Raw genomic sequence first — 72,089 nt, 5'->3', positions numbered from 1 at the left:
AATGTGAATACCCTGCTCCAAGATGCATGTATGTTGTCATGGTCTCGCAGATGAACGTAAGTGTTGAACGCTCGCGAATGTGAAAGGAGTTGTGGGCCTTACACCAAAAAGAAGATGAGAAGGGAGTTGTGGGAGGGACGTTAGCAGGAGGGACATTGCATGTATATATTTGTGGATTTGCATACTCTCAATAAGGGTGAAGATTGAAGAGGCACAATGCAATCATGGACCCTAGAGAAGAGTTTAGGATTTAGGATTTATATTAAAAAATTAGGTCACTTACTATTTACTAATATATATATATATATATATGTAAATTAAATATTAGCTAGTACACATATTCATGGGTACGGATACTATATGATATTTGTACTCGTCCCACTAACATGCAAGTATGAAAAAAACCCATACTCATTACCTAGGAGTACTCATTTACAATATTTATTTCCTACGTTTTGGATTTTTTTATCCATAGATACTCGTAGGTACATTTTTTTTGACACCCCTAGTTCCATCCGTAGAGATGATTTGTGAACAATTTTTCTTTTATGCCAAAGTCTCTTTAGATCCATCAAAGACCTATTATTATTTATTTATGAGTATTGGTGTATGGAGTAAAAGGTGTCAAATACACTATATATGAAATCATACATATTACATGTATTTAACTCTTTTTCTTAATTTGTGTGAAAATAATTATATATATAAAGAAAAAGAGAAAAGTAATAGAGAATTGAGAAAGTATAATTAATCAATAAAAAGTCATTATACTCAACACTTTTAATATGATGAAGAAAAAAACTTAATAATCACTTATATATATATAAAAGGAGGGATCCATTTATTCTAGGAGTAAGTAGATTTACTCTGTTTAATAACTTATGTTCTACATCAAATTTCAATGATTCAACCATTGAATTTAAAGTTCTTTGAGCATAGATTAATTCTGCAAATTTTTTAAAATTTGAAAATAATTTGATACTTCGTTTCATTAATTCAAATTGACGGATAATCATAAAATTATTTTACACATTAATTTGAAAATCATTTGATACTTCATTTTATTAATTCAAAATAATGTATAAAATGATTTTATGATTATCCGTTAATTTAAATTAATAAAATGAAGTATCAAATTATTTTCAAATTTTTTAAAAATTTGCAGATTTGATATATGCATTAAGAACTTTAAATTTAACGGTTGATCATTAAAATTTGATGTAGAACATGAGTTATTTAACGAAATAAGTTTAGGTAGACTTACTCCTATAGAAGTGACTTACTCCGTCCAATAATTCATGTTCTACATCAAATTTCAACGATTCAACCATTGAATTTAAAGTTCTTAATGCATAGATCAAATCTGCAAATTTTTAGAAAATTTGAAAAACATTTGATACTTCGTTTCATTAATTCAAATCAATGTATAAAATGATTTTATGATTATCTGTTAATTTGAATTAATGAAACCAAGTATCAAATGATTTTCAAATTTTCTAAAAATTTGTAGATTTGATCTATGCATTAAGAACTTTAAATTCAACAATTGGATCGTTGAAATTTGATGTAGAACATGAGTTATTGAACGGAGTAAGTTTAGGTAGACTTACTCCTGGAGTAAACGGATCCCTCCTATATATATATATATATATATATATATATATATAGAGAGAGAGAGAGAGAGAGAGAGAGAGAGAGAGAGAAGGTTATGTAACTTTTACTATGTATTACATCGCTCAATAACTTTATATTAAATGTGAATTTTGTAAATTCAACAGTTAGATTGAAAGTGCATATCACTTTATATGTTTATATCAAATTTTGTTAAAATTGAATAACAACTTGAAAATAATCAAAGTGTTTATATTTTAGTATATTTTGAAATGTATATATCACGTCGATTTTGTTTTATAAGAATGAAGTATCAAATCAAATCATTCCAGACAAAATTCACATTTAATATAAAGAAATTAAGCGGTGTAATACTTAGTAAAAATTATACCAGTGTTATTATAATCTTCCTCATAATAACACCGGTATAACTTTTATTAAGTATTACACTACTCAATAATTTTATATTAAATGTAAATTTTAAAAATCCAACTGTTAGATTGAAAGTTCATATCTCTTAGAACATATATACAAAATTTTATATTAATTCAAGATGATTTAATACTTCATTCTTATAAAACAAAATCGACGTAATATATACATTTCAAAAATATATATATATATACTCCATTCATTCCAGCATCCAAAACGTCTTTATATCCTCGGCAGTGGGTCATTATGTTTTGTCATACACGAACATTTTGGTGGCGATAAGGGTCGTTGGTCTGGTGTGCCATTAATTAGAAGACTTAACTAATTACGTGTCTAAAATGTAATTAAATATCTGATTTATCCTTAACTAGGATTTGTAGGAAAATGTACCCGACTTTGTATATATATAGGATCATTCAGAGCCATAAATATAAGCGAACATATGCTATTTGTTGCATTCAATATATTTTAATATACATGCATGCATAATTTTAATAATTTAAATTCCAGGAATATTAACAACATACTTTTTCAAACATTTTTTTAAACATATTTTTATTATCAGTAAAATTTTATATGAAATTATGAGCCGATAAATCTAAAAGAAAAATTCATGGAAAGACTGTAAGTGAATAGAATGTGTACAAAAATATTACATTATTTATTTATTATAATTAATATCACTGATTAATTTAATCCTTGATATTATAAAAAGAAAATCAATTTGGTTTGAACCACCACTTAAATGTAATTTCAAGAGTTATAAATCATTAGTGAATCTTTAACGTTGTTGTGGATTATTCAATTTAGTTTCTCACATGTTATTCCGCATTAAGAACTTGATTAACAATTGTCAAAATTTGAGAATAACCTTGTTTAATTATTTCCGTAAAGTTATGTACATTTTTTTTTCCAATCATAAAAGCCATATACATCTTAAATAATAATACCAACTTTGAGGATTAAATTAATTTAAGTTATCAAATTTAGAGATTAAAATTACTTTTTTTTCTTAATTAAAATAAATTTTGGTCTCTCAACAATAATAATTAATTATGTGATTTTAGTTCACCAAATTTTAATTAAAAAAATCTAATAATCTTTGCTAACGTACATGACAAATGTTGTGATAGATAAAACAAACACTAATAAATGTATTCATTATTAGTGATATGATGTCACGATGTAATATATGAAAATAAGAGAAAAATTGTCAAAATATTTAAAAATGTGATTAGAACACCTAGATCTTACCTCTAATAATAACACTTATGGACTAATCTAATGATATTTTTTAACATACGAATGAATGTTATAACATATATCTCCCATAAGAATTAAAATACACTCATATTTACTATTGTTAATTAAAAAGTTATATATTATGTTATATATATATATAGTTAGTATAAATAATTTTATTATTAAATTAATATATTATAATATACTTATAATATTTTAAAGTATTATAACTGATGAATTATTTAAGTCATATCTATCTATTTATCTATTTATCTATCTATCTATTTATCTATCTATCTATCTATCTATCTATCTATATATATATATATATATATATATATATATATATATATATATATATATATATATATATATATATATATATATTATTTTCAATCATGTATCAAATAAATATATTTATTATTATAAATAAATAAATAAATTTTATTTAAATTATTAGTATTAATAATATTATTGATAAATTAATATTTATAATATTAACAATAAATTTAAAGGTAAACTAATAACTTAATAAATAAAAATTATGTGTATATTAATATACTTTTATAGACATATAAATATTTTAAAATAATTATAAGTATATGATATAAACATAAATTTTAGTGACTAAAATACGTAAATTAGATGCTCAATATTTATATGATATATTTCTAATTAACCTTTTTATAATATATTTCTATCTTAAATTATTTTTTTTATCCATATTAAATTATCATTTTATCCATTTATATACTAATAATAGTGGTAATATTATTAAGGGTAAAATACTATTTGAATCTGTAAAGAACATGTTTTTAGTCCTAGAAAAAAAATAAATTATGAATAAATTTTTTGAAATTCTAATTATTCAATTTAAGTTTCTAAAAATAACAATTTATTATCATTTTAGTTCCTAATTATACATTAATATTATCATTTAAGTTACATACTTTTTTCAAATTTTTAAACTTTTAGAGATTAAAATATTAGCAACATATGAAAGGATCTAAATAGTATTTTATCCTATTATTAATACTAAATATCATTAGTATTAATTTATTGATTATATTATTAATACTAATAATATATACTATTTTTTTTATTTAGTAGTAGTAAATGTATGTGTATTTTTTATTCATATTAAATGTATATATTAGTCAAATTCATTAGCTTAATGGTTAAATATTGTTGGCAGAAGTAAGGTGTAAGGACTTAGAGATCTAATATCATTCTCAAACATTTTGATAGTTTTTTTTTCTTTTGTTTTCATATGTCATATTATATCATTCACACATTTATTTGTCATATCACGTAGCAAAAACTATTAGATTTTTAATAAAGAAGACTAAAATCACTAAAACACACACAAATGACATTTGAGAAACAAATATGTAGTTGAACCTTTTTATTTTTTATTTTTATAACATCAAGGATGAAATGACTAGGGATACTAATTTCATAGATCAAATTTTTTAATTCATTTTAAATTTTAATATATATATTTATATTAATAATTAACAAACTAACAAATTTACGAAAAAGGAAACGATTATATAATATAAAGAAATAATTAAAGATATGGAGGGATCGGCCGCATGTTTGTCCCACTCCCACCCTTCACATGTTTGTAATAAAATCTTACACATAAAATTAAACTCACATAATAAAGAGAAAAAAAAATGTTATAACCATGTAATTTATAGGATTTACGTAAGTTATTGGTGCAATTAATTTCTATACTCCAATGCTTTATGCGACAATATTTTGTTGCATTTGTATCATATTTTTATTTAAGGGTGTCTTTGATTGAAATTTTAAAGGTTTTCAAAAGATTTTTTTTATTATAAAAATATTTTGTGATATTTAATTAAGAATTTTTTTAATATAAAAAGTCATATAATATTTAATTAAATTTTTTTTTAAAAGTATATTAAAATTTAGTGATATTCAATTAAGACAATTAGAATCTTTTTAGTAGTGTGTCAAAATATGATGGTATTTAATTAAGATTTTTTTTATTTTAAAAAAATTGTTGGTATTCAAAAACATAAATATTTTAAAGGATTATTTCAACGAATAAGTTTCATGAAACTTTTTAGAAAAAATTTCTATATGATTCACTCGTTTAACAATTTCACTAAAATTATTGAAATTTCATATGACTTGTTTGTGGTTTATTTTTCTTTTTCTTTTCCCTCATCTTTTTTGTTTCTCTATTTTTTTCCTTTCTCTTTCATCTTCTCTTTTCTCTCTCTTTCTCCTCTCTATTCTCTTCCGTATCTAATTTCTCTCTCTCTCTCTCTTCTCGTTCTTCTAACATATTCTCTATTTCATATTTGAGTTAATCATCTATACACTGCTAGTATAAAGTTTTTTACACTGACAACCAATCATATCTTTTGAATTATTTTATTTTATTTTTATTTGATGAAATAAGTAAATGACATGACACTATTAAAAGATATGATTGGTTGTCAATGTAGAAAAACTTTACGGTAGCAGTGTATATGAGATTAACTCTTTATATTTTGTTCTTATTTATTTCTTTTTCCACTTCTTCCCTCTATTTTCTCTCTTGTCTTTTTCTTTACCTATCATTATATATATATATATATATATATATATATATATATTACATTTTTATCTATCAATATTCATGTATAATTGATCAATATTTGTTTTTTAATTATTAAATATTTTAAATTATTTTTTAATTATTGAATATTATATATTGTTAAAAGTTTCAATTATTAAAATTTTGAAAAATGCTTATTTTTAATAAAAATAAAAATAAAAAAATATCAAATTTAAAGATTTATTTTATTTAAAAGATATTTTGACAATTTTTCCAGTTAATAAACATCATAAATTTGAATATATTATTCGAATTCAATTATAAGAATGATAAAATATAAATACATAGAGGATTGTATATAGAAAAATGTTACTTAAGAAAACATGAAATTAGAATCAAATGTTTATTAAAAGATTGAAAATTTTATTGATTTATTTTCTTTAATTAATTCTTGTTATTTCTATATATAAATAAATTATTTTATATTTTAAAATTTATATTATCCTTTGAAATCTAATAAAATCCTTTCAAATCTTATTAACTCTTAGGATACAAACCTATTAAAATTCATATTACAAATACTAATTAAAAAAGTCTTTTATAAAAAATTAAAAGTTATTATATTTATACAAAGTCTTTTGAAAAAATCTTAAAAGTCATTAAATTCATACAATGTCTTTTAAAATTTACAAAACTTTTTTTGTACTAAAAAAAGTCTTATGAGATCTCAATCCAATACACCCTTTAATAATTATGTGAGACATTTCATTGGAATATGTCTTAGGTTCAAATCTTATTATCTTCGGTGTATTTTCAATTAATAAAAAAATAGTAAGTTAATACTATCATATATAAAGTACATAACTTGACTGTGAGATGCTATTAAATAATGAAACTTTAAACTTAATATACCTAATCAAATATTAAAGTTAACAATGACAACAATAATACATCAATACTAAATGTGTATAGATTGACGGACAAATACACACTTCACATTATAGATATGACATATCATGTTTTGAAATATGTACATGATAGAATAATGTTGTATTAGATTGACTCATCATGATAATGCCACATAAAACATTATGTGTGTCATAAGCTAACATGATCATGGTATGTAGTCCTTTGATTTGAACTTACTATTTATTGCATTTGCACATAGAAAATTGTGTGTTTTGATACCAGCAAACATCAACGATAACAAGGTGATCATAAAGTTGATGATTAGACATGTAATAAGTAATGAGGAGGGATATTAGCAATTTAAATAAGATTAGTTCCTCCTATACATACATACATATATATGTGTGTGTGGGTGGGTGAGTGATATCTTTGAGCTCTATTAGTAAAGTAGGACAATAAAATGTATGATTATGTTGAAATGACTCGATATGTAATATTGACTTCATATGTTTACTCAAGTATCAAGAAAAAATAATTAAACTATACAAGGATGATACATTTTATATATTGTGTTCAATTATAATATATAAATGAAGGAACATAATTACATAGAAACATAGGTTATGGAAAGGTTATATCAAATTATTGACATTCCCATCTCTTGGGTAACAATGATGTATTTCCACATATCACTTATTATTTTCAATATTGAATGGAGTTTGATATTATCACTAATGTTATAAGAACTTTTATGGTCACATGCATAGAGCAAATATTATATGAGAAAGCTAGGTCATATCAACATTCTTCTCATGCATTTGAAAGGACTATTACTATAAGTAACATCACTTAGCATGTTGAGACAAATTTTTAACAATCATGGTCACATTATTCACTTAAGATGTGATAAAAATATGGTTTTGACATGATTTTGTAGGTGACATTATTTGAATACACTCTCCAAATTGAGAGCGTGAGATGTTAGTATGAAGTTTGTGAAGGCATCATTGTCATTTTGGTGCTTGAGCGATTCAAAGGGATCATAAATGGTTCTTTGCTATAATAGAGAAAATAAAACATTTAGAAAATGAAATCTTGCTATTTTGCTTGGATCCTTTGATGAAAAAATTTTCTACCACAACAAGGTTTTGGTCCACAATTTGAAACATAAATTTCACCAAATAATAAAATTTGTCTTAAAAAAAAGTTTTCAAAATAGGCGTGTTCTTAACACTTGGCTTTAAGTTATGCTTAAAAAGGCCTTTATTATATATTATTGCATTCCTTATTTATCTAGGTAAATATTAACATAATAAACTCCTTAAAACATTATCTTTGACACCATAAGATATTAAATATGATTTTCTTAGGAGATTTTGTTCGTTATTATTGACTAGGATCTTAAATTGTTCTTAATTAGGTATTATTATTAATAAGGATAGTAATAATGCATTGACACTAAAATGTAAATGGCTTTTTTTTTTTTGATGAGTCATGGGCACGAGATACCCAGTCTAAAAAATGTTACTCACTAAATTATAATAGTGCGTTGAATTGATCCCACCCATTTTGAGGAGCTCGTACATTTTTTTCAAGATGCAAATTAAATATATCAATAACTAGTCCTTCACTCATTGTTGACATATAAAAGAAAAATTTATGATGAAAAAAGAGAGAATAAAGTTGGGATCCAAACACTCCATCTTCAAAAACAATATAAAAATAAAAGCTATTAGAACATATGCAAGGCTACTAATAGAGAATATTAAAAAGATTTAAAGTGTGAGAATGAACAAAAGTCGTAGAAAATAAAAAGAACAAACACTTATTCATAAACAATTTCCAATCTACCAAGAAAACTTTGTTTGCCTATATTTTGAAAGGAAGACAATTTCACAAGAAAACAATTTTGCCACAACAATTAGGTCGAAGAGGCAAAATAAAATTGTTAATGAAAGATGCGTGTGTGAATGAAAGATAGGTGTGTGATTTGTGTTGGGGGATCAAATAGGCAAAGGTAAAATAGGAAGTGGGAGATGCATTTTTTATGTGTGTTATTAGGGTTCAAAGAAGGAAAGGTAAAATAAAAATAGGGAGTGCAACATGTGTGATAGGATTTTAAGATGTGGGGAGGAAAAAAATTAGAGTGAAATGAAAGAAATAAATATTAGGATAAAATTATTTGAAGTTATTAAATTAAAAGACATTAATAAAAATAATGTTAACATGGGTTTCTCTCAAATACTAGACAACTTCATGAAATTTAAAAACAAACCCCTAAAATTTAACCAAGGTTATTAAAACCTTCATTAGTCCTATATGTTTTTGTTAAATAATCTTCATTTAATACTAGATTTCTTGTAGTGGTGTAATAAGTTCTTCTTATAGTAACAATGGTGTAGTGTTCATTTGACTTATTGTCACTATAACTTCTAAAATGAAGAATTATATGTTTTTGATGCCATCAAATATTTTGCCTAACCTTATGGATGAATATGAATAACTAGATGAGATTTGTCCTTTCTACAGATGAAAGTTATATCTTTGACCTCTTAATGGCGTGAGACATGAGTGACATGATCTTTTGATATCTTTGGCGTCATATATATAGACCCATAAGTCAAAAAACATGGCATGTGCTAAAATCACTTTGGTGGACACGCCAACTAAGATCATTGCAAAAGGTCATAACTTTTTCAAAATATATATGTTGTGTAGTAGACATTTCCACAATACTAAGATGAATTACTTACCCTCAATTGAATCACATGTTGCATTTCCTTAAGGTTCGACTTAATAATCTTTAATAGTCTTCCCTCACTTGCCAAATGACATATGCTCATATGTATATAATAACAATAATGCACACTTATATTAGTTTTAAATTATTATTTTCAAGTTCTCTAAGTGAATATCAATTTAATCAAATGTGTCTCCAACTTTATAGACTCATCATCAATAACATGCCACAAAAGCACTTCCACAATCACGTGACTCTCCATTTGGATACAAAGATCATTAATCCTTTAATTAGGATGGTCATTGAAAAAAAATTATTCTTTAATCTTTTAGTGGTGATTGGCTTAGTAAACATGCATTTAGGATTTTTTTTCTACATATTAATGTTTCTCATTATTTTTTTATTGCTTCTCAATTTCGTTGGATATCTCTTAGTCTGTCTAGGGTTATTGAAATTGGTACAAGTTAGGTTATTTTTCATTTTTATACATTTGTCTTAAAATCTTAATTAGAACCCAACCATTATAGCTAGCTCAGATTCAAAAAGGGATAAGGCAAAATGTTTCCCTTTATGAATAATTTCCATGATAACGTGAAGTTGAATGATTAATTGGATGTAAATTAGGGACCAATGTTGCTCCTTGTAAAATTGAGCAAGGAAGCTTCACAATGACTATAGCTTATTTTGTTTGATTTGGGCTAGTGAATGGGATGCCCTTTGAATTTACTTACTTGTGATGAAATGGTGGGAAAACTATGGCTATGTCATCTTGTGTTTTAATGTTCGAACCAATTGAAAGTTGGTTTACACAAGGGCATAAGAAAGGTTATGTAGATGATTGCCTTGAGTGCACTCATTAAAAAAAATATTAGAGAAGATATCTAGATGGTCATATGGATCAAAGTCTTCTTGATAAGGGGTGATAGACCAAGGTTTCTTATGATTTTGGGATTTTTGTGGAGGTGATGGCTTCTTTAAAGTGTTTAACTATAACTTGCACACCTTGACTAACTTGGATCATTGTTGGGAGTGCAAAGGCATCATTGTGATGATGGTAGGAGTTTTGTGAGACTAAACATTCAGAACCCCAATGGGTCCTCTCGCTAGCTGCACTATGCCTTGTCGAGTGGGTTCTAAGAAAGACTACCATAAAGTTATTTTCTTTCTTGTTGGGGGTGATAATCACATTGCTGAGTAAGAATGCGATTTTGGGCAAAGGAACCCCAACCCTGGATGAATGTTAAGCAAGCATTCATCCTCGTCAGGTGAAAACATGAATTCTCCTTATGGAGATTCACCTTCTTTCATCAAATTCAACTAGCAAAAGCATGATTCATCACATGCAAACCATCACAATATAACTAAACAACATATATATCATGAATTCAACACCAATTCTCACATGCAACATCAATACTTATCAATCTCAACTTCCTAAGGTTACAAGTTTCCTCAAATCCAATCACAATGTAAAGACATCAAAATCATTCAAATGACGAACTTGCCTTACCTCAATTTCTTCATACAACAAACATAAGAAGAAAATATGAAGAAGATTATGAAATTTTCATACAACAACTTCTCTCTAAGATTCATAGCTACTAGGCTTGAATCTCCAACCCAACTACTTAAGGAAGGATCTAGGTGCTCTAGGTGAAGTCAAAAGAAGAAAGAATCTTTCTTACCTCTAAAGCTTATCTCTCTAAAATTTCTTTATATAATTCAAAGAAATGAATTTATGAAATTCAAGTTCACTAAACATGTTATATACCTTTTTTGAAACTTAGTCAACTTAAACAACTCAAAATGTCTTAGCTCTCAAAGATCGCTTGATCTTCAAAGCTATAAAAGTAACCACAATTACAACATAACATCATGTATAACATATACGATATAATATCATGCATAACAACATATATCATATAATGATAATACAAAGAAATAGCACATATAGTGTTACAAATCTAAACTTCCCATACAAGATGTTTCATATATAGAGGGTCATAACAGACTAATTAACTAACTAACAAAAACTAAACGAGTTAGGATTACATGTTACCATCAACACAAAAAATAATAACATATTGAAAGATTAGTTAACTTGATGATTTTGCACATGGTTTAATTTTAAAACTTAAATGTGGGTGAGTCCCAACTAATGATATCCAAATATCGCTAAGGGATCTTGCAAGGTGCAAGAGTCCCCAATTGTGAATTATTCTAGATTCTTTGACATGTTTGTATAAATAAGTGATGGAAATCTTTCTAAATCAAATCTAGAGGATACCATGAATTAAAAGTCAAATAACTTTATGAGTTATTAGTGGAGTTTGAATGACTCTTCAATTCAACTAGAATTCAGTAAGATGGGTCATTCTCACTAGATTTTATGAAAATTTGACCTAAGTGATGTGAATTCATAATAACTTTGATGTGAATTTTGACCAACATACTTACTCAACGAGATATTTTGGCACTAAAGATGAAATTCCTCTTATGAACTTCTACTGGCCTACAGTTTTACAAGTGAAATTCTGAATTAAATTGAACACTATTAAGTTTCAATTAATTACTAAGTTAATAGTGGTGCTTGGTCTAAAGATTCTCAATATGTTATTGATTCCTTAGTTAATGTTCCTGTGTTAGGATACACACTTCACTTATCCTTGTTGTAGCGGGTCTGATCCTGGGTCTCGATCTTCTCGTTCCTATCCGGGTAGTCCGATGTGAGGGGGGTGTGCCTGCAAAGACACTCCAATGTTCAAGTAAGTGCTCGGCGTAATAAATGTGGTAGTTGAAAGTTAGTTACGTACCTCGCTGGGGTCCTATTTATAGTGATTCTTATTGGGCCGCGATTAAGGACTGGGCCCCGGGAAATTAGGGGGATAATCCGGTGCATTACAAAAATTAACCTCTCCATAATTATCCTGGCGTAAATCCGTGACTTGGCCGAGCACACCGACACATTCTGTTCAGATTGTGAGTGGTCGGTGGGCTCGGGTATTCGACCTGGTCGTCCACGAACTCGGGTATTCGGCCTAGTCGGCCATGAACTCGGGTATTCGGCCTAGTCGGCCATGAACTCGGGTATTTGGCCTAGTTTGCCATGAACTCGAGTATTTGGCCTAGTCGGCCACGAACTCGGGCATTCAGCCTAGTCAGCCACCATACGGTATACAACCCCTGCAGCGTCGAGGATGGGAAAGACGAAGACGTTTTAATTGTATAGGGTTGTGGTTCTCGGCGTGGAGTGGCAGATGTTGCTTCCGACCGCTAGTAGTAGTGTGCATGTTCCTAGTGTAGTCGGTTTTGCTAACCTCGATGGTCGTGGCCAGTTCGAATTTCCTTGTGCCAAACGTCCTCCCAAATTGCTAAGCATGTTATGATGAGGTCAGTTGTCTCCGAGGAGAGGTTGCAGGGGCGGCTTAAGGAGGCTGAGGTGACGTTGAAGGAGGCATTGACCACCAATGCAAAGGTCACTAAGTCGGCCGAAGAACTGAAGAGGGCAACTGACGCCCATAGGAGAGAGGCCGACGACTTGAAGTTGACGGTCCAAAAAATGAAAGCCGAGGCCACTGTTGCAGCTACCGAGATTGCTCGGCTAAATGAGGCCGCTACCAAGTTCGAAGCCGAGGCCACCGAGAAAATTCTCGACCAGCACGATGCCGGCTTCCAACATGCTATGCGACAGGCCTTCTACTTTTGTGAGCTCCCGGCTGACTTCAATTTTGATGTTAGTCGGGATTTCTACGGTGGAAAGTTCATAAGTTACGCCGAATTCCCTCAGGGTGCCCAGCCTGACAAAGAGGCCCTACCGGCAAGGGAGGAGGAGCCGATCATTGATGTGGTCGGCGATGGGAATCCGAAGGACTCGGCCGCGGTGTAAGAGGTTGACTCTCGTGGTAGTAGATTAGGGTTACGATTTTTTGCTTGCTTGTAATCAGGCCATTAGTGCCTTTTGTGATCGGCCATTGGCGTCGTGGACAAAGATGATTTTTTGTGTAAGTAGCCGTACTGATTGGCCATACTTTAATGGAATATTTGACTTTCCAATTTTTTGTCATATTCATTAACGCCTAGTAATATAAACACAACCGAATGGTATGCTCGGCTGAAGGGGGGTTAAATTCATGTTTGTCGCGGATTAATGCTTGGTGTGAGTTCGGCTCAGGAGTGCTCCGCCTAGGCGTGCTCGGCCTTGAAATGCTAGAGTACGTGCGAGTGCTCGGCTTGAGAGTGTTCGGTCGAAGTGTGCTCGGCCTCGGAGTCGGATCATGCGATTTGATACACAGAAGTGTATTTGATCCGCGAGAGAGCTCATCTTGAGAGAGTTCGGCCGAAGCGTGCTCGGCCTCAGAGTCAGATCATGCGATTTGATACACGATGTATTTGATCCGCGAGAGTGCTCGGCTTGAGCGTGTTCGGCCGAAGCGTGCTCGGCCTCAGAGTCAGATCATGCGATTTGATACGCGAAGTGTATTTGATCCGCGAGAGTGCTCAGCTTGAGAGTGTTCGGCCGAAGCGTGCTCGGCCTCGGAGTCGGATCACGCGATTTGATACGCGGTGTATTTAATCCGCGAGAGTGCTCGACTTGAGCATGTTCGGCCTAAGCGTGGTCGGCCTCGGAATGTGGGGTCACACGATTTGATGCGCGAAGTGTGTTGGAGCACGCGAGAGTGCTCGGCTTGAGAGTGTTCGGCCGAAGCGTGCTCGGCCTCGGAGTCGGATCATGCGATTTGATACGCGAAGTGTATTTGATCCGCGATAGTGCTCGTCTTGAGAGTGTTTGGCCGAAGCGTGCTCGGATTCGGAGTCGGATCATGCAATTTGATACGCGAAGTGTATTTGATTCGCGAGAGTGCTCGGCTTGAGAGTGTTCGGTCGAAGCGTGCTCGGCCTCGGAGTCGAATCACGCGATTTGATATGCGGTGTAATTAATCCGCGAGAGTGCTCGGCTTGAGCGTGTTCGGCCTAAGTGTGGTCGGCCCCGAAATGTTGGGTCACGCGATTTGATGCGCGAAGTGTGTTGGAGCACACGAGAGTGCTCGGGTTGAGAGTGTTCGGCCGAAGCGTGCTCGGCCTCGAAGTTGGGTCACGTGATTTGATGCGCGGTGTGTTGGAGCACGCGAGAGTGCTCGTCTTGAGAGTGTTCGGCCGAAGCGTGCTCGACCTCTGAGTCGGATCATGCGATTTGATACGCGGTGTAATTAATTCGCGAGAGTGCTCGGCTTGAGCGTGTTCGGCCTAAGTGTGGTCGGCCCCGGAATGTTGGGCCGCAATTTGATGCGTGAAGTGTGTTGGAGCACGCGAGAGTGCTCGGGTTGAGAGTGTTCGGCCGAAGCGTGCTCGGCCTTGGAGTTGGGTCACGTGATTTGATGCGCAAAGTGTGTTGGAGCACGTGAGAGTGCTCGGGTTGAGAGTGTTCGGCCGAAGCGTGCTCGGCCCCGGAGTTGGGTCACGTGATTTGATGCGCGGTGTGTTGGAGCACGCGAGAGTGCTCGTCTTGAGAGTGTTCGGCCGAAGCGTGCTCGGCCTCGGAGTCGGATCATGCAATTTGATACGCGGTGTATTTAATTCGCGAGAGTGCTCGGCTTTAGCGTGTTCGGCCTAAGTGTGCTCGACCCCGGAATGTTGGGTCGCGATTTGATGCGCAAAGTGTGTTGGAGCACGCGAGAGTGCTCGGGTTGAGAGTGTTCGGCCGAAGCGTGCTCGGCCTCGGAGTTGGGTCACGTGATTTGATGCGCGAAGTGTGTTCGAGCACGCGAGAGTGCTCGGGTTGAGAGTGTTCGGCCAAAGCGTGCTCGGCCGAAGCGTGCTTGGCCTCGGAGTTGGGTCACGTGATTTGATGCGCGAAGTGTGTTGGAGCACGCGAGAGTGCTCGTCTTGAGAGTGTTCGGCCGAAGCGTGCTCGGCCTCGGAGTCGGATCATGTGATTTGATACGCGAAGTGTATTTGATCCGCGAGAGTGCTCGGCTTGAGAGTGTTCGGCCGAAGCTTGCTCAGCCTCAGAGTCGAATCACGCGATTTGATACGCGGTGTATTTAATCCGCGAGAGTGCTCGGCTTGAGCGTGTTCGGCCCCAGAATGTTGGGTCACGCGATTTGATGCGCGAAGTGTGTTGGAGCACGCGAGAGTGCTCGGGTTGAGAGTGTTCGGCCGAAGCGTGCTCGGCCTTGGAGTTGGATCACGTGATTTGATACACGAAGTGTATTTGATCCGCGAGAGTGCTCGTCTTGAGAGTGTTCGGTCGAAGCGTGCTCGGCCTCGGAGTCGGATCATGCGATTTGATACGCGATGTATTTGATCCGCGAGAGTGCTCGGCTTGAGAGTGTTTGGCCGAAGCGTGCTCGGCCTCGGAGTCGGATCATGCGATTTGTTATGCGATGTATTTGATCCGCGAGAGTGCTCGGCTTGGGTACATCCTTAGCCGAGGAGGGTACTCGAAGGAAATCTGTCTGGCGCGAGTGCAGTTTGAGTGGTCAGCCGAGGGTTCTCAACGTAAGCGCGTGTCGTAGTGCTCGGCCTAGGTACATCCTTAGCCGAGGAGGGTACTCGGGAGGGAAACCTGTCGGGCTCAAATGTACGTTTTGAGTGATTGGCCGAGGATTGCTCGGCGTCGGCGCATGTTCGTGCGTAGTGCTCGGCCTAGGTACATCCTTAGTCGAGGAGGGTACTCGGGAGGGAAACCTGTCGGGCTCGAGCGCACTTTTTGAGTGATCGGCCGAGTATTGCTCGGCATAGGCATATGTGCGTAATGCTCGACCTAGGTACATCCTTAGCCGAGGAGGGTACTCGGGAGGGAAACCTATCGGGCTCGAGCGCACTTTTTGAGTGATCGACCGAGGATTGCTTGGCGTCGGCGTATGTGCGTAATGCTCGGCCTAGGTACATCCTTAGCTGAGGAGGTTACTCGGGAGGGAAACTTGTCGGGCTCGAGCGCAGTTTTTGAGTGATCAGCCGAGGATTGCTCGGCGTCGGCGTGTGCGTTATTCGAGATTGGACCTGCATGAGCGCGACCTAAACGTATATATATATATATATATATATATATATATATATATATATTAAAATAAGGAACGACATGACAAATATTTAAAAATGTCTTGTATACATTGTGTACCGTGGCCCTCTCGGGGGACGAGCATTTGAGGGCTCGGCATTCGCCTTTCTCATCGGGTCTCGACCCGGTTCTTTTCGTCCATATCCCTCCTCAGCTCTGGCCTGATTTCTAGTCTCCGCCAATTCTTTCATTTGCATGTACTTCTCGGCTCGGCGTCGGAGATCGTTCATATCACCGGGCGGTTTCTTACACAAGCTATTCACAAATGGCCCCGGCCTGAGGGCAGTGCTCAGCCTATCCATTACCACGGCTGGGTTAAGGTCGCCGATCTCCATGGCGATCTTGTTGAATCGATCCATGAAGCTTCTCAAACTTTCCTTCTTCTCCTGACGAACCCCCGCCAATGCTAGTGAGGTCGTCCTGTACGGTTTGCTCGTCGCGAACTGAAGAGCGAATTGGGACGACAACTCGCTAAACGAGTCAATGGAAGCGCTCGGCAATCGCGTGAACCAGCTCAGAGCCCTCCCTTTCAACAATGTGGGGAATATCCGGCACAAGGCCGAGTCATCTTGAGTAGAGAGGGTCGCTTGGGTCAGGAAAACGTTCAAGTGCTCCTCGGGGTCGGTGGACCCGTCATAGTTCTCGATCGGCATGCTCTTCCAATGGTATAACAGGGTTGCCTCCATTATCCTTCGGGAGAAGGGGTGTCTTAACCAGTGGGTGGTGGTGTCGATCTTGCCACCAATCAAAGAAGTAACCGGTGTTCGGGTTACATGGTCGGTGGGGGCATGATAGGCCGACTCCTCTGGGAGTGTGGGAGTTGATGGCACGTAGGTTTGGTTCAGACTTCGGAGCTCGGCGTTTTGTCGGCGCAGTTCAGCCAACTCCCTGGCATCGGCTTCTCTCTATCTTCGGAAGGCTGCCATTTCCTCGCGCAATGCGCGTAAGTCATTGTGGAGGTCGGGCTGGGCTCCGTCGGCGTTCGGCCGGACCTCTTGTATCACAGGCTCCGGTTGTGTCTGAGGCATTCTGTATGGGTATCGTTTTTGGCCGGTCATGACGGGATTGTTCTCGGGGTTGGGGATCGGTTGAGTCGATGTCGATGGTCCTTTGCGTGTTACTACCATATCTCGGTCTCAGTTGTAGAGTTAAAAGGGGCTGAAAACGTCTCTTCGTCCCCACGGTGGGCGCCAAATGTTCTTGTGTTAGGATACATACTTCACTTATCCTTGTTGTAGCGGGTCTGATCCTAGGTCTCGGTCTTCTCGTTCCTATCCATGTAGACCGATGTGAGGGGGGTGTGCCTGCAAAGACACTCCAACGCTCAAGTAAGTGCTCGGCGTAATAAATGTGGTAGTTGAAAGTTAGTTACGTACCTCGCTGGGGTCTTATTTATAGTGATTCTTATTGGGCCGCGATTAAGGACTGGGCCCCGGGAAATTAGGGGGCTAATCCGGTGCATTACAAAAATTAACCTCTCCATAATTATCCTGGCGTAAATACGTGACTTGGCCGAGCACACCGACACGTTCCGTTCAGATTGTGAGTGGTCGGTGGGCTTGGGTATTCGACCTGGTCATCCACGAACTCGGGTATTCGGCCTAGTCGGCCATGAATTCGGGCATTTGGCCTAGTCAGCCACGAACTAGGGTATTCGGCCTAGTCAGCCACCATACGGTATAGTTAATAATTTTCGGGGTGTGTTGTAATGTTGCATCTACCATTTTAAGTATATATAAAAAAAAAAGATATATCCAAGATAATAAAGCAACAAGCCGGTTGACAAGAATATGTACTTGGTTACAATATGGATTTTCATTTTTTGGCTTTTTGACCCCAATAAATAAAAAAAATAAAAAATACACAAAATAAATTAAAATTTTTTTTTTTTTACCAAACTAGGTGATTTCGGACAGTGTGGTGCCACGTGGATGAGAAAACGCAGGGGGAAAGGCGTTTTTCAGAAAAAGCCTCCCCGCTATGCGCCTTGTATGGGTGACGTGGCACCTGACACACGTGGAGGAAGAAAGAGCAGGGGGTAGGCGTTTTTCAAAAGGAGCCTCCCCTCAGGCGCCTTCTGTTGAGGTGATGACATGTGGCAGGTTGGAGAAGAAAGAGTAGGGGGGGCAGGCGCCATCTATTCTACGTTTGACACGTGGCACACCTTCCCCCATTTTCTGATTTAATGTGAGTCCCCCATTTTTAAATTTGTTTATTTATGTACTTATTTAATTAAAAATATAAAAATTAAGTTTTTAAAATGAAAGGTTAATATTTAAAAAATAAATAATATACAAAAATGGTGTCGCTATGGATAGCGACACCTATTTTTCCAGTTTTTTAGTTTTTATTTTATTTACTTATAATAATATAATTTAATTTAAATTATTTAGTTTGTGTACTTTTAATTAAAAATATAAAAACGAAAATTTAAAAATAAAATGTGATTATTTGCAAAAAAAAATTATACAAAAGAAAAATATAAAAAAACAAAAATAATAGAAATGTAAAATAAAAATAATAAACTGATTTATTTATTATATATTTATAAAAATAAAATTAAGTTTTTAAAAAATATAATTTTAAATTAAATTATATGAATTTTTTTAAAGAGGCGTTATGGGTCATAGCGACTTGGTGTCGCTGTGGGCCATAGCGCCAACCATTTTGTATAATTATTTTTTTTTGCAAATAATCACGTTTTATTTTTAAATTTTCGTTTTTATATTTTTAATTAAAAGTACACAAACTAAATAATTTAAATAAAATTATATTATTATAAGTAAATAAAATAAAAACTAAAAAACTAGAAAAATAGATGTCCTTATGAACAGCGACACCATTTTTGTATATTATTTATTTTTTAAATATTAACCTTTCATTTTAAAAGCTTAATTTTTATATTTTTAATTAAATAAGTATAGAAATAAACAAATTTAAAAATGGGGGACTCACATTTAATCAGAAAATGGGGGAAGGTGTGCCACGTGTCAAACGTAGAACAGATGGCGCTTGGGTCCCCTACTCTTTCTTCTCCAACCTGCCACATGTCATCACCTCAACAGAAGGCGCCTGGGCGGGAGGCTCCTTCTGAAAAACGCCTATCCCCTGCTCTTTCTTCTCCACGTGTGCTAGGTGCCACATCAGCCATACAAGGCGCATGGGGGAGGCTTTTTCTGAAAAACGCCCACTCCTGCGTTTTCTGATCCACGTGGCGCCACGCTGTCCAAAATCACCTATTTTAATAAAAATTTTTTTTTTTATAATTTATTTCGTGTTTTTTTTATTCGGGTCAAAAGGCCTCATTTTTTCCCCTTAGTTATGCCTTAAAAAATAATAACTTTTTAGGAATGATTGTTCGAACTTGGTAAGTGAGGAGAATAAGAGTTCGTTTATATTTGCTAGTCAGAAAATAGTTTTTTTTTTTTTTAACTGATTTAGATAATGAAAAAGACTAATAGTTCAAATTTCCTTTGGACATTGCCTAGGATGTTTCAATGGGAGTTGCAACGGTCAAGTTCAAAAGACATAACGTGTTTCTACTTTTATTGGCCAAATTCGTGCTTATTCATTCGGGAACTGCTATGGTACCCATAAAAACTAAAAAGTTTTAGTACATCATATTATGTGAATAAATAAATTTTAAAAAATAAATTCAAAACAACATAAATTTTAAATTAAAAATTTATATAAAATAAATCAATCAAAAAAACTAATTCAAAACAAAATAATCAAAAGGTCAATTTTCATAACAAATTTTATTTATATCTGACCAAATTAAAAATTAAAAACAAAAAATTATAATAATATTATAAAAACATTAAAAAAAATATATATATATAACTAAAAAATAATTTATACCATAAATTTAAAAAAGTTATTATAAAAAAAAATTAAAATATACTAACAAAATATTAATATTAAACTTTTTAATTATAATAGATGTTATATTAAGAAATAAATTAAAAAATATAAAAATCATATAAAGATACAAATAAATTATTAAAAATATTAAATTAAAATAAAAATAAAACAAATAATTATAAATAAATAAAAATAAAAACAAAATAACTGTTCCGATACTCCACAGTGGATACAGTACAATTTCTCTATTCTTTATACATGTTAAATGAGTCTTGTACTGAAATCTTCCGTATCTTTCCACAAGATGCCTCAATGAATTGTGGGGGACAATATATATATTACATTGTAGACATTGAAACCAATAATTGGCACCCATATTTAAATAATATTTTGCCTCCTCCCCCAATCAATATGGACTTTTTGGTCAATATAGGTCGACAATGTACGCGTGTCGTCACGACCAACTTTTTATTCTCATACCATCTCTGGGAAATGCTGAAACCATCCATGCGATAAATACGAAAGTGATATGAACATTGTGAGGTAACCTCATAATTAATTTGCATGAATATTATAACTTGAAAGTTTTTACGTACGCTACCTACTAAAACCAGTTCTATTCTTTTCTTTCGTTTTGGTGTTTTTTACATACAAATTTTGGAATAATAAACTACTTAATTTTATTTTCTGAATCTCATTATAAGCCAGGATTTATTTTTATAAATCATTTTCAAAAATGTTAATTTTTATAAATTAAGTCACAATTAATTCGTTTATTAACATATTTATAGCTCACAATTTATATTTTAATTGCATTCTCATTTTAATATTCAATATATGCCTTATATGTATATATACATATATCTTGTTTCTATGTGAACCAATAGGGTCAGCTTGGTAATAAGAGAATTGGAGTAGTATGTTCAAAGTCCTAAGTTTTAACTCTCTTTCTTTCTGTGAATAAAAAAATCTTGTTTCCGATATTCTTATTGATAATTATCTCACAAATTAAAAATATATATAAAATATTTTTAATGTTATAATTAGTAATATATATTTCATTTGCAGCATTGTATTCTATGTGTCTTCCCACGTGTGCATTTTATATATAACCTGATCCATATATATATATATATATATATTAGTATAAAAAATGACAAAAAAATGAAGTGTTTTAGGAATTGACTACAAGTGGAACAAAAAGAATGTTCACACTTTGATTAAATTTAAATATATTAGTATGATGTCAATTTGATATTACTAGTGTGAATTTACTTTGTTTTTTAATGGTTACAGTGTGAATTTACTTTACATCAAATATTAAAAGAAGATAGAACATTTGCAACAAAATGAAACCATAAACACCTTACTTTACTTTCTATCTCTAAGTTTCATTGAACTTCACGTCCCTGGCCTATATATATATATATATATAAACTTAACTTTCCAATTTAGTAAAGGCCATACAGTGTGTATTTATGCATATTGGTCTGTTTTAAAAAAGAAAACCATTACTTTTTTTATTTCTAATCAATTACACAATTAATATATTCATAAATTTCGTTGTTAATTTTGTTTTTTGTGTGAAAACTCTTTAGTTTAACCAACTTATTTCAGCAATTAATACTCGAAAGAAAAATGTGAACCAAATGGTACTAGTGCAGTACCGCTTAATGTTACCCATTTTGCAAGAAAACGTACATATGCTTTCTGTGGGCGTCATTACAGTATTAAAACCTAATTTGTATCATTGCTATCTTTATTCTGCTGCAAAGAAAAAGTTATTCTACTGGCCATCCAACCAAACCATGCTGCTTCATGTGCAACATCAGCTTTGGTCAATATATATGTATACCAAAGGAAAAAGGAAAAGGTTAAATTTAAGAGGCAAGTTGGCATGATATTATATCATCACCTCATGATGTCCTCTGCCAGTTTTATAAAGCAGGTGAACTTAATTGAATAAGGAAATATTATAATAAACATTAAATCTAAAAAGGCTGCTAAGAAAATTAGGACATAAAGACAAAAGGTAGTCATCAAAACAAAATAAAAATAAAAATAAAAATAAAAAAACCCAGCTGAATTTTATTCCAGTTTCACCCTTACATGATGATTAGACTAAATTTTGACAAAGGGGAGGATGTACATATGACAGGTGAGGAAATTTACAACAAATTGAGGAATATGATGCGGGGGCATGCAATTTAATTATTACCTTATCTCAAATATTAATGGTAGATGATTTTTTTAGGGAATATTTACATGAATTCTTGCAGAAAGAAACTGAGTATGAAAAACTTCATATTTTGACACCCCACGTCATGCTTGAAGGTTCTATCAAGTAGCCCAAATTAAAGTGAAAGGAACAAAGAAAAAAGAGAGGAGCACAAACATGAAAAAAGGAAATTGGCCTACTTGAGTAAGGAAACTTGTTAATATGATTCCCATAAAAAAGGCTCTTCAAGCCGGAAACCCTGTTCGGCTCCGGCTACAAGCCAAGCCGATGAATAATGAAACTCATCAGCACCACCATGGGTCAAGTCAAGAGAGAGATCAGGAAGGTCCAAGAATGTGTCATCCTCACCGTTCAATGAACAATTGGAAGATGATGAAGCTTGTGTGAGGCTTGAGGAGGAAACGGCTCGGCTCAGCTCCGACTCGGCTTCATGGCTCCGGTGGCCGAAATCAAGCACAGCGGCTTTGGCCGCCGCGACTTGGATGTCCTTAGGGGAGGTGGTGGCGGGGCGGGGCAGCTCGGCGGCTAATTCGGGGAAATTGAGGTAAGCCGAGCTGCCTTTGATGGTGAGAGCCGCGACGTCGTGGGCTCGAGCCGCCATATCCGGCGTGGGAAAAGTTCCAAGCCAAATTCTTGATTTCTTCCTTGGCTCTCTGATTTCGGATACCCATTTGCCCCATTGACGCATGCGCACTCCTCTATACGTAGGGTGTTTCCCTTCATTATTCCCTCTCTTCTTTTTCTTCTTCTTTTCCTTAGTGGCTTCTTCATTGGAGCAAGTAATGGTGATAGAGGATGATGATGAGGTAGTTGGTTGCACTTCACTTTCTAGAGGGTTAGATTGTTCCATGTCCATTGGGGATATGAGAAAGAGGAGAGAAATTATTGTGAAGGAAAAATGTGGTGAATAGAGCTTTGAAATATAGGGGGTGGATGGGTTGAGCTGTGAACTACTTAATTAGTACTTATAATTCTTTCGCATATTAAAGAAATGGGTCCAAGTGAAAAAGAGAAACAGTTGCATTGTTTGCACTTACCATTATATTCTTCTATATCTCTCCCTTTCTCTTTCTTTCTTTCTTTCTTTTTGCCATTTTGATTCACTGCTATAAATCCTTACACCTTTGCCTTAATCAATAATCGCCATATATATATATATTCTTAAACTACCCAAGAATATAGATGTTAATGTTAATTTCTTCTCGATAAAAATTTGATATGACACAAGTTATATTTAATTATGTTTAGAGTACCATAGTTACGTCCAATCAAGACATATATAGGACATTGGTAACTAACTGTTACGTAAATGTCATACTATACTACTATCAAGTTTTGTTTTTAACCCTTTTTCATTTTATGCTAATTATTAAAGCTACTTTTGTACTGATTTAATTTTAATTCATATATATATATATATATATATATATATATATATATATATATATATATTATTTGTTGGCGTTATGTCATTTCATACTCAATGAACGGTTGGATTAATTAAGGGCAATTTTAATTCCTAACTGGTGGGCTCTTAGATCATAAGTGGCATCTCTTTGTATCATCATCATAGCATAATTGATCATTACGTGAGAGATTAGGTGTCGCTCTGTCCGCATCTGTGTAGTTATCCTTAATCTCAAAATCAAAAGTGGAGAAAAGATAATAAAAAAATGGACCGCGATGGCCATTGTATTTTCAATTTCATGTTTTGTTTTGAGTCACAAGTGAGGATATTTTTGGTACGTACCAAAGTTGGTGGACCCATGCAAAATTGGTTTATTATCACAAAATCATGGCCTTTAAAGCTTATACTGTCTTTTATACGGGGGAAACCTCTTTTCTGATGACAAAAGTGGAATTACCTGTTCTAGACGTCATCTTTAGTATTAATTTTTCACATTTCACATTTCACATTTCACCAGTCATGTTACTGTTCTAGTCAATTTAGATAGAATTGGTTGTTTGGAACACTGAAGCACTGAAGGGGTTGGCTCAGTGTCAGTATGACATCATTGAATTTCATATTCCTAAACTGTGTTCCTGTTATTAGAACATTCTCTTCTTTTTGGTTGCCTTTTAATTTATTTTATTTTCCAGGGAAACTGTAGTACAATCCAATTTTGTTTTTTTTATTCTTTCACTGTTTTTTTTTTAACTTTAATAAAGTAAGAAACCACTATAGAAATTAAATAAAAATAAATTATCGAATTAAAAATAACATTAAATGGCACAAAAAGTCAATTGGTGTAATTTTTCTCTCTCTTTATAATGAGACTACACTTTTATACAGAGTTGGTTCATATACGTGTAACAAAAAAAAAATCAGTTTCCCTCAAAAAAAAAAAAAAAAAAAAAATCAGTACTTCATGTCTAACGTCGACTTTCGGTCAATTGGTGTATTAATTGATATAAATGGTTTAATTTGGTCGACGTGTTTTTCTTTAATTACAATCATAATATAAAGATCAATTTGTTTAAATTTGAAAAACCAATTATAAAAAAATTGCTTCTTATTTTAAAACAAAAAAGATAGAATTTTCTTCGTAAAAAACATAAAATTATTTATTTTTAAAATAAGCATTTTCGACAAACACACTAAAAATAGAAATTTATTTTTTATTAAAAACAATTTTTAAGAAAAAAATTTTAACGCCCTAAATCACATGAGTACTATGTTATTATTGTTAGATAGATTTATTTAAATTTGAAAATTAGTTTCAATATATAAAATATATATTAAGAAATAACAAATTTTATTAATTGATACTTTATTGTAAATTATTTATCATAAACTACGTAAAATAATATTGTTTTTATTAAAGTTTTATAATTAAAAATAGTTACATATTATTACTTTATCATTGGTTATATTTATATATATATATTGCATGTTTTTCATCTTAACTATAAGACAACTCGAGATAAACACACAATTTGAAAAAAAATCAAACCATAAAGAACTAAATAATATTTATCATCATTTCCATTTGATCATGTAGTTTAATGATTTTTTTCATGTACATGGTCAATACATTATTTCAAAACTAATAATTAATAATTAATTTGTATTTGCAATATGTGACTTTTGTTAATCAAATATTATTTTAATATAGACAAAAATTAAATTTAAGAGTACCAAATTAACCTGTATATCTTAAAACAGACTTTACAACTAATGAAATCTTATTTAATTCAGAAAAAAAAATCTAAATTTTAAATATTTTTTTAGTCTCTCTTTCTTTTCACTCATTAATTATTTGACTTATGGAGAGCATGTGAAATATATTTCAAGTTCATAATTTATATTATTTTGAGTTTAATAAGTAATTTTGGATTTTAGTTTGAATATAAATTTAAGTTAAATAATTAATTAAAAATTTATCATTTAATAACTTTTTTCTTTCAAACATAATTATCTTCTATAGAAGATAACATGAGACTTAGGTTCAATTTCTATTGTAACTATTTTTACGATTTTTTTTTATCTTTATTAAAAAAATTTACCACATAAGACATATACAATGTTTAAAAAAGTACTGTCCAAATTAATTAAGAATAATTAGGTTCAATAATTTTATTATTAATTTTTTTTAACCATGCATGATGATTAGAACTCCTTGTTCCTCGGTAGAACTTTTGAAGTATTCCACAAATTTTAATTTTTTTGGACTGATTACAGGACTAATTTTTAATTTTTAATTCAGATCGAGTTTAATCACACTAAACGTTTCTTGTCCCTCCCCGAGAATTTCCTTATTATTATATCACACAATCTCTACTCTCTAGCTACCCATTTATATAATCTTGCTGCCCTCACATGAATGAGTACATGCTCTTATTCAAAATCCCTTATCTGGTCGATGTGTGAAGGACAATTAATTAGTTATGTAATAATGATAATATTAATCATACTAAACTTTTTATCTAGCTGCATATTTACTTTAAGGTATAATTTTATTTAATGACAATATTAATTAACAAAGATATTAGTAGTAATAGTATCGGATTGTTCACAAAGTGGTCGTCAGTCACTTTCTAATCTATAACCACTTTCGTTGTCTTTATGTATAAACCATTTGGTGTAAACTTGCATAATTAGTAAGGGTAACATAGATAGGTTGGATTTGTGATCTTTGGAACAAAGTAGACTATGTTAGTGGAAAAAAAAAAACTAGATTGAATTTGGGAGATATTTATATTCAAGTTTATATAACGTTAATTTGGTTTTAGTTAATTGAGTTTTTAAAATATTTTGAACAACACAAACTAAACTAATCGCAGTATATTTGGATCAAGTCAGTCAAATGATCAAGTTCATAAATAAAATAAGAGAAAATTTTATTCATATCTCGAAAATTTTTTAAATGACATAAATCTCTCTTTTAATTTTTAAGTAAACATTAAGATCTTTTATTTATTCATTTAAGTGACATATATAACCCCTTATATATAAGATAATACCATTTATGTAGTATTAAGAGAGAACAAAATATTAATACAAGTATCAACAACTTTTTAATAAGACACAATCTCTTACTTAATTTTAACTTCTAAATTTATCATAAATATTATGTGTGTTGTAATGTAAAAAAATATACCAACTCGAAGGAACACTTAAAAAAAATTAGTATGAGAAATAACTATTTTTAAAACTGAAGAAAATAATAAAATTTCTTATAAAGAAGATAAAGCATCGAATGTAATTCAAAAGCAAATGATTTTTATAATTGATAGAACATAAATTAATTTTTTTTTTTACTTTAATTAATAACATTATTTTAAGAAAGATAAGTAATTTTTAAATATTATAGAAAAAATTGTGTATCATTTAAATATGTCTCATGGGTGCAATTTTTCATAAAATAATAATAAAAAAAAATAGAAGAAAAAAGTATCCTAGTATAGTGGATTATCTTTAACTCTCAATGTCAAAGCATCTACCTCTATTAACTAAATCAGTAACTAATTGACATAATCATCCACAAATAGACAATCAAGATAATTTGCTTTAATTGGTTTTGGATGCGAAGAGGACAAAAAGAAACAATAAATTATTGAATAATAAAAGAAATTAAGAAAGTTTTATTGTTTCAAAAAACACTAGGATTATTAAATTATATAAAAAAAAGGTTATATCGTTACATACGTTCAAATTAATTTTTCTTCGGTTTATTCGAATTATTCGGATAAAGGGTCGGACCCATAACCCCTTCTAATAATTAGTGTAGAAAATATATTTCACCTAAAGAAGACATGTTGACCATAAAATTTGATACGTATTGACACTTTTTGGTGCTTTAGCCCAGCTACCGTATTATTTTTTTATTCATTCGTCATTGTAGGTCCATTAACCATAATAACTAGTCCCTTCAAGATCAATTTGGTTTTAATGGACAGATCTTTGCATTGTTTCGTTAATATAATTATGTTGATTCTTCAAATTGAATTTAAGTTTTTAAGTAAAATTTTATATTTGAGTTTTATAAATAAATAAAAATTATAATTAGGAGAGAAAAAATTTCTATTAAAAATGACTTAAAATTTGTAGTTCCAATTTTCTAAACGTTCAAAATAATATATTCACTCCTAAAGCCTATATAGGACCGGTACATGGTAAAACCTTCACTTTAAACTCCATTTTTTTTACTTATTATTATTCTTAATAAAAAAAAGCTGCTAATTATTTAATAAATAATATTAATTCACTAATTATAAGTAACGATACTTTTTAATAAAATTTCTCTCATCTTGTTATGATTTGTTTTCTCTTTTCATAGATTTTCACACTTAATAATTCTATTTTTTTTTTGTACAATGGAGGCTAAAAACTCAATTTAAGAACCTCCAGGAAAAAAGAAGTAGAAATTGCTGAAATATCAACAATAAAAATATAACTTAATTTATGTAGGGCCGGACATTCAATAAGACAATTAAGACTAATGTTTAGAGCCTCCAAATTTATAAGGCCTCCAAATTCTTTTAATAGTAATATTATTGATATAAATTAATTTTAAAAAAATTAATAATATTTGAGATAAAACCCAATATTTTATAAGACACATATCTTACATTTTTTATATCTATTATTTTTTAATTATTAAAATTACTTAAAAGACCACAACCCATTTATTAGTTTTTGTAAATGAAAAGCCACTCAATAGTCACTACTACTTACTTTTATTTTTTTACGGATGACAGATTTTCAACCTCAGTGTTTCCTCACTAGTCTATCTCTTTCTCATTCTCTCTCCATTCTCATTCTTTCTTGGTTGATGTTATTGAACCAACACTAGAAAATGTATCTAAGTTTTTAGTTAAATCATTATCTCAAACAAGATGGGAATGTAGAATTGAAAGCGTTAAAGTCATAAAGTTTCAAGCACAAAAAATAAGGGATGCACTTGTTCAATTATCGAAAACTAGTGAAGATCCTAAGATAAAGAGTGAAGCCATGTGTTTAGCGACTTATGAGATGGGGATTTTTGAATTTTTATTGGGAATGAATATTTGGTATGATATACTTTTTGTGGTTAATTTTGTAAGTAAGATTATGCAATCTAAAGATATACATATAGATGTTGCTATAGATCACTTAAGAGACCTTATAACTTATTTAAAAAATTATAGGGAAAATAATTTTACATCTGAATTATAATCCACAAAAGAAATGGCTATTGAAATGGATATAGAGCCTAAGTTCAATGAAAAATGTAAGATTCATAGGAAAAAATATTTTGATGACATTAATAGTGATGAGATAACTTAATCTACTGAAGATTCTTTTTGTATTGATTTTTTTTTTGTATATATTAGATCAATATATTTCTTCTATTGAGAGTCGATTTGAACAATTTTTAAAATATGAAAACATGTTTAGTTTTTTATTTGATTCAAATAAATTTAAAACTTTAGGGAATGATGAATTGAAAAAATATAGTATCAATCTTAAAAGATTTTGAGTTTTGAGGACCATTCTGATATTGATGGTCTTGATTTGTTTTCAGAATTAAAGTTATTGAAAAAAATTCTAATAAATGAAATTAACACACCATTAAAAATATTGAACTATATAAAAATATCATGTTTTTTTTCTTTTCAAATACATACATTGTTTATAGAATATTATTAACATTACTTATAACTGTTGCAATTGCTGAAATAAGTTTTTCAAAATTAAAATTGATTAAATCATATTTAAAATCAACTATGCTACAAGATAGATTGAATGAGTTAGCTATATTATCTATTGAGAGTGAGATGTTAGAATTACTTGATTATACAACTTTAATAAATAATTTTGCAGCTCAAAAAACTATAAAAATAGCATAAAAATTATTAGGTTATATTAACATAGGTCCCTATTTTAATTTATGCCTAAGGCTCCGAAATTCCTAGATACGACCCTAAATCTATGGAGGAGGATTCTAAAAAATATGCACTTCTCCTGCCATAAACTTGTTCCACTTAACTAAACAATCTGTTATATATGTAACCCCAAGATATTTTATGTATTGCTTCAACACTGCAACGTCTCTTTTTGCTTTAACCTTAATGTTTAAAATTTATTTTTTAAAAATTAAATTGATTATAATAATTTAATAATAAATATACAATAAAATTATTACATTTTTAATAAATTATTTTTATTACTTAAAAATATATTTGCTTTAGACTTGGGTAAAAGTTAGAGACATCTTCAAACACCAAAATGCATTTTCTTAGGGTTTCCACAAGAATTCAAGGACAATCAAAGATTCACAAAATTAGTCCAAAAAATAAAATTAAACACATGCATGTTAACACTATCAATTATAGCATCGAAGAATCACATGGAAGACAAAAACACAAGTAACACATAATTTGGGACTTCCAACTTCATATAATACATGTAATAGAGAAGAGATTGATGGTCTAACCTCACTACGAGCATATACCCCACACCTAGGGTGAAATTACTCGTTCTCTGCTTACCTCGACGAAGGCTAGACAAAGGGTGTGAATTTTCAGGGTGATCCCTAATGATCTTTAATTCTCCCAATTATTTAGAGCATAAAGCATAAAAAGAGAAAAGTGAGAAGCGTAAAACATAATCTAGACGTAACCCCCTTTAAAAACTTCTAAATCCAAGTTTAACCCTTAATAAAATATTTTAACTATAGTCACACTTCCCTTTCCTCAAATATTAAAATTTATAAATAATATATAAAATAAACATATTTCTCTCAATATAATAAAACACATATTTTTTTTCCAAATACTTAATATAACAAAATATCATAAAAACACTCATAATTATTAAAAGCCTTTAAAATATTTTATAAAACCCATTTTAACTAATCAAAATATCCTTTTAATAATTTTAGAAAACTTAGGGGGTTAAAATTCCCCCCCCCCCCCCATTAAGAAATTTCACCCTCAAAATTTTTGGTCGTAAGGAAAAGATAGATAGAAGAAAACACACAAACATCCTTTTGAGTAGAGTGACATGAAGAAACAACAAGAATATTTGATAGAGAAAGAAAAAGGTTACATGAATGACAACTTCACCACATTAAAAGCCATATTTATATAAAGAAATAAGGATCCATTATTAAAATCCACTTAGATTACTCACCACATTGTAAGAGATCTTTTAGTTGAAACGTATGAAAATACGTTATGTTGTTCTGTTGATATGTTATAATGTTGTATTCTTGATAAATTTATGTGGTAAGCTGATATGTATTCCTAAGCTGGGCATTGAACCATATGTATGATGAGATGTTATATGCTTTGGTGTTGATATACTTGTACATTCTTCTATTGTATATGTTATCTAGTTGTCTTTAAGCTTATCCTTACATTTTTCTTGTTGTTGAATTGCGTTGATCATATTTACATGGGAGTAGGGCAAAAATAAGCTAGAGAACGAGTAGTTTTTGAGGACCATGCTAGAGATGACAATGTCATTTTGGTTACTCTGATGTAACTATTTTACAGTAGTTGTTTGATTGACAACCTAAATTTGTGTTTTTAGTCTAGATTACGAGATATATGTATAGTTTTAGTTATAGTTCAAGTGAGAGAATTATATTTAGGATTTCAATTGATAAGTTTTATACATATATCTATATACTACTGCATGTATATCCAAATACTATTTACATGATAAATCCTATATATGAAGTTAAATTTATATTTTTTGTTGCTTAGAATAATGAGTTGTAAAGTGTATGAACCTATTGAATCATTACAAATTGTTAGAGGCACTAAAGATTTCTTATTTGCGCAAGGATTTGTTTCCTCTTTTCCAATTCATCTAAATGGTTCTACAATTGTCAATAAGATTGGGGTTGCATTTTCACAGGCCTTCATATCCACCTCAAATCACTTAAAAAGAATACTCCTAAATTGCACTAGATCGACTTTTTTTTTCTTTTATTATTATTTTTAACCATTATGTGGTCTATGTAACTAGTGGATTAAAGTTTTTTGTTGTTCTGTTTTATTTTTCTTTTAGTTCTCATTGTCAAAAGTGACTTTCTTGTTGATCATAACATGCATGTAATTTATTCCATTCTAGGGCATAGGCTCATGTGGGAAAGATTATTCATTTTGCTTGTTTGTTTTAACTTTAATTTTTAGTATTAATTAATTAGAATTGTAAGACATAAAATATGGTGTGAACTATTTCAGCGATGGCTACAATGGTAATGGTGATGGTGCTAATCGGTGCCTTGTAAACTGATCTTGATATATTATAATGACATTTAAAATATTTGTTTTTTTTCCATTGAAAAGTTGCATTCTAGTCATTCCTAATGGAAGAATGTTTTTATGGTTTGATGTAAATGCAAACAACTACGATTCACACGAGTTTCTCTTCACCATCAATTGAGTAGAGCAGATCATTCTTCGTCGCTTCAATTGGCGTGAGAGAGAGTAGGAAAATTACAGTGAGAATGGAGAGTTGAAAATGGATGACATTACACTTTCAAAAAAGTAAAAAGATTTGTACCTTCAATTCAGTTTGCACTTATTTAGCCAACTACATGTCTCCATTTATGCACACCCATTGCCATGTCCACAAATAAGAGTCTACGTGGTCTCAATCGTTTTTGTTAGCAAAGCATAGTTAACAAATGGACTAACATGATGGACGATTAGCATATTTAGGGACTTTTTTTTTATTATGTTGAATGATTGACAACGCTTACCAAATTCAGAGACGAAAGTGACCTTTTACCTTTTACTCTTTTAATCAATGAGAGATGGTATTTAGAAGAGTATTAGATAGTTTGTTACTAACATTTTTTTGAAATTGAATTAGTAAAAAAACATTTGTAAATTTTAATTAAAGATTAAGGAAAAATTGTGTTCAAATCTCTTAAGTAAAATGATTAATTCAAGCTTTGTGGACAAGGGAAAAAATTGTGGTTGAGAGAAAAAAAAAACTTTATTAAAAGTAAGAAATATTTTTTGACAAAAATTAATTATTAATAAAATTGATAAATAATTTTCTTCGATAAGATAGCTGGAAATGCATTTTTAGCTACCTTAGGACATTTCGTACTTTTGTAGGATTAGCATGTCTAATTGTAGGCTACAATGGGAGATGTTCAGACCCACAAACACAAATTATTCTCTTTGTATAATGCTTGTGAGTTGTAATAGCCAACATAAAATAATTATTTTTTTTCGAATGTACTGAAAAAAAAATCTTTCTTAAGGATACTTAATTGCCTTTTTTTATATTGTCTTTCTGTGTTGGGGGGTTAATTAGTTGCCCATAATTGCAGGTGGCACAACATAGTTATGGGATGGATATCAAGTGATAGAGTGAGTCCCTACCTCATAAGGGAACAAAAATGTACTTATATAGTGATGTATTAATTATTATCAATATCGCAACAAAACAACAAAATAAGTTCCTAAAAAATAGTTGAAAAGGGAATTGCCGCCAAATTTTTTTCTTAAGAAAAAATATTTCTAAAAAATATCTTCAATAAAAAGAGAAAATTACTCTCTACTCTCATGAAAAAAATGTAAATACCAAAAAAACATTATTTCACCTTTCTTTCTTTCGTTTTTATTTTTATTTTTATTTTTATCTTATTAGTACTTTTAAATAAATTTATTTAAACAATTTCCCAGTGAAGAAAGGATTTAAGTCCATAGATAAATTATGAACATTAAATAATTTAGGAACGTTTATTTTTATAAAAAAAATACACAAATATCTGATAAATATGAGCAAACGTTTTTGGTCAAAAAATTATTCTTTAATAAAACTATTATATTTTTGTAGAAAAGCAAAAAATGGTAGAAAATTATGTATTAATCTTTAAAAAAAATATAATATTTAAATCTCTTGGAATAGGAGATTGTAAGACATTTTAGTCATGAAATTATATTCAATATAATTTTAAAAAAAATAGTAAAATGGTAGCTTTACATCTTATCAAAGGATGAAAGTGTATATCATAACATAAAAAGAAATGATAGTATAATACTTACATCTCTTAAATCATAATGGTATAAAAAATGTTTTGATAATAATTTTTTTTAATAAAAATTGACAAAATTTAATAAAAATAAAAATATAATAAAGTTATATATCTAAACATGTTCAGAGAGAAAATTATATATTTTAAGATAAGATAAGAGATAATATAATAAAATATTCATATATCAGAAAAGGAAAGTGCCATGAATCTGGTAACCTAAACTTCAACTCTTATTATGTATGCATTTGGCAAAACTATTTAATGATAGGTCTACACGGAAAAACAAATACCGGAATAATCAATATGTGCATAAGGATTATTGCTTCCATAATTTTATTTATATTATACTAGTAAGGGAAAGTGTACTCCGTATCTCTATTTACTCTTAAAGAATTTTGAAAGAAAAATAAGATAATTGTAAAAAAAATATTAAAACCTTAAAGTAAGTAATATCAATTTAAGAATAAAAAAAATTAATTAAAAATGAAAATCAAGGAGGTGATTACTAAACTCATCCTTTAATAACTTGTCTCGATTATTAAAATATCAAAATATATTTTACAGTTTAATTTGCACATATTGTTAATGTAAAAATTTACATTATCAATTAATTAAAAATATCTCTAAATATATCTTAAAATAATTATTACAAAAATCAATTAATGACTGTATAAAAGAACTTTTTATCAGTAAAGATTATACATTTTATATTAATTTTAATCAATAATTATACTCATTTACTTCTCATTTCTGGACAGGGTTATTGACATTAAAATATTTGTATCAACATAAAAATAATGAAAACATAACTATAACAAACATTACATAACTTTATCAATGTCAATTTATTTTTTTACTTCCATTAATTCCTTACAACTTCATTACCGTCTTTAAATTGAAAGTATGCATAACTTTCTCCCGCATCAGCAGCGCAGTAATAAAAAAATTTAGAGTCTTGCATTACGAAGTTGTTGCTTTAGCATTGGTCGAACATATTCTTGATAGCCATCTGGCACAACTGAATCATTCAATGGATCCTTCCATGCCTCCTCGTACAGCTTTGGATACACATCTCCATCATAACGCCCAAGAACCGAACCAAGGAAGTGATCGGTGTAGTTAAACGCATCAACAAGTGCAACTGCATTAGGACGAACCTGACCAAACATATAATCAATCAGTTTCATAAAATAAAAACCTAGCACCACAAGCTGCAGTTGTTACATACCTGTGAATACAAGGACCTCAGTTGATCATTTGCAAGGGAAGCCTGTTTTGGATTGATGCTGCCAGTTGAAAGAAACTCACCCAAATGCTTACAAAGAAGAGACAAAGCATAAATGCTACAGAGAACTTCTAATTGCTGTTTCACTCCCTTTCCAGGAATATCTTGCTGCAACTTCTCAATAAATCTGAAAAGCATAAGGTTGGTCAACTTGAATGTAGAACATCCAACCAAATACTAGCATCAAGTATAAAAAATACAACGATTAGTATATTTTGTTTACGCTTCTTCCAATAAGGGTTATTCACCCAAAGGACAGTCCATCACACTATAAGTGTGTTTGGTATACATGAAGGTACAAGATAAGAAGAACACTATAAGGAAAATGTTAAAGTTATTGGACAACTTTTTGTTCTTTGCATTATTTGATGGCTAGTAGACCCCAAAAAAAAAATAATGTTAAATTTATTACAATATTTTTTTTAATATTAATTATTTTAATGAATTATTATCATCTTAATGAGGACACTAGTGACAAGAATTTTAATGACGACAATAACATTGGTGATAGTGGTAATATTAACGACGATAATAATAATAATAATAGTAGTAATAATGGTAAGGTGGTGGTGGGTGACAGGGTAATCACAATGGTGTTAACCATAACAACGGTCGGGTTAAGTGGTAATGATAGTGGTCGGAATAGTGTTGGTACAACACCAGAGAGTGAGTTTTTTTTTTTACATTATGAGGGACCTGTAAAAATGAGAAGAAACTCACTTGGATACAACAATTAACTGGCAATGAGCAACAGCTGCCTCAACTAGATCAACCGAGAGTTCTTGGAAACCTGCCACCAAAAAACCATCAGCATTTATGATGATCATATCTAATTATAGCACACATGCTCTCAAACATAATATGAATTTTGTCAACGTAAACCACTACCCAGCCCATTGTTGTCACCCACCAAGCTAAGAAAACAAATCAAACACCACGTATGAGGATACAGCTTGCGAGTCTATGCGTTAATTAAATATTTTACCTTCTTCAGGATTGGTAAACCTGCTAAGATTTTGAGCACAAAGAACCACCTTCTTAGCAGCCCTAGCTTCAAATGCTCCCAGCACTGCATTAGGATTCAACCAATCCTCCCCTACAAACAATCAAATTATTGTATAGTTTACTTATGAATTCTATAAATCATATGATTAGGGATAAACTATTTGTCTAGACAGTCCACCAATAGTCTAGTAGTGTTGTTATGAATTACAGTGATTCTAATTTTAAAGTGTCTAGACAGTCCACCAATAGTCTAGTAGTGTTGTTATGAATTACAGTGATTCTAATTTTAAAGATACACAATCCAAAATTAGTTCCTAAGATTACTACAAATTGATACTACCATATGCAGTTGTATCGAATATATGCTACCATAAACATAAACACATTCATAACAAATCATCACAAGTCATAGTCTAAACTGATGGTGGAATGAAGAGGAAGATGGTGGAATGAAGGTTATCAAACTCGATATTCTATCTAAACTCATGAAGCTTGTGTAGACTCAACTCGTAGATCTGACTCAAAAACTCGTAAGAGTTTACTTATTACGTGACCAATGATATTAACTTTCTGGAAAGAGTTGTGGCAAGGAAGGTCACCAACATTGTGGAAGAATTTACTGATTAGAAGTGAGCAACCGGTAAATTTAGGGTTTATTTGGTAGAAAGAAGTTAAAACCTGCTTTTATACCAACTTAAGAATCATGGGAACAACTTGATTAGGGATAAAACTATGTTTGGATAGTCCATACACAGTCTCCACAAATATTAGTTAACTATTATGATTTAATCCTAATTATTAAGACTAGGGAGAAAAAGACACTTCATGCCTCTATAGTTAAAAAATAAAAAGAAAAAGATAATAACGTGGTTATTTAGAGTGTAAAAAGTTTGAAAAAAGAATCTATGGAGAAGAAGTAAAGAAGAAACAAAATAAAAGATTACGAGAGAAATAGTGGGTTATAAGTAATTATCAGAACAAGAAGATCTAATAAAAGTGTACACGAAAATGGGATATCCTTTTATTAATAACATAGATGGCCCTAATATACCATAACTCCTAACATAGTATCATAAATATCTTAAGTAGAGGCATAACTATAATAGGGTTAAATATGTTTTTAATTCTTATATTTTTTTCAACTTTATTTTTAATCCCAAAACAATTTCTTTTTTTTACTAATTTTAGTCCGTGAACTTTTGTCGAGTTTCACTTTTAGTCTAGGAACTTTTTCTTTTGTCAACATTTTGATCCTTGGCATCAAATTCATGGAGAAAAATTGCATGAACTAAAATTAAATAAATTTCTTTTCATTAGGGACTAAAAACTAAAAATCACAAGCTCAAGGACTAAATATATATTTAATCTTTAATAGTATTATCTCAAATTGTCATAGATTTGGGACATCGATAGATCGAAAAGGTTAAAATTTGCATATTCTTAACCAAATCAATTATCATTATACAGTTATACCTTTCTGTACATTAGAACGATATCGCATCAGCTGTTCCACACGTCCAATATAAGATGTTGTACCGACAGGCTTTTTTCCAGAGCCCAACTGTGAAATAGTCTTCAGGAGATGTCTTGCCACCTACAAAAGATTTTCTAGAAGTTCTTAAACAACTCAAGATTGTTCCGGTTAATAATATTCAATTAACTTTACAAATTAGACTGCACTAGGATGTATGAAGTGTATAAATGTATAAGGTGCACGAGAGAATACTCCTGCAAAGCATGAAGATACAACAACACGAGTAAATAAGAAAAACCGATGATGATTATTTTAATTATTTCAATCCTTTTGCAACTTTCTCTCTATTCCAAATATAATAGACTTGATACCATTAAACTCTTAAACTAGAAAAAATATCATTATAACAAAGTATTTTTTAATATAAAAAACTATAAAGTATACACTACAGTTCAGATGTTTACAATAACATACGAAAACACAATGAATACAACTAAATAAAATACAGGCCCTCCATAAAATATTGTATCAACAAATAACAATATGATGGTAAGTGTTATTTTTAACATTTAAAAACCTGTAAAAGCAGCACAGTGTTGTCTCCTTCATATGTGCAGGTTGGAACATACACTGCAAATAACTCAGGGAGACCACTGCTACAGAGGTAACCATGGCCACCACATAATTTGCGGCATTCTTCAATTCCATCCTGCAAAGGGAAGTATACTTAATTTAATTTGAACTGCAAAGAATTAAAACATGTTACAAACTGAAGACCATATAATAGGATACTACAAAATAATAATAATAAAAGCACGACGACCATTTAAATGAGAGTGATACTTATACAACTTGTTTTCCGACATACATATAGGTGGTATGAATGAAAATGCTGATGGATTGTAACGTACTACAAAGCAAAAATGCACAAAAAAGACAAATCAACAAAACAAAATATTTCAAATAACAAAACAAAATGAATGAACGAGAAATGTAAACAAAAGTAAGTGATCTGATCAAACATAGAGTACCCATTATAGAATGGGAGAAAATGATGTTCGACATGTAAAGAGAAGTAAAGAAATGGGCAGTAAAAGGATAATAAATTATCACAGAAAATCAGGGAAACTGTCCTGTCAGTGTTACTTGTGAGAATCTCAATAAACTACTGCATATCATGATATAAGGCAAGAAAAATTCCCCAAAACAAAGACAGAACATATTTTACATTCTATATAAAGCTCCTTAATAATCAATTAAATTTGGTAACTAAACCAAATGTTAGTATAATGAAAATTAGTAATCGGTGGCAGTAATACATACAGCAGTTGCTGAAGTAGTCAAGGACTTCAACCCTGCAGTGCATGCATGAGCCTCGGGTAATGTTGAAAAATCATTGGCTTGCAATCTTTTCATCACATCCATATAAAGCCATTTCAACCATTCGCCAACAAATCTGAAGGCATAGGCAGAAGCTAACAAAGAGAAGAGCCTAGCTTGCTGCGTTTTATAATCAATCACCTAGACCAAAAAAAAATATAGCCTAAAGTGAAACACATTAAATAATAGATATGAGAGATATAGCATTATAGATGGAAAACACATTGATAACAAAATACACACATCAACACATCATTTCCTTGCTCTTAAAACTTTTATGAAGATAATGTTGCAAGCTCTTCCACTCAATTATTATTTCTAAAAATTCATTTTAAAACCAAATGTTTCACATCCAAAAGGTGTAGGAAACACATCAACCTTCACATTATAAAGGGGATAGGTTTTGATAACCATCATTTTGGTTTTCATTTTTGTATTGGACACTATTATCCCTAAATTTAACAATCAACTTTTTAATAAATTTCTTTAAAAATAAATATATGAAGGCATGAAGTGTCTCATTTCCTACTAGTGAAATATAAAACAGAATATGTTGGTGAAATGCATGGATGCTTTGAATATAGAAAATCATTATTAAAATTTTCACAATAATTCATGTTTGGTTCAGTTTTTCTTCCCAATAAACAATTGCTTTTTAACTTTAAATGATATCTCGGGATTAAACAAAAACAACTTTTTTGGCCTAAAAATATGCTAATCGAAGTACCTACTAAATCATCAACAACTTCTAATTAACACAAACTAGTTCGTTTTCAAATAGTTTCACATTCCAAAACAGATTTTTACCAAAAAAAAAAGAAAAAAAGAAATCAAAGAACATTGAAAAATCTCAATGGCATTTACTGATAAAATAAAAATGCTCCAGAAATAAACAAAAATATACAAAGGCATTTTGCTTCTTACCTGTGTTTCAATACCTCCATTATTTGACCCAAACTGTCTTCGAACAGCACTATATCTTGTAGCAATGCAAACTGCTCGCGACATAGCTGTTGATGCATCAGATACAATTGTTTGTCTTACAAATACCATAGTACCATAAACTAATTGTCGTGGAACATTGGATTGCACATATTTTCCTTCCCTTGTTACCTGTGAAACTCTGGTAGATAAAAAAGAGTCATTCCCTTAACCTTACGACAAAAACAGATAACGGGCATTGCAATTTATGTGCAGAAATAAAAAGTTATGTTTAACTTGCCACATATCCTCCCTTTCAAACTAACTATCTCAATTCTTAGACAAATAACCTTCACTAGTCCATCTTCGAACAAAAGATTCACTAAAAAAATGACTAATTGACCAGAATCTATTGTTGTTATTGTCATCATCATTGTTATTATTTGTGGATGGTGGATGGAGAGGCTAGATGTTCATCATTATGAAGTGAATACCATAAAACCCCAACTATGATTATTGGGTTTTCCTCTTATGCGTGGAGGTAAATGAAACTAACCTCATTAACATTTGATTTCTTGGAATTCGAACATGGTCAAACCTTAAAACACCATTATCCATGGAGTTATATGCTCCATTTCCAAATTTCATTCCAATATCACCAACAGTTATGCCCGGAAGAGGTAAATGATCATCCAAGCTACGCAGCTGGACAATGAATCCTACAAATTGGACATATTGTTGATTAATTTAAGTCTAAATATAATAGCAGAAATTCAGGTGCTTAAAGTATTTAACTACCATGCACTCCGTAATCTCGACCATCAGTAATTAGTCGGGCATAAACAATACCATGTGTTGACACTTTACCCAATCCACCAGGCCACCACTGTTTAAACCAGCATCAAAGAGTTACAATAATATCCAATAATTGCACAAAGATATCTTGCTAATCAATTACCCTTTAAAACACAGTAAATGCAAAATAAATAAATGAATGAATAAAAGGTACAAGTTGTTTTCCTTGATTGATCAAATTAATGAATGAACACATATATATTCTAGAATTTTATAGCATGAAAATGCATCTTAAAGGGACTAGTAAAGGTTTCTATAAGTCGTCTCTCATTATACTCACTTTGCTGGAAGTCAATGTGGGGCTGTGAATTACAAACTCGTCTGTTTTAGGATCAAACCTTGCAGTTGTTTCTAGCCCTTGAACATTAGATCCATGTCCCAGTTCAGTTTGGGCATAGCAACCAATTATTTGCATCTTATAAGCCAAAGGCAACCACTTTTGTTGTTGTTCCTCAGTTCCTTGTCCTTTAATAGCAGGAACAAACATTCCCTGCAAAAGAACTTGTGAGCTAGATTTATCTCATGAGAATTTTCATCCATATATATCTTTATAGTTAAGATAGTTAAGATATTGAAGATATGAATGCCACCGGGACAATTAATTGAATTGTACCCAATGCAGATCCGTAAAAGCAGGTTGGTCCACAAAGAATCTAAGCATAGCAGCTTCCTGTTCTGTAAAATACACAGAAACCTCCCATTAAGACAATAACAAGATACTAATTGCAAATTACGCAAATAATAGAAGACAGACAAACCACTGAGACGAAGCTCAATTATCCTTTTCCACGCATAAGCTGTTTTCCTCAATGTGTTCTTAAACAACTCCTTCCTATCAAGCATAGCTCTATTATCCTTTTTGAACACCTAGTAACAATAGACAACCAAACAAAACATCAGGCATTCATCACCAAACTCCCATAAGGAAGCCGAGAACAGGCACCAAACAATTACACACATTGGGATTTTATCATATCATACGTGAAACATGAACTAACCATCGCATTCTCAAACTGCATAGCCGTAACAATCCATTTCTCATCAACAGACTATTCCCGAGCAAAACCAATTTTGCAAAATTTTTACACAATTCACGAAACTGATATTTTCTAAGGAAACTTAACAATTCAAATTTCGTCCATCGATTATTCGCAAAACAAAAAAAAGAAAGAGTAAAACAAATAATTCCATTCCCGATGAATAAATTTTCACGAATCGAAATGCTAATTGCATCCAAGTATCCAATGTACACACGCATTACACCACAGGAACAAAAAAGAGCAACAAAGACGTGAAGCGGAAGCATTTGAAAAGAGTGACAGAAGAAGGAAATTGAATGAGTGAAGGAGGAATTAACTAACAGGATCACTGGCAACGAGGCGAGCCATTTTGTCAGAGATTTCAAGAGCCTGACGAGAACCCGCCCAAACGATCTTCATCTCTTCGACGTCGAATTGCGCCTTGTTCCTCTCGAACGCCAAGTGATCAACCACGCCTTCCATCTTCTTCTTCTTCTTCTTCTTTTTTTCTCTCTCGCGATGTTCTCAATGCGTGTGATGAAACTAAACTACTCAGTTCGGGTTTGGTTTCAGGAGTGAATAATGTTCATCGAAGCTTTGCTGATTGCTCTGCTTTTTATCTGCCCCAACTGCCAAATGTAAACACCAGCGTTTGTTCCTCGTTTTTACTCTTTTGGAGGAAAAATGTTAATAAATTATTCACATCGTTGTCATTCGTCACACTTCAAACTTGGTCCACTAAGGTAAGTGTAATCGGGTTTAATTTTATATTAGAAATAAAATAAATAATTTTGATGTATATATAATAAAATATATATATATAATTTTATAATCATTAATATTGTAATATATTTTGTGTAAAATGTTTCTTTATTTATAAAACTCAACTTAGAATAATTACTTATTTTTTTATATAAGATTCAATTTTTAGTATTTAATATATTAATTATTTTTAGATTAAAATATCTGAATCAAAACATGTTCTCTTAATTTGTTAGTATACATAAAATATTTAGAGTTGCGCTCTGACTTGTCTTGCTTAAAACGAGTTGTTGATCACTCTGAGTTAATTTTTCTACCTTTGAACGAGTCTTTTATGTAGTTTCGAGTGATGGTTCCCCTTTAAGACTTGTAGCTTCCAAATTATTTTCTCCCTATGTTATATCTCAATAAGGAAAAACATTAAAAATATTTAATATTTAAACAATTTAATCCTAAAATAAAATTAACTCTTGACTAAGTTCTTTGTGGTCAAAAATAAGATTTAAAAGCATGATATATATTAATAATTGTCTAAATTAAATAAAAGTTGTATGCATATTTGGCAACTATCAGACAATCCGCCAAAAAAAAACAAAAAACAAAATAACAAAAAGGGAAAAAAGTTGCATATTTATTTTGAGTTACTCTTCCAATATATTTTTTTCTCAATACCTAAAGGACCTACATAAATTAGTGTACCTAAATAATAAAAAAAAATCTCAAATTACAAATGATTTGATTTGATTTGTTACACAACAAATTTCATATTTGTTACATAACAAATATATATATATATATATATATATATATATATATATGTGTAATTATAATAATATTCATAACTTTTGTAATAGATTTATTGCAACAACAAAAAATCAAATTACATTAATAAAATAAATCAAATGCACAGTAAATCTTCCACACACAAAAATCACATATTATACGCAAAATAAATTTGAAGTGACTTAATTAAACTTACATAAACATAATAAATAAATAAATAAAACATTTTAAAAAAATAGACAGGTCGATAAGTCAACCGACCATTTGGCCCGATGAACTAGGATAGGTAGGCTAGTTGGGTTGGCAGGCTAGGATACCTAGCTCGGTCTGCCAAATTGTGGCAGGCTAGCGAATCGTGACCCGTTTTGCTACCCCTAACAGTCTACGCTTGAGAGCTTTTGCTGCTATGGACGATCCACATACTTTTCAATCGTTATGAGTTGTTTCACCCACATCTGTCATTGTATGCAATCTCCACTTATTTTCCTTTTTTTTATCAAACCTATGAAACCAAAATTACGGGGGTGGGAATGGTGCCACAACCAAAAATTTTCTCTCATAGTGAGGCACAGTGATAAATAGTTTCTAGCATGGTAGTCGGTGACCGTGTGAAGAAAATATGCTAAGATGTAGTGTGGAAGGTGGCCTTAATAATCTGTCTCATATTAATTTAAGGGGTAAAATTAGTGGAGTGTGGTGGTCCACCTATAAAGATGGACCAAAATAGCATTCCAAAGCAATAAAAAAAGATGAATTATAACAAGATACTAAATTTATTATAAAATGTATTTTTTATAGGTTATTACATTATTTAATCTGAATTTTTTGAAAAATAATTAATTAAATTCCTAAAGTAAAAAATATGTAATTAGATCATTTATCATTTTTATATTTTTGTAATTTATTCAATGAAGTTAAAGATTTGTATACAATTCATGAAATTTAGCAAAATATTTTTTATATCTCTACACTAAAGAGTCTCATCAAATTACTATTTAATGTCATCATCCATATCTATGAGGTATTAATCCCTAATCTCCCAAATTATAAGAATTTTATAATAGTAGAAAATTGTAATGGACAGATATTAAAACCTAATATACAAATGATGAATGAATGAATTAATAATCCAATGTGGTTGTTCAGGTATGACAATATAAAAAATAGAGTATCAAATTCATGAATTATAAACAGACTTCTAATTTTGAAAATTAGATTATAAAAATGTAAAAAAGATGAAAAACCTTATTACAAATTTGTTTAGTTTAGAGGCCTAACTAAAATTTTCTATAAAAAAAATGGACCAAGTGATATAATAAATGTAACGACCTGGCAGATCACTACACAAGTACAATGTATAACAATTAACAACTAAATATCACATAGGTCATTTACAACAAACTCATCTGAGTATAGCTTAATATACATGTATAATTGAAAATTTCAAGAGATATATATAGTAATCCAAAAATAATCCTTAAAATACAACATTAAATGAAACAACTTCCCCTTATAAAGTTACCAATCCTATATATATATATATATATATATATATATATATATATATATATATATATATATATATATATATATATATATATATATATATATATATATATATATATATATATATATATATATATATGCACACATGTATCATAAACATACAAGATTTATAATCGAGTTACATCTATTGAACTAACAAAGAAATTATCTTTAAATATCGATCATCGTCTAGTATATCTCTTTAGTGTCTTCATTGCAATTTCTAACTTATTTCTAATCTATTTTTTTTATCCAATATGATCATTGTAGTAAAAAATAAAAATAAAAAATAAAAAGATAAGGCTAAGTCATTGCCTCTTTGGCCTCAATATGACAAGCTATTAAAGTTTGCTCCATCCCAATTGTGGGTTCAAATGATCCTTGTTAGGTAGGAATTTTATACCCAAAGTTTCTTCTCTCTTATCCGTCGCCCTTTTGTTAGTCATTGCCACTTGGGCCTCAATATAACAAGCTACTCTCAAGCAAATATCCAATCTCCTATGCACTAGCGATTGGCTGAACGGACTCGCCCTCAAACCTTTAACAAAAGTCGCAATGAACATTCTATTATAAGGGTCCACCACTCATGCAATAACTTCGAAAAAGGAGGGTATTCCTTCAAAGACTCTTTGGGGTTTTTTTACAGACATCAAATAAATTTACAACTCCCGATGGTTTCTGTTTATTTGCAACAATGCCTTGTGGGATCTTGAGCTTCGTCAAACAACTTCACATTGGGAACCAAAATGTGTGGCAATATGGTGGTGCTTGTGACACGAAAAGTTATTGTCAAATATGACGATTTTTTTTTATAAACAAAAAAAAAATCACAAATATTTTTTCTTAATTTTGAAAATAAATATTAAAATGTATTGAAATTGTGTTAAAAAAATCATTTAAGCTCATTTTTAACCAAATGCGTTGTTTTAAAAATTACTTTTTAAAACTAAAAACATGCGACCATACAAACTGGTCTTGCATAATTTTGGTCAAACTGTTTTTAAAAAGAATATTTAATTAAGAAGTCAAATTTTACATTATTTATAAAAAATCAAGATTTAACGGATAACTTATTTATGTAAAAAAAATAATAATGATTATTTTTTAACAATAATATTTTAATATTATATGCATACTAATCTAAGACCCAGGTCCAACTACATAAAGTCCAGACACCCATTGGTCTAATTCTTGATGTTTTTTGGCAGATAGGCTAAAAACCCAAACCCAAAATACTAAAACCCACCTCTAAAGTGGACATTGGAAATATCAGCAAGTATTTGTAACTGTGCACACGAATGTATATGACATCTTTAAAATGTGACTTATAAAGTTAGCTTTAAATAAATTTTCAAGGCAAACAAGACCTCTAAAGAACTCAATAGACCTGGAAAAAATAAACATCTAAATTAATTAGACTAGACTCGTGCATTATATTTAAGGAATAAGTCAAGCATATTCAAAGTAAGTTTTAAACTATCTCAACCAATTTCAAACCCTATCACGCACTTGCAACATTCTAATCCAGCACTTAAAACATGAAGTACAACTTAGTAGATTGTCAAACTGCACAATCAACATTAACTTTACATAACCCTGACAAATAAAATCACTGAACAAACATAAAGTTTTAGTCTGATCCCAAGTAATTCCTAGACGCTACTGCCTACCAGCAAATAAACAAACTAGGTTAATCACTGTGAATGGGCAAAGAAAAAATTATTTAGGTCACCCCACAAACAGATATATGATGAACACAAGACCACATTCACGAGCCCCCCATTGACTGAAAATGCTCAGTCACACGACAGTCTCTTCCTTGAACACGCTTAAACTGCATGGATGGCACTGCCATTCATATTTGAACTGCCACACGTTGGTGTCGGTGTTGCGTGAAAAGCCGACTGTCTAGAGGGTCCTTCTTCAAGAAGTTTTAGAGACAGAGATGAGGGGCCAGAGTCACCAATAGACTCCCCTAGACTCAGTTTTGATATGCCAACCAGTTCATCAACATTGATTGGATTTTTAGTATGTACTGCAGTTGGCTTCAGCACTTCATGTGTCTCCTTCTTGGTGGGTTCTGGACTGTATCCTGACCAATAGGGCAGAGGAAACGGGAACACTGGAGAATAATATGCAGGATATAACACTGGATAAGATGATTGTGTATTTTCAGGCTTTGATGGGGCAGGCTCTCCATCATTTGAGTTTGTGGAATCCATGGATTCACACTCTTCGTCAAGGGGAGGAGGAGCAGGCAAGGGGTTATTGCCTTCTGTTTCAGTCTGTATCTGATTAGCTGACAAGAAGTCTTGCTGTACCATTGGAGTGTCGGCGGCCTGCAAAATCACATCATAATAAAAATACAAGAAATGAGAAGGTTCCAAGGCCAAAGGACAAGGAAAGCTACATATTTCTAATTCTAATGATGGAATTTGGAAAAGCATCACATGAGGAAATGCAATGTTTATCTCCAAATTACCCTACAGCCATGATTTCATAAATAATTTTAACAGAAGTTATTATTAATGCATAGTAAACGTGTACAATGTGCTGCAGAAGGTTTATGCAATTTTAACACATTTGGAACATGTCACACAATATCTTCAAAGAAATAAACTCATTTGGATATCTTATCGATGGCCAAGAACAAATTATGCGGTGTTAATTTTATTGTATGCATTTTGATGTAATTTGCAGATAAGGGTACAAACATCATCTGCAACAATATCAAACAAGCTGGACCGTCTTTTCCGCCTGGACACATTGCTTTGCCTGATGAAATATTTCTGTGCGTGACTCGCAACTTGAGTAGGTGTCCTTGATATAACATAGTTCCTTGCAATTCCACGCCAATCGCCTTTGCCCAGCTTCTGCAATCCAAGTAAAAACATTCTATGTTCCTCTTCAGTCCATGGAACACCTGCATAAAAGAAATTATAAGTTAAACCTGGAAAAAATATATATATAAGAATTTAGGTTTGGCCATAAATGGATCACAAATTAAAATCTTTTAGCTTGTCATCATTTAAGACTTGTAAGCCTCACTGGAGCTAAGCTTACAACAAACCAAGGCTTTCCCATTACATAGGGTCAGTTAGATGGATCAAATGACACAATAAAGTTCTACTGTGAATCATATCAGTAAGACCAACAATTGACCTATAAATCCTTCTTCTTAGAATAGTGGATTAAGTCTAACTCAACCTTACAAAACCGGCTTATAAGGTGAGGGTTGCTTTCCACTTATATACTATTTAATTGCCTAATCTCTAGTCGATGTGAGACTTGGATTTTCCCAATACACCCCCCTCACGTCCAGCACTATTGGACTTGGTACGTAGATAAATGGTAAGTGGCCATTTTTTAATGATCTAGGATTAGCGGGACTTGAATACACCCTCTCATGCCTATGGTGCATGTATCAATGAATGGTAGGTGACCCATTTTTAAGAATCTAGGATAGCTCTGATACCATCTTAGAATAGTAGATTAAGCCTAACTCAACCTTACAAAACCAACTTGTAAGGTGAGGGTTGTTTTTCACTTATATACTATTTAATTGCTTAATCTCTAGTCGATGTGGGACTTGGATTTTTCCCAATACTTCTTAATAGTTTTCCCTATCATTTTTCTTGGTTTCCATCTACCTCTAAACACAGTGATACCTCCATCTAATACACTCTTCCTGCTAAGACTTCTATAGGTCTTCTCCATACATGTCCAAACTCCAAACCACCCAAGGGGATATTCTGATATATTTTCTACTAAGTGCTATCCCTTAAACACGTTCATTCCTAACCCTGTCTTGTCCAGTATGTACATCCATCACAACATTCTCATCTCTAATACATTGAGCTTATTTTCTTATTGGTTTTTAATTGCCTAACACTCAATTAGCAGATTCTATAGTTGTGCGGTAAATTTTTCTCAGTTTGAGCAATACCTTTTTTTCACAATTAACACCTTAGGCACTCCTAATTCATCCACCCCACTTGAATACTATGGTTCACATCACCTACCATTTCTCTGTTATTTTTGTAAGATGAATCTAAAAAATTTCATGTGATTGGTGATGGGATATGGTCATCAAGTTTCACCCTGAAAGTAGGATAGATGTGTCTCTAGCTACACTTACATTTCATATACTGTATCTTACTTCTGCTTATATAGAAGCCATAAGCCTCCTAAGCTTGTCTCCTTTCCCTTCCCATTTAATTCCTCTCTCAAATCTCCAACTACGACTACATCATTTGCAAAAAGCATGCATGTGGCATCAACTCTTGGATATGCTCAGAAAGAACATCTAATATCAAGGTAAAAATATTGAGACTCAAGGTTGATTCTTGATGCAAACCAATAGTTATAGGAAACATCTATTGTGACCTCACCTTGAGTTCTGACGCTTGTTGTGATCCCCTCATACTCATACATATATTGCTCAAATAAAGGCCACATGCACCTTTTTTTTCTTTCTAGGGCTTACAACAAAAAACTTTTGTTGGCATTATCCATCTCCTTCAATGCTTCTTTTACCTCGGTCTCGAATTCTACAATAAAAGGTATAGTTTTGGTCTTACTCTCTAGTGTTCAGCACTTCAGCGTATTAGAGTCCAATAGAAATTCATATCCTTCATATAATAGTTATTTCTTTGCATCATTCATTGATATTTTGTTCCGTAATAAGGATGCTGACACATTTTACTTAGTACAGGACATTCTACAATAAAAGGTATAATTTTGGTTCTACTCTCTAGTGTTTATTGAATCAGAGTCCAATAGAAATTCATATCCTTCTTTGAATAGCTATTTTTATTACATCATTCATTGATATTTGTCCTATAAATAGGATGTTGACACATTTTACTTGGCCCATGGCTCTTGTCCTTCTGCCCTTACTATTAGCTAGTGGGAAGTTAGAAAACCACAAAAAAGGTAAAAAGAAATGCATTGAAGAAGAGGAAATAAGCCACGGGTAATGTGAGAAAAAAAAAATCATATTCAGCTTATGCTCACACACCATCAAAGGAGGAAATAAGGGAGACAATTTATTATTTAAGGTGTATAGGCCTATTGGTGCTGTGTAATATGAAAAAAACTAAGAAACCATCAATAAATAATGCATGCTCAATACAGTTAGATCTAAATATTTGATAAACAAGCTCCAAACTTGGAAGGGATTGTAAAAGGCCCATGATAAGTCATTTGACCAATTCCCACCCCTGCACTCCGTGTACTCTACACCTTCAAGGCTAAGATGGAAAATGAAACTACAATATCTAAACTTATACCAGGTGTTTCCTTGATTTATCAAGGAGTCAATTTAAGAAGAGGGTTAGTCCCCCTCTCCACCTTCTTCTAATTAGAGGCTCAAAAACCTTCTTATGTGTGAATGAGTAAGGGGGAAAGAGGGGGAGTAGGTACCCCACCTAGTCAAGATATCAACTGTGTTTACAGAGTGAATGACCTGTATTATTGAATTTGCCTCACTCACTCTGCGGATTTATATACAGGACAATTTCCTGTTTGCAAATACCCTGCGACTTACAAGTGTACTTGTCACCCTATATTGTGATATATAGCAATATAGCATGAGTACCAATCAGTACAGAGTCGGCATCAATGCTTGGTAAACTTACCTAAACCTCTTTGAACTAATTGATGTCTACCTTTTTTATTATAAACAAAAATGTTCAAAATATATGGCCGCAGTTTCCATGTAGCTGAAAAAGTGAAATATACGCTCATAGCATACCCCCACAATCACGGTACACTTTCAAAGTCAACAAACAGTAATCCAATACAAATCAAGCACAATGAACTTCTCTCTTGGTAAATAAGAACTCTCCCAGGCTAAAAGGGCTTAGAAACCTGGTCTTGCTCTTGTTCATGGGTCAAACTAGTAAAAACTTGAACAGACTCTTCACATATTATAACCTTCTGTTAGCTGTGCAAACAACCTCTGCTCATAGAACATGACTTGAGATTCACAAACAAATCCAATCCATTTCTCAATATCTCACATATTTAAAATCTATGCAGCCCAGCAAACAAAATCAATTCACTAAAAAAAAACAGAGAGAGAGAGAAACAGAGAGAGAGAAACAATCCCTACTAAAGTTAACTTGTACCTTTCTTATCTAGTTATTCCCCACAGTGGCACCCCCCATAAAAAGAAAGATTTTTTGTCCAAATAAAGACCAATCCAAACCAAAAAAAAAAACCCACACAATTAATCCAAGTTAATTGACCTCACCTAACTCAATCAACCACTCAAAACACCACCCAAACCCTCCCAAGTCCCGCATGCAATTCCCCCAAAAAATAACCCTCAAGCAAGCCAAAAAAAAAAACTCGTTTTTTTAATTTTCTGAGATAAGGAATCGAACCCTTCTTTCTCTCCCTGGAGCTAGAAGAAGAGCCGGGAACAAAGTCCTCGGAGGCGTAACCATCAGCTGCGGCGGCGTGATCGGGGGTTTCGCCGGGAGAACCCGGGTTATTTGACCCGGCATGGAGTGGCCCCGACCCGGAACCGGCGTAGTGGGTGAGATTACCCATGCTAGCACTCTTCCGAATGGAGCCATCGGTTAATCGGACTCCGAATATCTTAACCCCGCGGTTGGGGCAGGTCCTGGAGTTGTGTCCATTGTGGCTGCAATGCGAGCATCGCCGGGTCATGGCGCTGGATCCAACGAAAATAGGGTACGAGGTTGTTTGTGAAGACGGGTCTTGGGGATCCGAATCACGGGATCCGAGACATGAAATTGGTACTCCTACGGTGTTGTGTTGTGTTGTGGTGTGTTGGGTTATGTATGATGTTTTTGTTTTGGTTTGGTCTCCCTCGGCTTTCGCAGATGGGAGAGAAAGAGAGACGCCCAACGACACAACACTATCCATTTATCTTGTCCTGGATAAAGAGCGGGGTTCCGCTGCCTCGCGCCTCTTTTTCAAACCGTGCTCCTTCTTTTCTCACCCTGCGTTTGGTTGGTGGGATTTGACGTGGCGGAGATTCCACACTTCACTTGGTTGCTTATCATGTTAATCACATAATTATGCTCCCGCTTGCATATGACCTCGGATTATTTTTATTTTAGCCTTTGACGCATGTTTTAATAAAAAACCAAAGTTGTATAATACAAGTTGGACTTTAATTTTAATATTTCTTTGAGGCTTAAAGAAATTATTCTTACAATGTTAATCAGTCAAAAATGAATTTGCTAAAAAATATTATTATACCCCAAAAAATATATTAAAATAATTGTAAATATAATTTTACTTTCATCTCATAATTATTTTAGTTGTCTCAAACAATATTAATTCCAATAAATGATACATATGATTTTTTTAAAACAATAGTTAAAAAATTATTATTTATGATTGAATGATGATATAAAAAAATTTATATAATATTATTTTAATAAAGTATTTAACATATTTTTCTTAAACGATAACGTGTTTAAGGAGTTTTTCTTAGATAGACACATTTATAGGAGTTTTTTTTTAATTTATTATCATTCTCACAGGGTCAAGCGTTATATTAATAGTTTAATATCATATATCGCATATTTAATTATTCTTATTCTATTTATATTTTTTATTTTTAATTTCAAATTTAGTCTGATTTAACTATTAACTCAAAAAATTAGTTTTCGACTATTTCAAACTATTCTATTTTTACGTTTCATATACTTGATTTTTAACAGTTTATGTTTTTTAATGTATTATTTTTATTTTGCATTTTAAATTAATTTTTATAGTTTCTTAAAAACTTACTAATAATTAAAATAATATACTAATTTATCGGTTAAAAATATTTATTTATTATAAAATTTAATTGTAGTACTTTTCTATAGATTGAAATATTGAATAAATGATATAATAATTAATATTTAATAATATTCAAGCTAGATTTTACTTTTAATTCTCATTTTTTCTCATAAAAATGATAAAATGTGTAACACTCATGTTTTGATGTGTTTGTTTTATAGGAGTTGTGGTGTGTGTTAGGTTAAAGGAAAGTATAAAAGAGTTCCTTTAAGTGATGAGTTCATAACTCAAATTTTTGAAATCTATAGAGAGAGATTAGAGGGAGGTTTCTCTCGGTGGACATTCCCCTTATTATTCTTCCTCTCTAGTTGAAAAACCATTTTCTTCCTTCTTTATAGTTGATTAAAGGCACGATGATGAGGATTATGAGTTGGTGAAGTTGAGGATCTCTCCTCATGGTTGTACAGAGCTCGTTGTCATCTCCATTCCTCTTATAGATTCCATGTCATCAACAAGGCAAGGGAAACTTGCATTGTTTCTATTTGGTATGCATGTTGATTGATAGCTTTTGAAATCCCTAATTTCTTGTTGTATTGTTAGATTTGTTGGTGGTTGAGTTGTTGGTCACAGAGGGAATTTGGGGTTTTGATGTTCTCTTGGGTGAGTTGAGTAAAAATGGATAATCTTGATACCTTGATGGTTGCATGTGTTGTTTTTGGTTGGAAATAAGTTGATAATGTTGCCCATATATGGAATTTGATGTTGCATGTGGTTGATTTATAAGTTTCATAAATGAACCTAAAGTTTTGGAGTTGAATGATATAGTGGTTGTTCTTATTCTATAACTGAGCATTAGGCTCATAAGGAATTAGGTGTTGTGCGTTGCTCCTAGAGCTAAGCATTGGGCTAAAAAATAATTAGGTGTTGAGCATTGCTCTTGGAGCTGAGCATTGGGCTCACAGAGATTTAGGTGTTGAGCCTTGCTTTTTGATGTTGAGCGACAAATTCTCTGTTGCTCTCCCTTATCTATATTGATTATCATGATGTATGTATAATAGTATGTGATGATGAATATCTATGTTGTAAGTTGATAGGTGAATTGATGATGTATGATGATAATTAGGTTGTTAAGGCAAAAGAGAGTTGTATGTTGATGTTGTATGTGATGAGGTATATGCTAAACATTATGTTTATTATTGTTGTTAAGTTAAAAGTTGGTATGCATGTTGATAGATGGTTAAGCTATAAAGAGGTAGCTAATATGATGTTATGTTGTTGTATGGTTAAGATGTAAACTGAATGATGTCTAAGCTATAATGATGTACAGTTGTTCAGTTGTTAGACATGTGATTATGATACATGTTTATGTTCAGATACATAGGAACTAAATGAGAGTTAATTAAAGATGTTTTCAAAAATTAGTATCCTATTGTGCGAATATCATTGTGTTGAACCCTTCAGTAAGTAAGTCAGATTCTAAATGGGTAGGTTGTTTTCAATTGTCTTCTCTAAGTTTAATGTGGTATCCATATGTGAATAAGGTCGAGGCATATATGTATAAAGTGATTATAGTATAGGGATAAAGTCGAATTATATTGATTACAAGTGACCAACCAAGTAAAGTAGGAAGTCAATGACTTAGTCCCTAACCGAGTATTAGAAGGTTGTAGTATTTGAAGGGTAGTTAGTGGGCTAGTCCCATAGAGAAATTAGTGTTGCATGCTAATGTCGTGGTAGGCCCATATCCAAATTGTTCTACCTTGACATAGTATCATACTTCCGAGTTTAAGTGGCGAAACCTAAGAAATCAATCTAACTTATGTTAGCCATTGTTTCTAGCCTTGAGCTAGGCGTTGTTTCTGGCCTTAGTGTCAACCATTATTTTCTAGGATTATATCAGTCGTTGTGATTAGGTAGGATCAAGTCACTTAAACTACTCATCTCAATTGTAAGAGATCTTCAGGGTTGATATATATATATATATATATATATATATATATATATATATATATATATATATATATATATATATATATATATATATATATATATATATAATCTATGTTATTTTATTGAAGGTGTTGGGTGGATGATAGTTGAATGAGTGTTTGCGTTAGTCTATATTATTTGTGATGTGTTGATGACATAGATGTTCATGTTGTCTGGTGATATGTATATGTGCATATTGAAAATGGTTTAAGTTAAAGGTGTAAAAATGTATAGGCTGCTATATGGTATAAGTTGTGAGTGTGATGTTGTTTGATGACTATGTGTTATATGGTATCTATAATGAAATTACTCAAGTTATACAAGTTCTTAAGTGCTTTAAGTCGTGTTGTCAAATTATTATAGGGTGTATTAAATAATGTACGCTATTTAAGTTGTCTATGTTGAAAGTGCAACGGTGTATGAGTTGTTATACAATAAATGATGTGAATGTAGTATTGTATGAAGATGATGTATTGCTTAATAATTGGGATGAAATCATCTAATTTGTACGGGTGCTTGTCAAACTCTTGAGGAAGATAAATCTCCTATTTATATAGAAAATGTTCTTTAATAATGAACTAAATAAATATTTGAAAGGAATATAAATCTAAAAGTTCAAATCAAATCAAATAATCAATGTATATAATTAGAATGATATATGAGTCGATAATGGTGAAAATAAATTTTAAAAGCACTCTCTTTATGAAATAACTTAAAAAATATATATAATTCAAAGATAAGGATGTATATTTAATTGTAACTGATATTTTAACATGTATATTTCTTAAGTTGAATATTTATTATATATGACTAAAAATTGTAATAAATTACATATAAATGAATACTAGATTTAATATTATTATAAATAGATTTTTTAATATATAAATTATATTTTATATTTAAAATAAGAAATTATATTATTTTTATTAATCTTTTTTATATTTATCAAATAAAATATTATTTTAATTATTGATAACTTATTTTAAAAATATTACAATTTAATTCATAAATAATATAATAAATAAAATAAAATATAAAAAATTTAAAAGTTGTCAAAATCTTTTGTTAAAGAATAATTTTTAAAAATTGTTCTTTCATTTGTATTTAATATATATAAAATATATATGAATTGATATAAAAATAAACTATAAATATCCCGGAAAATTATTCATTATTAATCCAGATGGCTTATAAGGCTGTTTTTGTCTTTATAATAGAACGGTGATAAAGTTATGACAATGCCCATTACATGTTTTTATCTTTTAATTACAACGGTGACAAAGTTATGTCAACTTTATAATTTTTTAATAACATGATCTGCATACCTCGATTTCTGCTGCAATCCTAAAGATTTGGGGCAGACATCTCCTTATAAAATCTAATCAACCGATATTAATAAACTATTTAATAGTAAGAAGAAAAGTATGTTAACACCTATCCACACTCATAATTTTAATAATATTAACTACTCAGATATCATTATTATACATATTTTTTAAAGATCAATAATTTATCATAAATAATAATTTATAATTAAATAATACTTATAATTCATCACTTATTTTCTCACATTTTAGTGTCTAATACATTTTATATATAATAAATTTCTACCAAAGATAAGAAAGAAATTTAGTAAATATTTTAAAGATAAAAAATAAATATAATAAGGATTTTTTTACACCCAAAATATGTCAAGTTAAAATCATTTTTTTTTAACTATACAAGTTATTTAAAAAAAGTTTGGTTAACAAATACCAATAATAATAAGATCAAATAAATTTTTCAATTAGTAAAAGAAATAATTAGTTAACTTATTTTCTTCTTCTACAAACATAATACACATATTATTCTAAAGTTATTAGTTAAAGTTGAATTTGTACTCACAAAACTAAAAATCAACTAAAATAACATATCAAATATAATATTAATTATTGTCGATATATAAATTATAATAATTTTTTGTTTTTTTTAACATTTCACTCTTCTTCATATTCGTTATTATTTGCATAGTTTTTTGGGAGAGAACTCCTCACCTTATGTGCAAATAATTCTTATATTTTTCATATTAAACAAACGATTTATTATCTATCAAATAGTAACGAAATTTTAAGATAAAATATATTTTTTATCTTAAAAATTAAAATATTTTATTTTTATCCCTTCACTTCATATTGTATTAATTTAATATTTTTTAACATCTTATCTATTTAATATATGAATTTTATATTTATTTCAATATTTTTTTTTTACTTTTTATCACTTTTAAATATATCATTATATATATATATATTAAATATATTATGAGTAATTAAAAAATTTATATCAAATATAAGTTATTTGTAATAATCTAAAATATAATTCATTTATTGAAATTTTTTTTTCCAAGTTTTAATTATAATACGATATATAATAAAAATAATTTATTTATCACAAATTTAATTATATAATTTTATGTATTGTAAATACTAAAATGATACTTTTAAAATAAAGATTAAAAAATAATAATTTTAAATATAATTCATATATTCAAAATATTTATTTATTATAAATTTAAAATATAATTCATATATTAAAAATATCACCAAACCTTTTGTAAGACTTGTCTTAAGAATCTAGGATATCGAGGTCAACTTAGTACTCTCAAGATTGATTTTTACTAGTTAAAATAACATTTAGTTAGTAGAAATAATATTTAGTACTTTCAGGAGCATAGTTAATTTATTCCTTAGTTAATTATCAACTTAAAAATATTGTGTGAACTATGTCCATTATAAAAAAAATATATTCAAATATTTTTAATTACAATACAGATTATTTATTACAAATTTTAAATATAATTTATATATTAAAAATACTTATTTATTATAATTTTTTAATTATAATATAATTTATAAATTAAAAATATTTATTTATTGTAAACATTATTTATAAAAGATAAATATTTATTATATATTACATATTACATATGTTAAAATACTGGTTAACTAAATTTATAAACAAGCAGATATATGCTCAATCTACTGCATACATAATACTTTATTCAGAAATAGAAAGAAAAAAAAAGAAAAAAAACTACACTTCATAACAAATAACGAAGTTTGCTTTGTCCAGAAACTATCTTAAAATTGCACCAAATAAGATTATAAAGACGATAATTATGCAGATTCATTTACTCCTTATCCAAACTCTTGGCAAGTAGCATGGCATAAAAAACTCAAAAATTCTATCTTATCCGTCTAAAAGTAATCACTATCATTTGAATGCAACCGAAGATAATTGCAAGGTGTAAATTTTTATATAGTATTTTTTATGATATTCGAAATGTAAGACCTTACCAAAGGACTTGGATTGCTTATTGTCATCTAGATCTTATTAGTTTAATAAACTTTCAGATTAGCTATACTTTTGTTTTTTTATTAATATTTAACATGTAACTAGTATTTAACTTTGCATTGTCCAAGATAAATAAATATTTAATATAATTATAAATTAAAATAAATAACTTATATCGTAATATAAAGTTATTTTTTAATTATTAATAATTTTTTAAAATATCAAATTTCTATATAAAACTAAAAATAATAAAGATAAATCAAAAGAAATGAGAAATTAAAAAAATATTAAAAATACTTTCATTGAAAATAATAAGTTAAAAAGAAGAGTTAATCACTTATATACTGACAATGTAAAATCTTTTAACATGTCATGTCACTGTAAATATATTTACTTTTAACAATGAGATGACATAATTAAGATATATAATTGGTTGTTAGTGTAAAAAATTTTACACTAACCATTGTATATAGGTGATTAATCCTAAAAAGAATATGTATAATGTCTAGTATGGTTGGAAAGGAAATTCCAGTCGTAAAGTCACCAGCAAAAATCGTGGGAGATTGGATTTGTTGAAGGAACATGGAAGGGACAATTAGGAGAAAGCAAGAGAAAAGTAAAGAAGAAAAAACATAGTAAAAGGAGAAATATTTCACTAGTTAGATTTTTAAGTCCCATCTAACTGATCAAAAATGAGCAAGCTGAGATTAGTCGCACCAAAAAAAAATATATTTATTTTTTATCGTTCTAAAATTTGTAAATATTATTTTTTAATTTTTTTTAAAATGAGTAAATTTTAATTTTTATCTCCACAAAATATGTTTATTTAAATTGTATTCTTCTAAAATTTAAAGTTTTTTTTTATGTTCTTAATAACTATTTTAAGATAAATAAATAATATTTATTTTAAGGATTTAAAACATTTTTTTAGAAGTTACACGGGCATAATATCATTAGTGATTGTGAGTAAGACTTGAAATGATTACTTAATCTTTTAATAAACAAATAAATAGTTAAAAAAGATTACATAATGATATAAGCTACAAAAATTTAGAAGAACAAAAAATAAAGAAAATTTTTATAAGGACATAAATCTTTCATTGTCCAATGCCACATGTCCTTAATAAAAATAATTAAGTCTAAGTTTCATCGTTGACATGTTCAACATAATTCACCTAGTTTTTAAATGAAAATTGATATTCAGCCCAAACAACATATACAAGACAAAATAGAAGAGTAAGATTATGATTAACACATCTTTAAAGCATATATAAGAAGGTCACGATGCTCACTCCTTTCAACAACAAAAAAAGGTCGTGTAGCATTCTAAAAATACATAAAAATAAATAAATAAATAATGCATGCACTACAACACCTCTCATTTTTTATATTTCAACGATTTTATTCCACGATACTTCACATGGTGATATATACTTCATACAACTTCTCTTTGATCATAACTCTTCATCGATCAAAACTCTTCATGGGTAACCCTTTTTGAAATGTTTGGTTACCTTTGGGATTAACAACTATCCTTATAAACCAATAAAAAACTTTTCAATATGCTTTATCCTCACTTACACACTTTCTATGAAACTTTTCAAAAGGTCACAATTCATAAATCGCTCCAAGTTAAGTACACTTAATTATGTAATTCTTAAGTGATGATCTATTGAAAAGTAAATATATCTTGTTGGTATATATAATACTAATTAATTCTTTTAAGTTATCATCAACTTCATAGTCTCACACATGTACAAATCTTTATATCTCTTTCATTCCGATGTGTTCTAGTTGTTACACTATACTAAGAGAGGAGACCTATTATGATATCATTTGTAACATCTCTTAGAATTAACGTCTCAACAACTCTACTCTATGGTACTTCACACGGTAACACTTCACACAACTCTTTATTAGTTAGAACCCTTCACCAACAAGAACGCTCCAGTGATAATCCTTTCTAAGATGTTCTTTTGCCTTTAGGATTAACGAATATTCCCACAAACCAACACACGATTTTTTAATGTGTTTTGTCCTCACACATTTTGAGAAACTCCTCAAAAAGTCACCATCCCTAAATCGTTCCAAATCAAACATGTTTAATTATGGAACTCTTAAATGACGAGTTATCAAAAAGTAGATACATTTTATTAGTATAGGTAATACTAATTTATTCCTTTGAGTCATCCTTAACTACATAGTCTCACATATGTGCAAATCTCTATTTTTCTCTCATTTTGATATGTTTGGATTGTTACAAGCACACTCCATTGCACTACTCAAAATTATTGACAAATGGAGTTTTGTGTTCTTAATTCTACATGCATGTAGTGCTAATAGCTCTTAGCACAATGAACATATAAGGCAACCTAAGAGTACATTGAATATGACATTATTGCACAATGGATAATTAAACAACTGCTCAATAGGACATAGACCCATTAGGAGCTAGTCATTGTTTCATAGTTGTGCATGGTCATTGCTCATCACACATGTTGACAAGATGTTACCTATCATAAAAACTCCCAAGGCTAGGATAGAAGATCATGAAGACCCTCCTAACTAGATTCGCAAACCAATACCTCCAACAAAAGGTGCATGAGTGCATAGACTCTACCACATAGCATAACATATAAATGGCATATGGCTAGGTAACACCTAGACTTAACATTTACTAAACAAAGTCTAGACTTCACAAATGATTAAGCAAAGCTTATAACTTACCCATGGCTAAGCTAGCACTTTGACTTTAAACACATGATTAAGCAAGGCCTATAGTTAAGGAATGACTAAGTAGAGCTTGAACTTCTCGAATTACATAATTAGTCATACATTTTTCATTTCACAATTATACAATTTAATAAATAATATTATAAAACTGACTCAAATAATTCATGTTATTAATATTGCATATAGTGTTAAGAGGTTTAAATAATTTTTTTTTAAAATTATACGAATTAAAGATTTATTTTTAATTTAGAGGACAAAAACAAATTTATTCTAAAATTTGAGGGACTAAATATATTAAAATTATTTATTAAATATAGAATAAAAACTTAATCACAAATGAAAAATTAACATGATAACTTATTTTTAAAATGAAAACTTTTTGAATATTTTTAGTTAACGCCTTTTCATTACGTTAATTGTTATTTGTGAAAGTGATAAGTTCCTTGATGAAAGATTTTTACACCGAAAATACTTTCCTAGAAAGCAAAACTATAGCACGATCATTTTAGTAAAAAAGAAAAGAAAATAAAGGAAAGAAAGAAAGTGAAGATGTGAAAGAGGACAAGAAAAAGGAAAAAGAAAACGTGATGAATAAGTTGTGACAAATCTATGTGGTGCTACTTTTCATGTTGTTCTTTTGAAATAAAACTCCATTTGAGTTTTTACTAATTTTATACAAGTTAAATTACTTATATCTCTCAAAGTCTCAAAGGCCAAAGCTATAAAGTGTCTCGAAATCTTGGTCCAAACTGTAATTCAAAAACCAATTTTGATTTTTTCACCCCTTTGTTTTTTATTTCTCTCTTTATTTTAATGTATTATTTTAAGATGTCAAATAATATGTATTATTTTCAGTATATTATTATTATCATTTCTTTGGAAAACTGGAAACATTAATTTGTAGGAGGGATAATCCACGTGGCAATGCTTCGAAGCAGGAAGCTTGAGCATATTCTGAAGCATAAATGCATAAATAAATGGCTCATAGGATATTGTTTTCGTACATAAGAGGACTAATGTTTATCCACCTTATCTCGTTCCAAAGGCACCAATTCTCCATTATTCTCATATTCCTCTTTATTCCTAAAGCCCCACTGAGTTAAAGTGAAACTTTCCACGAATGATCCACGGACCATAGGTTAGATATGTTCTCGTTTTAATCATTTTTTATTCCCTCACCATAGTAAAAATTAGAGTAACATTCTATTTTTGTACTTTAGATGTATAAATATATTTTATCCTCATCCAAAGTGTTTGGTGTGAATTGACCTTTGCCTAAGAAGAGTGAACCCTTATGTGGACTGCCAATATTTAGGTAATTATGACTAAATTTGACAACGAGTTTTACCGAAAAATGAGGTGGTACGTGGTAATTACATAAATTATGATGTTCAAAGATAAAATATTTTAGTCAAATAATAGTTGTATATTTTTATATGGCATAGTTGTATATTTTGTTGGCATATAGTTGTATATTTTTAAATATAGTCATATGATAAAGCTATCAAAATATACGAAATTTTTAAGCTTTAGTTGAATAATATTTTTTTATAATTATATTATTGATATAAATTATGTATTAATTTAGTTAATGACCAATAATTATATAATAATTTTTTATAACTATATTTTTAGTGTAAAGCATTTATCAATTTTGTAGATGATTAATTGTTGAATAATAGTTAATTTATTTTAATTGGATTTCATCTCTCAATCACATTTTTTTTTATCTATAATATTTAAATTTGAGATTTTACTTAAAAAAATTAAATATAATTTTATTCGGATCAACAACTTATTAGTAATAGTTTGAGTAAGTTTTAAATGAACTTTGTGAACAATTTGATGTTAGATGCAAATAAATTTATTTATTTTTAGCTAAATAAATCACTCATTTTTCCTTAATTTTGACTATTGAAACTTCATATTGATAACATGCTAACAAGCGGAAAACTTGCATTATAATAAGGGTACGTAGATCTATCCCTTTACTTTAATTAAATTATTAATGTTTGTTTAAAAATATTTATTTTTCGTTCCTTAATTTTATATATTAAACTCATTGATGATTATTTTTTATATTTATGTTTTATTTTTTATGTATGATAATAATTATTATTATTTATTTATTTTTAAATAATTTTCCTTACTAATCTAAGATTTTGGATCTCTCACTGATGTTGACCCAAAAAATTTATCATACATTATTATAAAGTAGGTTTCTTCATCTACAAAATTTAAATATGAAATTTTGCTTAAAAGGGTTAGCCAATAACTTGTAAATAAATTTTCTTTTCCATTTATGAGTGATATATCCCCTTCTAATGTTAGTCATTGGAGTTTTACACTAATAACATAGTGTCACTGTAACTTTATATTAATAACCCAGTGACTCAAAAAACTTAAGCAAACTTATCATAAATTCGTATAAAGTATGATTAAATCTAATTCAATTCTAAAAGTTAATTTATAGGATAAAAATTACATCACTCTTAAATACATTATTTTAATCTTATTGATTATTAATGTGAGACTTAAATTTTTTCCTAATTTACTCTCTCACGTCTAACACTATTAAGTGCATACAAATTATGTGTATAAATATCATAGTGAGTGGTTCTTTAATGAATTTAAGATATATTCTAATACTATCTTACAATTGAAATTATTTAGTGATCTTTTTACATTGTTGATCTATAAGTGATAATTATAGAAAAATCAAGGTTAAATTGTATTTTGTCATTTATTTTATTTTTAAGACCCATTTTGGTCATTTATCTTTTAAAATGTTCATTTTAATTATATATCTTCTAAATTTGGATCAATTTGACCTTATTAAAATAATAATAATTTTTAATTTTAAGACACAATTTTAAATTATTTTTTGACTAATTTAAAATATTTAATTTATCTCATGAGATTCACTTATATGTCAATCGATTAAATGCAAATAATCATATAAACATAAACATGATGAAAAGTTTTAAATAAAAAATTTCATAAACATGATGAAAATTATATAAACATAAGTCGGTAATTAAAATTTAAAAAAAAAATCTAATTTCATATTCTTTTCTAACTGTTTATGAAATATATTTTTCACGTGATTTTTTAGTTTGATTATACTTTTATTGAATTCAAACGACAATTGAATTGCATAGTCTTCATATAGATAAATATAATGTTATATGCTTCATATTTTTAACCAAAATCAGAAATTGATTTGAGATTCTATCACAATTAAAAATGACTATTTTTTTAATGGACTAAATTGATACAAATATAAATATAAAGATCTAAAATAAATATTTTTTCAATAAATATATGACCAAGATGAATCTAAAAAATAAGATACAAAATAAAAATATAATTTAGCAAAAAATTAAATATGAATATAATTTTTTTTATAAACAAAATAGAATTAACAAGAGTACAAGGAGTACTCTAACCCATGTATACAAAGTATTTAAAAAAAAAAAAAAGTTAATACATTCCATATCAACCCAAAATCCAAAAACCCCCAAAATAAGCGACTTAATTAGCTTATATCCAACAAGTTTATCATATCACAGACACTATAATACCAACAAAATGAGATGATAAAAAGTAATCCTCACAAATGAGTAACACCAAACCAATGAGACAGAAAGTTAATAGTTAATATACAATATTAAGATAGACATACGTCAGGAGAATTGAACCAAGAAAAGAAATCATAATTGAAAGAGAAAAATCTAGTTCTTAACCATCTCCATTAACATAACTGCACCAGATTTAACATTTCAGAAATAACAATTATTTTAGAGCTGAATATGAGATCATTTATAGCCAGCCAAATTCACCAAATAATAGATAATCAGATAAGAATTCAATAGTTATAATACTTTGCAGAACAATAACAAAACCCATAAAACTCCTCAAAGTTTTGCACACAACAATTATGCATAACAGAATATAATAAATATATATTAAAAGTAATAAATATTTTTTACCTTGTATTAACATAAAAATAAACATATAAAAACAATAAATAAATAAATACAAATCTTAAAAATACAATATTTTATATATTTTATCATAGTTCGATCACAAAAATTAAACTGATATTATTTTTTTTAAAATGAGGAGAAAGAAAAAAACAAAAATCACATGCGAAATTAACTCTCAACATTGGTTAGTAGAATATTGCTAAAAAAAATTATTCATCAAAATTATAATAACAGCAAAAAAGATTCAACCTAAAACTACATTTATTATATTTTAATTATACCACTAGATCGATCCTAATTTAAAATACTTCCAAACCGCTCATTTGCATGAGGCACAAACCGGAATCAAGCTGATATAATCTTAATAAAATTGTTTTGATTTGAATTTGATCATATAATTTTCAAACTTCAAACTTAACCGATATGAATAGATTTCATTAACTCGGATTTAATCTTATCATAGTACATTAAACCAATTCAACCTACCAATACTACTATACTAGGAACCGCAAATATACCCGTACCTGCGAGTAATACCCGAACCCGTCCCGACTTTGACAGGAAATACCCGGTTTGACCGGGTACGGGTACGGGTAAAACCCGATATATTAAATCGGGTACGGGTACGGGTACGGGTATGTACTTACCCGTCCCGTACCCTTACCCGTACCCGTCCTCATTCTCATTTTTAATTTAATATTCACTTTCAATTTAATTATATTAAAAAAATTTAATATTTTTTTATGTGTGATTATTTATTATAATATGAGATAAAGAAATAATCTAATTATAATTATAATATAATAAAAAAAATAATTTAAAAATATCATTTTTTTACAAAAAATAAAAAATAAAAAAATTGACGGGTACGAGTATACCTGATACCCGACGGGGACGAGAATGAGGATGAAAATCTATACCCGACGAGTATAGAGACGGGAACGGGATGAGTTTAACTTGCGAGGACGGGGACGGGTATCATGAAACCCGTACCCGCCCCGCCCCGTTGCCATTCCTAGGGACCGCAACCCCAGTGTTGGGCTCCCAACGAATTCTATCCTCTAATCTTTTAACCTTTTCCATCTATCTATATTTAACGATATTAATTTTTTTTAATCTATATTTTCCACCAAAAACAATCTTATCCAAATCGGATAAGATTAGTAATATTAACTTTAAAAGCTTTAATTATGATATTAAAATGTGACATGATGCATACAACTTAATCGAATTGAGCAGTTTTGGCAATCTTATCTATTACTCGGACATGTGCGTAGGTATAATTTTTCATTTTAGAATTTTGTATACCCTTTTATTAACATTTTTCATTAGAGTAATTTAGATAATATGATATAAAAGATTAATTTAAAATAAATGATGACTCTTATAAAAAATAATACTTTTTAGTCTTAAATCTTTCAACAAACAACAAAAGATACAAATCACTCTCACACATTAAAAAAAAAAGAAAAAGAAATAGACTTGCATAAGCAACCAATTACCACCTACAAATAAAAAACTAGTCACACATTAAGTTAATTGTATAAACTTTATTATTAATTTTTATATATTAAAATATTATTTATTATGTTTTTTTTTTTGGTGTTGGAATATTATTTATTATGTTTAATTAAATATATAATAATTACATTAATTTTTAAGTCTACAAAAAGTAAAGTGTAAATAAATTTTTTTAAAATTATGAATTGCTTATAAGATCCCATCATTGAAATACATTTTATAAAAATATAATGTGAATTACTTAAAAATAATGTGATATTTTAAATTTTATTTAAAATAAAATAAGAACCTTAACAAGTTAGTAATAAAAATCATCATTGAAGATGTTTTTAAGTATAACCGGTTAACCTAGACATGTTATACCATTTTTTAACATTATAAAAAAACTTTTAAAATTCAACATTTTAAAAATAAATTCAGACATAAAAAGTAAAGAATTTAAAACTCCCAAAGGTCACATTTATATCTATGAAACTAAAATGATAAAAGATGTACATTTCAAGGAAGAGTTTCGCCCTAAAAATTATGCTTAGTGCAACGTGAGTTATTGCTTGTTAGCAGCTTAAATAAAGTTTTATACTAAATATAATATCAACAACAAAAGCAATAACAATAGGTTCGATCTCATTTAAACAACCATGCAAACACAGCCACAAACAATCATTGAACACTTTTCGCAAATTAATTTAACAATTTTCTGAAATGTCTATGCACTCCACATATTTTCACATTTGTCACTAATGTGAAAATGTGTTAGCATCCCATAAGTACAGGCTTTAGTTCTTTAACTGGATAGAGCATTTTAGTTCCCTTTCAGAACCATATGTGAGTCTGAACCGTTCATTCAAGTAGTCCCCACTGCGTATTGGAGGGAATCTGCAGCAAACATTGACAAAAGTTCATATCATGTTGCGTGTAAAACTAAAATTTAAGAAATGTATGTGGCATATAAACTTTTAATAAAGACTAAAATTTAAGAAATGTGTCATATAAGCTTTTAATAAAGACCTCCACCAGGGGATAATCTTTGTCGGTTGTGTTTTTCTTTGTTTTGTGCTCGTGTTTGTTTTAGTCTGTGTAGATTTGTACTCCATTTTTTCCTTCAAGTTTGTTTTTTATCCACTTTTAGCACAAAAGTTTTTGGATTTAATTTAGTATAAAATATATTTGATATTATCATTCAAACACCCTTACCTCTAGTTCAAGAGTTATAATTTAAATGTGAATAATTGAATGATAACATAAAAAACTATAGTCAACGTTCTTTTTTTTTTGGCTCTATCAGAATGAAACTCTTGTTGCTTACGTAGTTTCATGAATACATCTTAGTTTTAGTGTGGCTAGTAAAAGTTCTAAATGGAGAACAATTTTTTGCACCTGGGAGGAGATGATTCACTGCAGCAACTTTCAAAGCATTCCACTACACAATCTGAGGGCGGGTCGAAGAAGAATGCAACCTACAAAATTGCATATCATTCATATTTTATCGACTTCATCAAAATCATTCCGACAAGCTAGAACACCTCACCATAGTGCAGTTAAAAAGAAGTCGAATTTATAATGTAATGGTTGGAAATAACTATGACATCAGACAATTTCCTTGTTCCAGTTTTTTGAAGATAAAACTTAAACATTAAGACTCTTTGAAAAGATATCAACTTCTGATACAGTATTTCAGTGAATAAAGCATATCCTACCTCTAACTAACTCGTTCAGTAACATCTATGCTACAAAAAAGTTATTTTAGAAAGTCATGTGGCCGAGTAGCACCTTGGTCAGCTCAAAATGACAGAGAGAAGCTTTATTCAGACGTGTCATCTAGCATTATAAATAAGATTGTTTTGGTGAAACCAGGAAATATTTCCCTTATGTTCTGTCACTGTCACCTATGTCTGAAAACTCACTCGACCTATAGAGTTTGTGGGATCACGCAAATATCTTTTCTCACTTTCTAAGTTCAGTTATGAGTATGCTAATCCGATTCACTATCCAAACGTGTATAACTAGAGTGAAGCATACTTCATTTTGGTGGCCATAAAGCAAAATATAAAGGTATAAATTCCCTCGATTATCTCCTACCCTTGAAATAAAAATCCATGATAAGCTATCATTCAAGAAAAAACAACAATACAATAAAGCAAGTAAGGAAGTGGCTAGTAATTACAGAATAACGTTCTTTTCCTGTTGGCATAACCCTGTGAAGTGTTGATCTGCAAGGGTAATGACAAAAAGTGAGAATGATATATACCAGTATGGCAGTATACAAAGACTTCTCATAAGTACTTCAAAGAAAAAATGAATTAGCTTCTCCCATAATTAGCTTATGAAGAAATCCTTTTTTGTTTAGTTTTTTCAAAAGATGATTTTTAACTTATGTATAAACTAATTTTAACTTATGAGAGAAGTTAATTCATTTTGTCCTTCTTATTTTCTTTTTCTAAGAGTGTTTACATGGAAATTTATCTAATCACGATCAAAGACCTTGCTTAATACGTATGAAAAACCAATTGCAAAGTTTCTCAACAGCTCTAATTAGAAGAAAAAAAAGAGAGAAAAACTCTTGTTGGAAGATGGAATTTACCTGTATAAACAATTTGTCCATCTCTCCATTAAGTCACCAATGTTCACTATTAAGGCCCTGCAGATAGAAACCGAAAACACCTAAGTCTAGGAAAGAAGAGCAGATAAAGTACATAATTTTTATTGGAAATGTAGTCTAGAATATCTAGATAATATAATTCAGTTGTGATTCAAATAGACTTAAAAGTAGTAATATATTATATACTATTTATAAATTTTCTTAATCATGAACTCACCCTTCTACATGAGACACATCCTCCCAGACTTGAGGTTGATTTAATTTCTCCTTGCAGATCTATAAATATAAAATCTCAAGCCTTTAATTATATGAAATTATGAATTGCAAATATTAAATAGAAATTATAGAACAATAACAATATGATAGACCCCCAATGAATAAGGCATACGAGGAAAGAAATTCAATTCCATTGCTACAGGGAGATGGAATCCCTTGCTGGAAGAAGTACAATTCCATTTCTTCTCTCTAATATCATTGCCAGGGGTATACTATAATATTATAATAATAGAACACAGAGGATACTATAGGGAAGACAAAAACCTGCAGTCCGGGAACACCATCAGTCATTAGGAGAGTGATCATGCCATAATCTGAATGAGGAGAGGCACCATATATCTCTTCATCCGATCCCAATTTACCTAACGTAATTGAAAGGCATATCATCAACAATAAAAGGTTGCAAAGGATAAATGGTTTGAAAACCTTGTCCCTAGTCCCTACTAATAAAGTAGCAGGAAAAACTTCAGAACATAATATAAAACACAGACTTTAGTTGCCACCAGAAATGCAGTTTTTGACTCAAAACAAGCTACAACTTTGCAACTAGCAAAATGAGTATTTGCAAAAATAAACAAGCAAATTATAAATATAAATATACCATACATTTAATTAAATATATTACATTATGTATTTCAAATTGGCCTATGGACTACAGTCACATTCATGTGCAATATAGTTCAGGCATCAAAATCAATACTTGAAAATAAAGAGCAGGAGGAAATTACAATAAGTAAAATAAATTTTGAAAGTCAACGTAGAAGATAAAATTGTGTCAACAAACACAGGCATAATTAAATTTTGTGCTTGCTTGAGAAGGTTCAGGAGAGCCAAAAAAAAATGCTAACAAACCTGGATAGTGCAAAAGGCGAAGAAAGGCTGATGGTTTGTTTGAGGCGCCTATCTTCTCAAAGTAATTTTCATCCAGATTCAAGGACAGGGCAATGAGAGACAGCAGCTCTTTTCCAGCTGTACTGTTATTTTCAATAAATTTCAATCAATAGTAAAGATTGTTCAAAAGAGTATTAAAAAGTTTGTTGCTACCATTTCTTTTGCCAACAATTAACAACTTAAGTGCATGTAGAAACTCACACTAGTTTCCAAAACAAGGATTCCATTGTAGGTCTCCAGTTTGGCAGTAACTCTGGAGTGTCCTCGCCAAAGAAAAAAAATGTTAAGTTAGTTAAGATCCTATTGTGCACAAATTAGAATGAAGTACCCAACCCATTCCTAACGAATTGAATGCAAAAGGGGAGCCATACCTTCAGAAGGCCACTGATTGAGATGAGCAATAGAGGTATCTTCTACAGAGCCAATGTAATAACTCTCTTTTGGATCACCTATTAATGAGGAATTTCAAAAAAAAAAAATCATCTTTCTAGAAATACACAAATTGCATAAGGCCAGACACAAATTTTCTTAAGAAAGTCATTTGAAGTCTTATTCGATCTAACAAAATCTACTTGTAAGACTATCACTACATGTGAGATTGATCTCCAACACAATTCCTCTACACCGAGAACTAAATATCTTGAGCGTAATTTTGTAAGACTGAACATTTATAGGTAATTCAATAACCTAATAATGGGTGATGATAAGTCTAAAAAAAACAATTTTTAAGATAGGTTTTAATTTCATCCTAATAAAGTGGTGTGGAACCTAACTTTACTTTACCAAACTGGCTTATAAAATGATGATTGTTTATACTATTAAAAGACATATCACCTCTCCAACAGTTTTCATACAGCATTGGCCTCACACATACCGATTATTACCATACATTATACATCATTGTCATTCATTGATGTGTTGTTGATAGTTCCAATATGAATAAATAAAAGAGAATACCTTTGGAGAGCGAAGTAGGGTGAAGAGTCTCAGCATAGAGAGGAGTGTAGCCTCTGTAGTCCTTGCGGGCCAAGTCCATTTTGTGTTGGAGAGGAAGTGAGAAGAACTTGGTACTGTGGCCGAACACTTTCTTCATAAACTCTGTGTCCACCCCGTGGTTCACAAGGTAAAAGAAGCCATACTCCACGCATGCCTATTCCTTAATAGTTACTTAGCAACACAGAACATGACATAATAACATTGGAAAGCAGAGAAGAGAAGAGAATTGAAAACCTGACGGATGGAATTGGCGGTGGAAAGACGATGGGGCGAAGAGAGGTCAATGATAGGAAGACTCAATGTTGCTGCCATATTCGGTTCAACTCAAACAAACTAGTCCCTTCTTCTATTCAGCTCTTGAATGGTGTACATCAAAACTTGCTAAACATAAATATATATTCTTTTTATTGCACGTTTTTCTCGAATAAATATATAAAACATAATTGCATGTTTTATTGTCATTCATTGCAACACGGCCAACGCCTAACCTACCTACGCATTCCTGAAAAGTAATCCGGTAACAGTTTCAGTCATAGACTATCCTATTATTTTATATTCAATACACTGGAATAGGAAAAAATATGCCATTTTAAGTCCAACAAAACCTTGGGATATGATTAAAAAAAAATTAAAATCTTTTAAAAATTGTTCCGATGCCAAGGAAGATCACTAGAAAAGTTTAGCGACTATCTAAATTCAGAACCCTAGTGAATTTCTCTATCCCCTTTTAGTGCTAGAAAAACATTTATATATTAGGATTAACGTTTTAGTATAAATCTTTTATTTTCATATCTAGATACCCAAA

At 30.5% G+C, this 72,089-nt stretch overlaps 4 protein-coding genes across 4 annotated transcripts; all 4 read right to left on the bottom strand.

The window, feature by feature from the left end:
- Positions 1 to 22,495: 22,495 nt before the first annotated feature.
- Positions 22,496 to 23,768, bottom strand: LOC109809368 (ethylene-responsive transcription factor ERF039). The gene has a single exon (XM_083075356.1). The coding sequence runs from the start codon at positions 23,526 to 23,528 to the stop codon at positions 22,869 to 22,871; it is 660 nt and encodes a 219-aa protein (XP_082931482.1). The 5' UTR covers positions 23,529 to 23,768; the 3' UTR covers positions 22,496 to 22,868.
- An 11,188-nt stretch (positions 23,769 to 34,956) lies between these two features.
- Positions 34,957 to 42,757, bottom strand: LOC109809855 (peroxisomal acyl-coenzyme A oxidase 1). Its single transcript, XM_020373260.3, has 14 exons — positions 42,443 to 42,757; positions 41,840 to 41,948; positions 41,695 to 41,756; positions 41,362 to 41,571; positions 41,025 to 41,112; positions 40,783 to 40,945; positions 40,230 to 40,428; positions 39,249 to 39,446; positions 38,503 to 38,634; positions 37,925 to 38,045; positions 36,432 to 36,542; positions 36,167 to 36,236; positions 35,390 to 35,573; positions 34,957 to 35,318 (listed from the first exon to the last, which is right to left on the bottom strand). Exons 1-14 carry the CDS (start codon positions 42,581 to 42,583, stop codon positions 35,109 to 35,111), a joined length of 1,998 nt encoding a protein of 665 aa, XP_020228849.1. The 5' UTR covers positions 42,584 to 42,757; the 3' UTR covers positions 34,957 to 35,108.
- Positions 42,758 to 46,721: 3,964 nt separating this feature from the next.
- On the bottom strand, positions 46,722 to 52,074 carry LOC109807943 (myb-like transcription factor family protein). Its single transcript, XM_020370693.3, has 3 exons — positions 51,580 to 52,074; positions 47,905 to 48,113; positions 46,722 to 47,529 (listed from the first exon to the last, which is right to left on the bottom strand). The coding sequence occupies exons 1-3, from the start codon at positions 51,866 to 51,868 to the stop codon at positions 47,020 to 47,022; spliced, it is 1,008 nt and encodes a 335-aa protein (XP_020226282.2). The 5' UTR covers positions 51,869 to 52,074; the 3' UTR covers positions 46,722 to 47,019.
- Positions 52,075 to 67,127: 15,053 nt separating this feature from the next.
- Positions 67,128 to 71,826, bottom strand: LOC109808222 (kihadalactone A synthase LFS). Its single transcript, XM_020371119.3, has 11 exons — positions 71,519 to 71,826; positions 71,246 to 71,438; positions 70,660 to 70,737; positions 70,490 to 70,541; positions 70,250 to 70,371; positions 69,662 to 69,759; positions 69,339 to 69,397; positions 69,104 to 69,160; positions 68,687 to 68,732; positions 67,900 to 67,979; positions 67,128 to 67,398 (listed from the first exon to the last, which is right to left on the bottom strand). The coding sequence occupies exons 1-11, from the start codon at positions 71,594 to 71,596 to the stop codon at positions 67,299 to 67,301; spliced, it is 963 nt and encodes a 320-aa protein (XP_020226708.1). The 5' UTR covers positions 71,597 to 71,826; the 3' UTR covers positions 67,128 to 67,298.
- Between the last annotated feature and the right edge of the window lie 263 nt (positions 71,827 to 72,089).

The sequence above is a fragment of the Cajanus cajan genome, chromosome 5 (genome assembly GCF_000230855.2).
Source record: "Cajanus cajan strain Asha chromosome 5, NIPB_CcT2T_4, whole genome shotgun sequence".
Taxonomy (NCBI): Eukaryota; Viridiplantae; Streptophyta; class Magnoliopsida; order Fabales; family Fabaceae; genus Cajanus; species Cajanus cajan.
This window is presented reverse-complemented; position numbering and strand designations above follow the sequence as displayed.

Coding starts and splice junctions, on each gene's coding strand:
- LOC109809368 (XM_083075356.1), bottom strand. CDS start 23,528: ATGGACATGGAACAATCTAACCCTCTAGAAAGTGAAGTGCAACCAACT.
- LOC109809855 (XM_020373260.3), bottom strand. CDS start 42,583: ATGGAAGGCGTGGTTGATCACTTGGCGTTCGAGAGGAACAAGGCGCAA. Junction 38,046..38,502: donor ACACTGTGCTGCTTTTACAG/GTTTTTAAATGT, acceptor AATCTTTTGTAG/GTGGCAAGACATCTCCTGAA. Junction 36,543..37,924: donor TCGTTCTAATGTACAGAAAG/GTATAACTGTAT, acceptor GATTGTTTGTAG/GGGAGGATTGGTTGAATCCT.
- LOC109807943 (XM_020370693.3), bottom strand. CDS start 51,868: ATGACCCGGCGATGCTCGCATTGCAGCCACAATGGACACAACTCCAGG. Junction 48,114..51,579: donor CTCCAGGGAGAGAAAGAAGG/GTTCGATTCCTT, acceptor TCTTTTATGCAG/GTGTTCCATGGACTGAAGAG. Junction 47,530..47,904: donor TTGATATTGTTGCAGATGAT/GTTTGTACCCTT, acceptor GTGATTTTGCAG/GCCGCCGACACTCCAATGGT.
- LOC109808222 (XM_020371119.3), bottom strand. CDS start 71,596: ATGGCAGCAACATTGAGTCTTCCTATCATTGACCTCTCTTCGCCCCAT. Junction 70,372..70,489: donor TCCTTGTTTTGGAAACTAGT/GTGAGTTTCTAC, acceptor TGAAAATAACAG/TACAGCTGGAAAAGAGCTGC. Junction 69,760..70,249: donor TCGCCTTTTGCACTATCCAG/GTTTGTTAGCAT, acceptor CAATTACGTTAG/GTAAATTGGGATCGGATGAA.